This window comes from Sturnus vulgaris, chromosome 1, assembly GCF_052056855.1.
Source record: "Sturnus vulgaris isolate bStuVul1 chromosome 1, bStuVul1.hap1, whole genome shotgun sequence".
Lineage (NCBI taxonomy): Eukaryota > Metazoa > Chordata > Aves > Passeriformes > Sturnidae > Sturnus > Sturnus vulgaris.
The window spans coordinates 142,314,983-142,387,071 of record NC_142243.1 but is presented as its reverse complement, the minus strand read 5'-3'; the positions used below and the strand labels follow the sequence as shown (position 1 = coordinate 142,387,071).

The following is a 72,089-nucleotide window of genomic DNA, read 5'->3' as shown; positions in this document are numbered from 1 at the left end:
GAGGGAAGAGGTTATTAGCTCAACTGAGGGATGGGGAAATTGAGGCAGCCTCCCAAGGTTACACTGTGGAAGAGATTGATGAATAATCTAATATCCCAGACCTGAGTTCTTATTTCCAGACCACTTCTGCATCTTAAGATATGTAATAGAGCAGCATTGGAATTTTGGTGTAGAATTCTAATAATAATCAGTAGTCAAAAATGTGTCTCATCTAGCAATAACAGCTGGAGGAAAATTAAAAATTTCCTTTTTAATGTATTTCCTTCTGTTCCACAGTGTTTGATATTAATTAAAAGAGACCTCTGAGCAGTACAGAACTGCAAAAACCTCAATCAGTCAGCTGAGAATATGCTAAAACTTGGTGTATTAAAATTTCAGGCATGGCTTTTGGCTTTTAGCTTAGGTTGAGAGTGTATTCTGCTTTTTGTTGGCCCGGTTTTAAAATTCACATTTTCTGGCAAATCAACTGAGTCACCTGAGGGCTCTCAAATCCAGTCAAAGAGTGAGCGATTTCTTTCAGATTTACTGTCTTGTTATTTTTTAAATTCTGTATCAAATAACTTATATGGAGCTCTACCTATGTTACAGTTCACTGATGCAATAATTTCAAAGGTTTTTTGGCAAAATAAACCTCCAGGGAAAAATATTCTTATTTAATCGCTAACATAAGAAAGACAATAGTATTGTTATGAATTGTGAGTTAATTTTAGAGCTCTGCTGAAGTGAAAATAATAATATTTCAAGTTGCAGGCCCACAGGGCAGATTGTCTGCTGTGGAACTATACAAAGACAATTGGTCAGGAAAATGCAGCATCTCCTTTATCATTGTCAACTTTGGACTTACAACTGATCCAGAGCTATATCCTACCCTGAGGACCTCTAAACAAGCAAACTTTCAGGTGGATCATCAGCTTGTAGGCAGGCTGATCCAAGCTGAACAAGCTCCTCTAAAACAAACTCGCCCTTCTCTCCATCCCAGCCCTCTCAGTGCTCAGCCATCAGGGCCATCCCTGTTTCACAAATCCAGTGTGTCCAGAAAAGTCTGCAGATGTGTGCTGAGTGCACTTGCTTTGGGACACCTGTGACCAGAGCTGGCCTGTGCCTCAGAAGGCAGCACCAACAGAGTCTCCCATGGAACTCCTGGACATGGACACGTGTCCTCTCTTCCTGAAGGCTCCTGATACCCTTCAGCCTCCAGGCAGTGTTCATCACACAGTTATGGTGCTGCAGGTCACAGAGCTGTTGACTAAGGGCCTTCTGCACCAGAGGGCTGCACATACAGCATGTACAAGTGCAGATCACACCAGCAGCTCATACCTGCTCCTCCATACTGATCCTTCACAATGAGGGAAGATATGGCAGCTTTCTTGGAGTGGTAATTTTCAGAGACAGGAATGCAGGAGGAGAGTTTGAAACCCGTGTCAGTATGCCAAACATACAGAGATAAGGAGAAAATAGCTGAAGTGATGACTGGATTTCAAATTCCTCCTGTATTTCAAGTGAGATCCAGGCATACATTTCACACAAATGTGGATCTGTGACAGAATGAAGCAGCACTCCCAAAACTTATGAGGTTTATCTGTTCTGAATGCTACTACTACACAATGTAATTCTTTGTACTCATTAATTCGTCTGAACTCGTTACTCTCAGAGACTTTAAGGAAGTATACAATGCTGATCCAACAAATTAATGTCCATGGTGCTGCTGAAACAATACCTCTACAGGTGAAAATGCATTATTTGGACAAGTGTTGGTGAGACAGCTAAGGAAGCTTTCTGCCAGCATTCCAGGCCCAAAAGAAGAGCACAGTGACAGGATGGCAGCAAATTCACAGGGTACCACAGTCAGGACCCCTTCCAGCCCTGTGTGTACCTCCCCTAATCACATCTTACTAGGAGCAATCTTTCACAAATTGCCCCTTTGGAAGTCTCCCTACAGAAGCAGTTCAGTGCCATGAGATATATATTTATCCTCTCTATATTCACCTACATACATAACCAATTGCACATCAGATACAGTTTTGTACGCCTCAAATCAGTAATCTCACTCCATTGCATTGTGTTCTCACTTCAAGTCAAAATACTGCCAAAAGTCTAAAAATCACAGGTTTTAGTTTTCTCATATCTTTAGACATATAATGCCAGACAGATTCTTCACACAGGCACACAGGTATTTCTTCTAAAAGAAGAAATACAAGACCACAAATATTTTAAACAGGCAACTAACACAGCAGAGCATTTACTCTGGACATCAATATAGATTTCAATAGGAAAGTGATGTCCACCCCCGAAAAGACATGACAGAAGCTGAAAATCTGAAGTACCACAACATAGATGAGCAGTAAGTATTCAGAATTAACGGTATTTGTATTTTTTTCTGGGTGACACTTGATTTTCCTGGCAAAAGGCACTTCACTGTGGATTGAACCCAATTTAAAATTTCAGAATGCTTTTCTTATATTAGAAATTCTAGGTTAATTAAAGAAGACTAGGATGACATATGATGCTATAATTAAGTAGGCATTACACTCACATCAGCAGAAGTGAGCAACTTTGCATTCCACAGATCAAAGAGGAAGATGGTGACCTACATTTTCTCCTTCCTGGCAGCAGGAACTGGTGGAGCAATTTTTGGTAACAGACCCCAGCAGGGTGGAATGGTGCTGAGCTGCATTTGGGGGAGACTCCAGACCAGCAAAAATAAGTTCTGCTGGTCTCCAGCACAGCATGGGGCAAGGCTATCCTCTGACAGAGACATATCCTGTGCCTCTTGAGGTGCAGAAATTACATTTTTAATAGCATAATCTCAAAACAGTAAAATCCTGATTCAAATTCAGATGAAATTACACATTGCCACTCACTTCTGAAAATTCTGAAGTTTTAAAAATCTTGCCATATTCTCCACAATTAATTTTTTAAAACATGCTTTATTTAATAACAGTATCTACAGCCTGTCAGAGGAATTCCAATATGTCTGTCCACAGCTTTAGTGACAGTTTACTCTTAAATTACAAAGCAGAAATCACTTCTCTGTGGCTAAGGTGCTCTCCTAGCAATGTGACTGAGAAGCCCTTCTCAGCAGTCAGGCTCCCAACAATCCCATTGACACTGTATTGGGGATTTTGACTTCTGGAGGGTCAGAGGAAGAGCTGTCATTATGAGCTACGAGTAACTCAATTACTGAAATTGAACTTTATTTATGCATAATTCTCTAGGCATTATTTAAATTTGATAGAAAAGGAGATGTCCCATTTCTCTCAGTTCCTCTAGTGATACAGTTCCCCAAACAAATTAGGCATCTTTGAAAGAGATTAACTTAAAACAGAGATTAATAGTTTCTGGGGAAAGAAAGCCTCTTTCCTCCAGATGATATCATCAGTAACTCTAGTAGTTAAATCTTTCCTTCTTTCCCAATCAGACCAGCTGCACCAATCCATTTCCAAGATCAGCCTGACCCACAGACATGACACATGAACTAAAAGAAAGGAAGTGTTTTTTCTAGCCATTTGAATTTTGCACACACTATTGTTCATGAAATTTCAAGTGAACTCAAGTGATCACTTAAATCCCAAAGCACAGACGGTGCAGACATAACTAATAATGAGAACTAACTACACTGCAATACCAAACGCGACTGGTTTATAGATCTGTAATAGACCACCATTTCTTGAATGCAGCTTTATTTTCATATACATTCATTTCTGAGATGATAAACAAGGCCAGAGTAGACAGGGGACCCATGGGAGTTGCACTTCACCCTGGAGTGGCAGCTGAAAACTAGGTGAGACAACCAAGTAAGTCAAGATGTCTGTGTTTGGCCAACACACTGACATCCCTCTTGTTTCAGTGAATGATCAGGAATTATTTTTCTGCACTTCTTCACAATCCATGTCCCACTGCTGAAGACAAAATGCCATTTCTTATTCTCTACATAACTTATCACCATCTTCCACTAAAATAATTGTGAAAAAAAATCATAGGAGTAGTAAGATGCATAGCCAAAATTACTCATCTTTGAAGTGTGCTATGAATTATATTTTCTTGTAGCTCATTTGAGCACTAAGACTCTTTCAGCAGCCAAATGTGCCCAGCAGTAAAAAAATCAATAGACTCCTATTGAGGAGTAAGTGTCTTCCCATCTCCTGTGTTGATTTGTTCTGTAACCTCTGACAGGACCAAGGTTCCTCTTTGGCTCTCACTTTGATTGTGAAACTGTATGCAATAACAGCCCAAAGAGTGCAGTGGCAGCTCTCAGTGCTGGGGAGCAGAGATTCCCCTCCCCTGACCAACAGCAGCACTGGGTTGGAGACATTTGCCTCCTTTGGCCATCCTGCCCTTGCCCACCTTGGTCAATGCTTTTTCTGGTCGTGAGACCCTCAGGTCAGCATCATGCAGGCAAGGGAGAGAGCTCTGGTGCATGTCCTGCAGTGACACCTCTTTCTCCTGCCAAGCCCTGGTGAAACTGTGAGCTGAACATGCATTTCCCAGCACAGAACTTGCCACAGAGCTAACCAGGCCCTATGCTTATATTATCACTGCAAGTTAGAGCCAAATCTGTAAGTACATGGGTAACTGCAAGCCTTGCTGGCTTTATCATCACAGTATTTCTGAGAACTGTGACAGTTATGTTAAAAAACGGGATCATTTACATGGATCCCTATGCAGGATCATAAACCAGATTTCTTCCAGACTTAATACTGCTTTATAATCTCTAGCAGTTAGCACCCATACTGTTTGGGTTGCAAGTGAGCTAATTTGTCACCCTTATGGCTTCCACCAGCAGTAGGGTAAGAGTAGCAGGTTTAATTAAAAGTTTATATGCAAACATACCTCACAATTTCTGTGTGACAAATGGTTCTCCTCACCCTGTGGCTTCCCTGCTGCTGGTCAGGACAGAATTCCTGCCTTTGCTAAATTGCACATTTTTATCAAAACTCACGAAGACTGCAATGATTCTCACACATTTATCTTGGACTTCTGTGTGAGAGATAAATTTCTTTCTGTTTTCCCTACTATTTTATTTGTTTAGGGCTTCATTCCACAGATTATACTGTCTGGAATTAAGGCATCTGTATCTTCATATCACTAGTCTGTCATTGCTTTAAAACAAAGACTATTATCTTCTGCATCAATACCTAGTACAACAGATATCTCAGCAATAATATTTAGGGAAAAAGAATTAAATCTTTGAAGAACTTTCTTTTTAAGTAATTTTACAGTATTACCACATATAGGGAAATAAAATGCCCAAAGCTATATTTGTGCAAGCTATGCTAATGGTAAAAAATGTGAGAAATTATACAAATAAATACATATCTAATTTAAACGCTTTGGGTGTGTTGTTTGAGTGTCTTTTCATACTTTGTTGCTATCTAAACCAGGCAGGTGTTATGATTGCTGATACAAATTCTTTTCATGAACTGAAAGAAAGGTTTGGAGCGATTTTATTCAAAATCAGCATATTGCAGTAGATCAGCCCAATATCTTGCTTTGTGCCATTCTGTTCAATGCAAATTCATTACCAGATAGTCTTGGATCAGTAGAGATAAGTCTACTAAGTACAATCTTCTGCATTCAGGAGCAGTGCTTCACATACATGCAGACACCAGTGTAGTTATTTCAATGCACAATTATTTAACTGCAGGCAGCTGTGACATCCAAAACCTGCATGCACAGCCCTCTGCATTGTTGCATTTGCACTGACTAAAAGATCCCACATCAACATACACAAGCTAGTGTGTGCATAGTGTTTGCATTTTTGATCTCTGCATCTGCACCTGTACGTTTACCAAGATATCCCAAAATAGAGTTATAGATTTGTTGCATTTCTCACTTCAGTGATTCAAAGTTAAGCCGATATTGGCAGTCCTTTTCTGTTCCTCTTAGAAAGATAAAGAAATATAATATTTACCTTATATCAAAATCAGCAAAAGGAACAAGATATGTTTTCAAGAAAATGTTTGCCTATTCTTAACTCTCAGCTCACATTCAAAGGTCAGAACGTCTTGGTATGGCAAAGAACTATGTGAATCTCTCCTGATGGCTGTTAAGCCCCCCCTTTACTCTTCCAAACTGTATCAAATTTCCTATTGTTTTATTTTCCAATTTGCCTGTTGTTCACCTCTAATAGTCTTGTTGCATAAGTTGTTTTTGCCCGAGTAACAATGATGAATGAGATTATAATTGTTAGGAGATGTTTCCTTAGTGGTTTCTTTTATCATCTCTCCCACTACTTTTTTTTCTAAGTTTTTCCATGGCCTTCGACTTAATTTGTACATGTCATCAAATGACTTCAGTATTTATCAAGCTCTTCACCCTCTTAATTGCTATTTGCTATGTTTGAAAATACAAACATTCTGAACAACCTTCTTGCCTTCCACAAGTGTTATTCCATTTGCACGGTATAAGCACATGCACTGAATGAGTAGCAGTTTCATTAATCCTGGCAATGAAGATTTTTCACTCCACACCCACATCCTTCTTCTCAAAAGTCTACTAAACAATTATGTTGGCCCAATTGTCAGTGGAGACCTTAAAATTTGCTTAGACTGAAGAAAATAATATTTTTCCTGGTCTGTTCACTGCTAATTTATCACCGAGGTTTAAACCAAATATCTTAAAAAAAAAAAGCACATTATTTTAATGGCTTAAATACACATTTAGAGTTCATGAAGTATGTAGAATGCACTAATCACCTTAGGTAGCTGTATGGACCTGGGAAAACAGCAATAACAGACGAACCAGTTATCAGATTAATAATATTCCTCTGTCTGTAAGGAATGTTGACACCATTTAACGCAGAAGCAAAAGTGAAAAGACAGAGAATTAGACAATGCCCCTGACTGTCTAATGCACACAGGTCATTAATCCTAAAATACTCATGAGGTATCTACATAATATTTAGCCAAAAGTCCAGCTATTGTGTTCCCTGCCTGCTTTTATTATTTTTGGAAGAATGCACCATTATGTCAGCAATAAGGAAAAAGACACACAGTTTTGGGATTTGTCCATGGAAAAAGAGGAAAGCAAAAGGATGTTACAAAAGGGCCACCACAGGCTGCAGCTGTTTGCACTGCCAGGTTTAAAGAACCAGCTCCAAAAGCACCTGCCAGGAGTAAAAGCCACAAACAAGTGTAGTTTTGCCAGCAAGAAAGTCAACAGGCTTCAACTTACACTTGCAGAATGCTCCCAAAAGATTCTTTCCCCTGTGGTTTGATGCAACCATAGTGCTTTATGCAATGATATAATGCAATTATGCCACAATGTTCCCCTGTTTTGATACAAGTGCTTTGTTTAGGAGGGGAACATGAAGAGAAGTTGACATACAGAGAACGAAGAGGCAGAAATTTACTGTGTGGGGTGACAAAGGACCTCAGCCAAGAAGAGAACAGAGCCCTCCAACTCCACAGCTGGTTGAGTGCACACAGTGCAGAGCTTAGTCCTGGCAAAGGCTGCGTGTGCCCTTGAATAACCTGTCTTAGAAAGTCTGGACAAACAGCTAGATCATTACAAGACACTTGCTGAAATCTGTTCTAATAACTGAGAGCCTCAAGGTGTCATTGTCCCCTGTTTCTTATTTATTCGTTTGCAACTTCACTCTTGTTTTAATTTCAGAGCAATTTTTTACTGAAATGTATGGATGGGCAGAATGCTGCAAAATAAATAAACATGAGATGAGAAGTACCAAACACTTCCTGGTGGTCTCAGTGTCATAATGTAGATGGGTGCTTAGCTTCAAAATTGTCACTGAATTCTTAATATTTCCTTTTTGCTTTATACCAACTGGCTAATAAAGAGATTTTCTCCCCAAAACTAACAGAAGACAGCAGATTTGCAGCATTTTGGAGTTGCCGTATCTCAGGATGCTGTCACATCCTTCCTTCTAGCAGTAGAGACACTATTGTACCAAAGTCTGTCCGTTTTTCCATTTTTAAAGAGGAATAGTACAAAACTGGTAGGGCTGAATGATGGCACCACATAAATGTGGGTTTGTGTCAGGAATTACTTTTTCTCCAGTAAAAAGCACAGAGGGCATAAAGCCATTATTCACTCTCTGTATCAAATAGTAAGAAGTCATCTCTAGCAGACTGAGCTGGAATTTGATTCAGTGTTTGGAAGGAGCACAGAGGTCCAGTCCTGAAGGACCAAATCATGCAAATAAATCCTGCCAGAGGCAGCTTTGGTGCTAGTGGGGTCTATCTTGCAGAGGCCCAGTGGAAGTGCTCCACTATGGAGTCCTTACCCAGAAGGGGCAGTCATGCTGTGATTGCATGTAGCTCCACTAACTCACAGATTGTCAGCCTGAAAGAGACCAGTGCTATATAAGCATCAGGGAAAACAGCTATCTGCTATTACAATGTACATATAATCAATTACTTTTATATGAAAATTTGACATATGGCCACTTTAATAGGGAAATTTAGATTTGCATGTCATTTGAAACTTTGTCAACATAGTTACTTTCAGATGATGAGCACATCTTGTTGAAAGTATTTTTCTAAAGCTGTTTCTTGCACATGCCTCTAAGCCTAATAAAGTTTTGTGTTTTTGTTAAGTGTGCATTGCTGTCTGCTTAACTGTGAAAAACAGAAATGAAAAGCAGAGAAGATGCTGTGTCTTTGCCAAAAGGTTTCACTCAAGTATTAAAAAATCAGCAAGCAATCAACATAGGTCCTGATGTTTCCTGTCAATAAACAGAGTTTTATACGGTTTTAAATAACCATATAAGTGGTTATTTACCATGGTGAATAAATCAATCCTCTCAATGTATTTCGTCTAATTAATAAGGTTAAAACCAACGCTAAACTGACAACAATACCTTAGGTGAACTACCTGTTTCCTCACATCAGGTGTTTAAAGAACTGAGCAAAACTAGCAATGAAAACACTGTAAAACATCAGTGGGAAAAAGCCCATCTACAAATGTTGTCCAGGAACAACATATTTTAGCATCTGCTCCTTAAATGAGGGCTGAGATAATGTGAGCCCGACTTCTGCCTTCCTTCACCCTGGGTCTGGGTTGATGTTGTGGATGGATATCTTCCACCCACAAAAGTCAGTTTGAACTGCTTGGTGCTTGCTGCATGTTAAAGTGAAGCTGTGTAGTGTCAGCTGTGTAATGTCCAGCAAACTGCATTGAGGCACATCATCTATACTACACTTTTGAAATCTGCATTCAGACGAATTTGAGAAGTTGACCACCTTGTTTCTTAGATGGCTCCCAAATCTGCAAGTGCTGAAGGTGGCAGAGAATTTCTAAAGAGAGAGATTGACATCCTGATCTGTCCTGAAAGATGTACTGTCCAAACAAATGAGGGACTATTAAGAGCAGTAGCACAGGGAGGAGGCCCTGGAGTACTAGATGTGCTTGGGGCAAACTGTCGTCAGTCATTTCCATCAAATTTCTTTATGGAGAAGTTCTGGAGCTATTGCTGTACATCTCCTCTCCACAGAGAGACATGATCCTAGCTGTTTCACACTAGTACTGTTCCAGAAATGCTAACAGGGAGCATGAAAATAGAGTATCAACCACAATATCCATGGTCTTTCATAACTCTCTCTACTTCTTCTCTGCCACCAATCCAACATCCCTGCATATCTCTGCAATGCTCTGGTGCTCTTTCAGACACTCTTTCTCTCTAAAAAATGTCTACACATCATAAACACCCCATGTGATGTTAGGAAAATGTCCTCTAGTCTATTATCTCAAGTCCACAAATACTTTATCACCTTTATACATGGACAAAATTAAGCATCATCCTGGACAAATAAACGTTTTATGGTAATATAACATCAGCTGAGGAAATGTCAGGGCAGGACTGAAGCACTGCTTCTGTAAAGAGGGCTCAGAGCTGTGGGGTGCACTGCCAGCAAGCCCAGTGCTATACACACACACAAGGAACCAAAGTTTTAAACATTCTGGGAGAGGTCTGTGCACAGAATTTGCTTTGCCTTCTCAAAAGCACAAGATGGATGTTGGCAGCCAGCAGCATAGACAGAATGGTGACTTGGTGCATATAGCAGTCACATCTCTCAAAGCCAGAGCTTTCAGAACTGAAAAAAGCCCAGATGGGCTGAGGGAACCCTCTGAGAATAGAGAGAAGAATAGCAGGAGGAGATGCCTTCACTGGGACAGATATTGAATGTGGTATTGATAATGTGGAAGTATTAAATATATTTAAACATTACAGCATTTGGCAAAAGACATTCAGAGAAGTTCTAAGGATGCATGATCAAAGTAGTAGAGTTTTTTCCTATACATAAAGTGGAAAACACTTTCCAGTTTATTTTAAGGTGAAATCTTCTGCAAAGACAAAAGCTGCATTATACTGTTAAGCATTTACAGAGATACTTCTAGTACTTTAATTGCAGCATACAGAAGGAGATGCAATATTCTGTCACTGAGCAATACTCATCTAGTTTTCTTTGAAGCCAGAATACTACTTCCATCAGTCAGAAACAAATTGGGCCTTGAATATGTACCATTTAAGTAAATTGCTTGTTAGCTTCTCCCATCAAATCTGCAGTGAGCCTACCATTGCCAGGCAGAGATAAAACCCACATTCATTTAGAGAGACAACAGTTGCAGAATATGAATTGCTTTGTCTTCTCTGCTTCCTTCAGCCACTGCACAGAGGGAAAGGCAGGCAAGGCAAGGCAAAACCAGCCAGCACACAGCTCTGGCTGACATGGAGTCATGGTCTCTGGCAGTCCAGTGTTGCCATTGCTGGACATGAACCAAGATTATAGTGTCTCAGAGCAGAAGCTTGCAAGATTTACCCTGCCTAAATTTCTCTAGCCCTGCCCGGAGCTTTGTTTTTACTTGGTTTTCATGTTTTCACTTACTTGGGGCTTTTTTCTGACACACAATCCTATTACTGGATCATAAGGTGCAGCTTTTTTGGACCACTACAAAAGTCTAGAGACCTGCCAGAGAATCTCTGAATTGTGGGATTATGTATGAATTGCAGATGCCAGACTGCCTTGTCCTTGTTGTCTTCTCTGAGAAATAACTGGGAAGAAAATAAACAGTTTCTAATAGTTTTCGTTGTTGTAGACTACAATATGGTCTTTCCTCAGCATGTTTACCAACATGAGTATAAAATTTGTCCATTCTAAAAACCCCTTAAAAAGCCCTGCATGCAGCAAAAAGGCTAATAGCTCAGCTTCTCCTGTGACTGTAGACATTAGTTTTTATGACTGAATGTTAAATTTTACAGTTACATATATTTTATATGCACTGATTTATATTGCTTACCCAGTTCTGCATTTATGAATCATCCTCAGATCCTTCAGCTACTTGAACCTAGGAATGAAAGTGAAAATACTGCTTGGTATTAACATTGTTGCTCTGGGTTTTTTAATCAACTTATGAGGAACAGTTAAAATATTCACTTTCAGAAAAGAAAGTTCAAACTAATCAACACCTGAAATGACATGTATCTTGAAGAAATCAGCATAGACATTTAAAGAACTAAAAATTCTACAAAACTAAATAGATGAAGAATAACTTAAGAATGAAACAAAGGCTTTTTCCTATACATGCACACTTCTTACATACTTATTTTAAAAAAGCAAACTAGAAGAGCTTCCCCAAAAGAAAAGTAAACTTGCAAACTCTAACATAAACATCACTCTCCCCTACACTCTTGTTGAAATACTTCTGTAATTTCCAAACAATGCCATGTGTCGTGCTACCAAACTGGGTCAAGAAGCTTGTGGAGCTTATCCACAATATTGTTCTCAGAACCATTTATGGAACATATATTTCATCCACGGGGTCTACATCTTGAAACACAGTTTATTATTCTGGGCTCACAGCAACATTCAGCACTTTGGATTCCAAAGCTGCTGACAGCTCATTTCCATTGCTCAGTCTTTGCATTTCTGGGTTCAAATCCAGCCGAGTCCTGCCAAGCTGACGACTCAGCGAGAGCACCTTCAGCTAAAGACATGAGGAAAAGATTTTTATTAGCAGAAGATAGCCATCAAACTAAATTACACCATGACTCTTTTAGGACAGACAGATACATTTGGGTGCAAACATAAAAGTAATTGCCATAAAACTCATTAGAAAAATAGACATTTCTCATACCATTTTCAAGTGATAAAGCATTCCTGCTAGCTACAGGGCAGCCAAAATAATCCCTCACTGGACAACCAACCACTGGATGTATATTTATCAGACATCTAAATAATCTGAAAATAAGCAAAAAATAATTAGAATCAAAAACAATCTGAAAGAAGAAATACAGAATCAAATGCAAGTCTGTGAATTAATACAGACAATGCTGTAAAGTGTTGGAGTGTTGGTCTGTCAAGCTCAGCAAATCCCTTCAGCACCTTTCCTAACTAAACACATCACATGTGTCTGTCTGGAGAGAGCCATTTTAGTGTGGCAATGAATAGAGATACAGTACCAGCATCTTACAGAACTGTACCCTTTATGCCCATTTTCTGTGTCCTGGAGTGTAAAATCTAACTGCACATAGATTCCAAATACACAATAACTACAGGAAGAGAGACACAAGCATGCAGATCCAGAAGTCTGCTCCTCTACTTATATAATGGCTATTGTAATTGAGATGTTTGTATAGCCCAAACTTACAGAATTTAGGTTAAAATTATATATCTTTTGTTAAAAGCACCTCCAGCTCCCACATCAAGTCGTAAATCCTATGAAAATTAATTATTCAGCCTCTATGTAAGTTTTCTTTCCTCTTCCCTCTATTTTTTTTATTTTTTTTCTTAGCAATAACTACCACGCATTGCTTATCATGTAAAATCTTGAAAGTAAAATTAAATGCCACAGAAAATGCTGCACATTTTCAAATATTTATTGCATGCCTTTAATTTCTTAGTAAATTTATGTTGACTTAGGTGTGGGCAAGAGTTCTGTTGCAAGGACAAAAGCTGCCAATGAGTATGAGTGTCTCAGAAATTTCAGGGATGAGGTACGAGATTTAGGAGACCTAAAGTAGGAATAAGTTCCAGCACTACCAGATGTTTCCTATAAATGCAAAATGAAACCATAATGTGATTTTCAATATAGTCAACACCAATTTCCAATTTAACTCTACTAAATCATCGGTGGATGATGATAGGTGATCCTGATAATTCTGGCTGTCTGATGTTTTGCCATGAAGTTCTTGCTTTCAGTGGCTTATATTTTGCCAAACACAACCAATTGGAGTACATTTTCTTTCTTTACTCTAGGTGGTTATGTTTTTGTTTTGGTTCTTAAATTTTGAACAGCCATTTCAGCTGTTTCTGAGAAGAACTGGGGAAAAGAGTCAATAACTCTGCAAGAGCTTGAACTAACATTTTACATGCTCTTTATGTTTAACCTCTGCTTTGGGCAAATGAAAAATTTCTAAAACATACATATATACATATTTTAAAATCTATATACTGTATATTTTCTATTCACATTTTCTATATGTTCATTATATATATAAATACAATCTTTGTGTGTATATGTATATATGTATATATCTCAGATTTAAAGGACGTTTGCTGAAAATATCACCGGGGATCCCATCTGCACTGTGCATGCTTCAGCCCCCCTGAAAAATCTTATAAATACCAGTTATAGCAAGCATACCATTGGGAAAAGAGTCATAACTCAGGAAAACCTGGAGCAAGAAGGAAAACCTTCGTTAGCTCTAAGGAATCTGCTTCCCTGAGTCTCTCCTGCTCCAGTGCACAGTGCACATCCTTGAGCATTCTCACCCAGATCCCATTCCTGTTGTCCTGACCTGCTGGATTTTGCCAGGCCACAGCACTGCTGAGAGGTCCACAGAGGGCCATTGCACAACTGCAAAAGCTGACTTCATTGTTCCTTCATTGTTGGAAAGAGGGGACTCAGCAGCACACGATTCCCACAGAAATCAGTCTATGTTGCTAAAGTAACTGAACACCCCAAGGGCACTACTTGCTTCTCTGTAAGATTCACCTCAAGAACTACAAACTGAGCCCACAGTTGATGATATGTTACTGCCTATGACTGACACACCAGTCTCAGCAATTCCCAAGGTGTCCTTCAAACCTTTGCTGGGCAGCTGGTCTGTATAAATGTTACCAGCTGCTTCTTGAATTCATCTTCATTCATCACAGTGGAAGCATGGGCTGTGTAACTAAACGTCTATTGACTGTCCTTTGTGGATCTACCAAATGGAAATAGAGATGTGAAAGAATTACCTTTTGCTAAGAATTTTTGAAGATGTTAGAAAATTACGTTGTCTGTAAGACTGAGTATTCCAAGATAGGAAATTTTAAAAATAAGGTGGTTCCTTATAAAATGTGACTTGGGAAAATCTGTGCTGGACTGGTGAGCTCTGTGTTATCCCTGATATCCTGAAGAATCTCTGTGCAAATGGGTTTGATGTGAAGGACATAGAGAATAACAATTACCACCTGAAAGCCTGTAACTGCATAAACACATGATAGTTATCTAAACCAACCACCACTCTAATGGAGAAAAATCACTGGAGATGAGCACATGGCTGCAAGAACAGAGGAAACTCATTTAATTTAGATCTTTGTGAACACAGGAGTGAGCAATCCAGCTCCTGTCCCTTTCAAGGAGTCATAGGATGGTTAAGGTTGGAAGTGAGAGGTCAGAAGGAGGTCATCTGGTCCAAGCTCTCTACCCAAGCAAGGCCACCCAGAGATAGTTGTCTGGAACTACATCCAGATTTTTTTTAATGTCTCCAAATTAGAGACTCCACCCTCCCTAGGCAACCTGTGTCAGTGCTTGGTTACCCCCACAGTGAAGAAGTGTTTCTCCGTGTTCAGAGGGAACCTCTCACCTCTCAGTTTGTGCCCATTGCCTCCAGTCCTGTCACTGGGCACCACTGAAATGGACCTGGCTCTGTTCTCTGTGTACCCTCTGTTCAGGGACTTACACACATTGGTAAGATCCCCCTGATCTCTTCTCCAGGCCTTCTATCCTCCAGGACAAAGAGTCCCAGCTCTCTCAAGCTTTTCCACACAGGAAAAATGCTCCAGACCATTCACCATCTCCACAGCCATTCATTGGACTCTTTCCAGTATGCCCATGCTTGTACTGGGGAGTCCAGCACACTCCATGTGTGCCCTCACAGGCTGGAGCAGAAGGGAAGGATCACACCTCAACCTTCTGGCAACACTAAGGAGATTAATTTTGAGATGGTATCGTATGTGTCATAACCGGGGTGTGCAAATGACATCTCTGACTTCCAGGACTGTATGTTCCTGATTTTGCTTTTTCCTATAGTCTCTATTCTTCTTTTTCCCATCACAACTTTGAAAGTATCTTTCAGAAAGTACATGGTATTTGTAGGCACAATTAATAAAATATATGTACTGGAAATACAATCGCAGTTTTGGATTTAACTCTTAAAAATTCAATAACCCAGAGTCATAAAGTACATGTAAATATTTCATTACACACATTTAATTGGACTAGGAATGTGCTTTTCTCTGATGTAGATTTATGAAATTGGCTGCAAAAAGGGATAGGGATGCTACTTGACTCTTCTTTCTATTTTATAATGGAGTATAAATCATTGTCAGTGTTTTAATATATTGAATATTATTAATGTTTAACTAGTGTCTATAAATTTTTTATTAGAACTTTTCTTTGAATAATTGCTTCAAATTAAATTGAAGTTCCTTTATTTTTTTAATACAACAATGCTACAGACATTTACATTTCTCAAAATGTTCTTGAAAGGGAAATTAAGAGCAAAGAGATATACTGGAGATCTGGAGATTTTGTATTCACTGACATAGTGGAAGCATTACTGAAGAAACTTGGGTTTCAAAGGGTCGTGTTAGAGCATTTCTATATTTTATATGGAATAGATTCCTAAAAAGAAAAAAAAAAAGAAAAAAAAAACCAAAAAAACAAAAACAAAGCAAACTACCCAGCAAATACAGAATAAATTACTTAAACACACACCATATTGAGCATATTGCCTGTTGGAGAATTCCAGTATGAACATCATCAGTGTAGAGGCAACCTTCTTACACTACAAGTCTCCAAAGGGGAGCTGCCTGAGGCAGATGGAAAGGAAACAGTGCTGCAAGAGGAGCCCTGGCCAGTGGCTTGTTCAGAGCTGCTCACAGACCCTCCCCATACACTGTGCCAGACTCTGCTGCCTGAAAAGCCCCTGCTTGTGGGGTGTGCCCTGTGCCCAGCTCCCTGGCATTTCATCTTGAGAGCTGGGATTCCTGCTCCCTCTGACAGGCTGAAACCTGGGGAGCAGGGCTAGCACAGGAGCTCCTTCATCAGCTGCTCCCACTGTAATCAAACCTTTCCTATGCACCTGGACAGTAGCTTTCACCCTAGCTGGCCTCTGGCAAACTCACAAGTACTGAGCTAAACTGGTTAGGTAGCTTAAACAGGTGAAGTGGTAACCAGAATTCTTGGATTCAGCTTTAGTAACTTCTTGTAATCTCAACTGCAGCTACTGGCTAGGATTGAGCTTTTCTTAACAGTTTAGCTTCCTTGAAGTCAAAACATTACCTGAGAATGATTTTTGCAAGTAGGAGACAGATAAAATTAAAGTTACAGGTTAAACTAACAACACAGGAGGATGCCACAGTTCAAGTCACACTTTACCTGCTGCTGAGTGCAGCCCCTCCCTTCCATAAGTGAGGCACTGCATGGATCTGCAGTGGCTCCACAGCACTGCCCACTGCAGGGACATGTACCCGAACTACAGTCAAATAAAAATACTGCTTGGAGAAACCACACTGCTGCCTTATAAGAGTGCTCCACATCAATTTTACTCAAGACTACTGATGTAAAACACAGCACTACTGCAAACAATTTGCTTCCAGGACTCAGCCTCTCTCATTTACAGCTCAGCTTCGATGGTTTTCTCGTCACACAAGAATATGGCCCTGGCGACCCACATTTACAGAGCACCGTCTCTGCTGTCGTATCCTAGGTGTGAAGGATGTATTTATTAATGGGCTGGACCCATGGCCTTAGGGACAGAGGTCCTGCTGCTTGGTGGCTGGGGAGGAGCCCTACCCAGCCCTCCTCCCTACCCTGAAACATCACGGGGATGAAACGAGGCGCCAAAAACGTGTGGTTCTGAAATGTTGTGTGCTTGTTATTTTTGTTTTTTGTGGGTTTTTTATGTTTTAAATCACAGGAAGCTGTCGGGGTTGCAGTGTGTCCCATCAATCAGCATACCACGCAGTGTCTATATTAAACATCCTACCGAGTCTCACAGGGAGCGTGAAATTTCCAGTGACACAAGATAAGAAAATATTCAGTAGGCTTTCTTAAACAATTTATATGTTACACGACTGAAAGGTCAGTGAGCAAAAATTGTATTTTATCTTCCCTGCATATATATTGCTTGATGATTAGGTCAAAAATGTTACAAATACGGATGCAAGTGAAAAAGATGACGATGCATAGTCAGAGATGGGAAAATGAGAGGGTTATACTGCTCATTTCAGACACTGAACAACAGATTCAGAGAATGTGCATTGCTATGGAGAGCAGCTTTTCTGTCTCTTACAGGTATTTTCAATCTTTTGCCTTGCCATACCTACAAAGCTTGTGTGAAATTACTGGCAAAATATATATTTTATCAATTGCTGGCCACTTCCCGTGCAAAAATGCATGAAGAGCTAGCTCATACTTCAACTGGCAATATTAGACAAATGCAAATGAGTCACATTTCCATCCTATTGACTGCTAAGGGGTTTGATCTTCTCTTCAAATACTTGCAGGGATGGGGGGGGCGGTGCTCAGTAAGTAAGTCTGGTAAGTCTGGTTGGGTCATTAATGCTGAAAAATCTGAAGTTCATGTTTCCTGTTTAATGGGGTAGATATATGCTGGACTTTCTGGAAAAAGAATTCATCAAAGGAAAGGGGAAAGACCAAATTCAGACCTTCTGTGTAGGGACTGTGCCTTGTCTCAGCTGAATCAAGGCAGAAGTTTTTAGCAGTGAAGTTTCTTTTATGTTGAATTTAAGAAGTTTTAATTTCAGTAAAAAGAAATGAAAAACAAATTTTTAATGCACTGGACAGGCAATAGGGCACAAGGCATTTCTGGGCTTTTTGCCCAAATCTGTCATTGACTTCTTGATTATATCTTGTGGGTCTGTGTTATGTTTTTAAGGTAAAAAAAATATAATTCAGTAACACAAATGTTAAGAAAAAGGAGAGGTTTGATTCACTGCACTGTGATCTGTAAGGCCATGTTGCAGGCTGGGTTAAGAGACCTTCAGTGTATTTCAGTCCCAATCTATATCCATTTTGCCATTTTGCTTTATTATGTACTGGCCCCAAATCTTTTTTCTTCAGGGCAAATACTCTATCTGGCTGTATGGGTACAGCAAAGTAGCCATGCAGGTCAGAGACATCTGTACTAGCTTTAAAGTACATGTCTCATTACAATGGACACTCCTACAAGCCAAGTCACCAGGCTTCTCTGAGATGCATGAAGGACCATGCTGAACTGGTGAAGATCCTTTTAATGTTTTGAGTTAGCTCAGAGCCATGATGCAATATGCAGCAAAGACATGTGGGAATTTTCTACAGGACGGTATAAACAGAGCACTCACTCCATTCTGCAGGGGGACACAGGAAGGGCTGCTTACACTTTATTGATCCTTGTCACAACCTGCTCTTCTTGGTGAATTTGGGGAATGGGCTCTGTACATATACACATGTGTGCACACAGGTGATGTTACCAGAAAACAGCAAGAAGAAGGGCATGGAGAGAGGGTGTGGAAGTCTCACAAAAGGTGATAAGCTCTGGAGACTTGTGTTTCTCTTGAATCTGAGGTAGCTGATAAACTCAGAAGAAGAGAGTGTCCAAGGCCTTCACTTTGGCATGGCAAGAGCATCAGCACCAGGCTTTGTCACTCACACCACAGTCAAGAAGGCAGTGGCTGCCATATGTAGACAGAGCACAGTCTACAGCATTGACACAGGGAAGGAAGGGACTTCTGAACACCTTCCTAAAAGCTACTGGTGCATTACTATGAACCTCTGTTTCTCAGTGAATATCCAGAGTTGGCCCCCCAAAGCTGCTCTAGCTGGGTAAAATGAATGACTGAGAGGGGTAACTGAGTGGACAGTACCAACAATTACCTGCTGTTAACAGTGACTGCTTTATTCTCTTATTAATAATTGCATAACTCATAAAATGTGTTCCAATAAATGTTGGTGGTAATCTGTATCTCCCACTGACTGGTTCCCTTATCTGGAAAATTTACCTCCTTCACCCCCATAGCTGGGGACAAGCAGACAGTGCAAGAAGATTCCATACTGTCCTTGTAGGGAATTGGGGAGGCAGGGATAATGCTGTGGAGGGGGAAGCAGGAGAGAGGAAAGCTTTTACAAGGGCAGAGAAGGAGAGGCCAGAAACACACCAGGTATGAGCCCACTGACCTGACCTAGAGGTCCCTCATAACATCTAGGTACTGATAGAAATGTAATACATACATTAACAATAATGATGGCATTAAATTACCAAACTCCTTAGACAGATGGTGCTACAGGCTGTTCTGCCTCTTTCATTTGCTGCATAAAGTGCACATAAGTAGATAGTCATGTAAAGATTGCTAAGAATTCCTGTTCACAGCTGACTTTTTGCAGACACTGGTTTTTAGATGCTATTTAATTTTTGGAAACAGACCATTTCAGTCCACAGAATTTTTATCTCACTAATAGATCTAATAGGCTCATGAATGGACAGTAAAATCTTTGCCTTTATATTCTCCAGCCCTGTTGCTAAGAGCTATATGAGTAACAAACCGTTCACATAAAATTTCACATTTTTCTTCACTAAAACCCCAACAAGAAGAAAAAAATCTGCTGACATTGATTAAGATTTTGAAAAAGCTTCTATGGTTTTTTGCCATGCCAGGCTGCCAGTTTATAGTCTGGGAACATTATCACAGTTTCATTTCCACAACAAAAAGGCTCCATTCTTTTCTTCAATGTTTGACCATTCACACTGTCCTTGGTATTTTGCATCAGAAATGCACTTGTGTTGTCAGCACCTCTATTAGCACTCACTTATAGAGGGTGCCAAAGAAAAATGAAAGAAAAGGACAAGTGTCTAACAGGTTACTATAGTTTCTTTTGTGCTCTCAAAATTTGTGAGCTTCAGGCATGTAAAAATGTAATTAACATTTGTGCATATGATAAATTTTAAAAATGAGTGAACTTTTCACACTTGAATGTTAACAATTTCCATTTTCTGTTACCAGTAAATTTCAATGGCTGGTAATTTTTACTTTACAGAGTTTCGTCAGGCTATAATGTTGATAGGTTTTACCAAGTTGGGTGGGAGTGTTGATCTGCTGGAAGATAGGAAGGCATTGCAGAGGAGTCCGGACAGACTGGATTCATGTGCCAAGGCCAACTGTATGAGGTTCAACAAGTGCTGGGTCCTCTGCACTTGGGTCACAACAACCCCATGCAGTCCTACAGGCTGGGGAACAGTGGCTGGAAAGCTGCCCTTGGAAAAGGACCTGGGAATGCTGGTCAACAGTGACTGAACATGAGCCAGCTGTGCCCAGCTGGATAAGAAGGCCAATGGCATCCTGGCCTGGATCAGAAACAGTGTGGCCAGCAGGACCAGGGCAGGGATTGTCCCCCTGTACTCAGCACTGGTGAGGCCACACCTCAAATCCTGTGTCCAGTTCTGGGCCCCTCACTACAAGAAGGACATTGAGGGGCTGGAGTGTGTCCAGAGAAGGGGAACAGAGTTGGGGAAGGGTCTGGAGCACAAGTCTGATGAGGAGCAGCAGAGGGAGTGGGGATGTTTAGTCTGGAGCAAAGGTGGCTCAAGGAAGACCTTATCCCTCTCTACAATCCCCAAAAGGAGGCTGGAGCCAGGTGGGGTTGGGCTCTTCTCCCAGGCAGCCACTGACAGGGTGAGAGGACATAGCCTCAAACTGTGCCAGGGGAGATACAGGTTGGATATCAGGATAAATTTCTTAATAAAATGGGTTGTTAAGCATTGGAATGGGCTGCCCAGGGAGGTGGTGGTGTCACTGTCCCTGGAGGTGCTCAGAAAATGACTGGATGTGACATTTAGTGCCATGGTGTAGTTGAAAAGGGAGTGATTGCTCACAGTTTGGACTCAATGATCACAGAGGTTTTTTCCAACCTAAATGATTCTGTGATTTTACAGACATAAGAGGAAACAACCATTGAAATATTCAGTGTAAAATAAAAGGTATTTTCCCTCCAAAAGAGAAAGAATTTCAATTATTGCAGGCTGGTAGGTGGGAGGCATCTTGCTAATATTAAATGTTGCTAATTCTTTTTTCTTTCACTGCCATTTCATACATTTAGTCACAAGCTATGAAAATGTGTGAATAATCCACTTCTGCTGCACCAACTTAACACCGCTCCATAAGCAAATCAAATATGATCCTGGCAACATCTGAAGGTACAGCAAAATTAATGCAGTGGAGAATGGAGAGATCATGCAGCCAGAGATCTCACATGACAGTAGCGTTCTTCCTCCGAAGTACCCTTGTTAAATTCCAGAACAGACTAATTGTTAATGGAAAATATAATTTTACAGTTGTCCTACAGGGAGTCCAAAAGTTTTAGTGTTGTCTAGTTTAAAGCATTATGGTATCTGTGTCACAAAACCGTATATCACAGGTGGCAGCCTAGTTGGCAAACTCAGCAGCAAATCCAATAACTATTTCATTAGCCCCTGGTGCCAGCATTAGCAGGTCAGAGTAAGGTAACACAGCCCCAGGAAATCTGCACTGTGCATGTTCTGTGGTAGTAACCTGAACTTCTTTCTCTGAGGCTGACAGGGAAATGCCTAAGAAAGATGCTAGTTTGCACCGTCCTTAAAAATGCAGTTGAGGCTTAGTCTCCAGGAGGACATTATACCAATTTGAGCAATTAGGCTTAGAAAGAGACAGAATTAAGTCAGTACTACTGAATTTTGTTGATGTGTTGCTTTAAAGATTGGTGCCCAAGAGAAAAAAACATGCTGTGACAGAGAATTTGAAAGCAAACACCTCAGCATTTCAATAACTGCAAAAAGCCATTTTTGCTTGAATGCCACGAACCTTATTGCTGGAAGATAAAGTGAAGGACGGTCCTATAAACAATACATAAAAAGACTAAGACACTACTTGTCACAATGCTTATTTCAGGGCTAAAATGCTGGCTACAAGTTCCTATTGCCCTATTTTAATGCTCCCAGCTGGCTTCTGCAGGGAAATGCTTATTTTTTTTCATGAAGGGATGAGACTATACCTTCATCTAATACAATTCACATAGGGAACACAGGAAAACTGTCTCCCTGTTGCCTTTTTGCTTCCCATCTCCCTGGACTGGTGAGACAAAAGTATACTAATGGCAGATCACTAGCACTGATATGAGACTTTCTGGAAAACACTGTAAATAAATCAATGTTTAATCAAAGGGACATAATAAATTAAGTTGAGAAGCCCCACTCCATTGCATGTCTCCATGGTCTCTCTAGTCTGTAGGATGTCTAGTACATCTGCTGGTGGCAGGTGTGACCATCACAACAGCATTAAAGGCATTCATCTGCCTGCTCATGTCAGAGATGGGATGAAGAAACAGAACCTAGAATCTTTATTCCTCCCTAAATGAAGCCTGGAAAGAAAGGACAATGAAATAAAGAGCTTGGGAGTCAGAAATAAAAAGGGGGGGGTGGGGAGAGGAGAGGAGAGGAGAGGAGAGGAGAGGAGAGGAGAGGAGAGGAGAGGAGAGGAGAGGAGAGGAGAGGAGAGGAGAGGAGAGGAGAGGAGAGGAGAGGAGAGGAGAGGAGAGGAGAGGAGAGGAGAGGAGAGGAGAGGAGAGGAGAGGAGAGGAGAGGAGAGGAGAGGAGAGGAGAGGAGAGGAGAGGAGAGGAGAGGAGAGGAGAGGAGAGGAGAGGAGAGGAGAGGAGAGGAGAGGAGAGGAGAGGAGAGGAGAGGAGAGGAGAGGAGAGGAGAGGAGAGGAGAGGAGAGGAATGAAGAATGGGCAGCAGCTTGTAGGTAAATTCTGAGAGGTTCTTGGAGGTGCAGATTATCCAAGGCATTCAAAAGGGTTACAGATTTGGACTCATGAAGCAGGTGAAATGATTCAGATTGGATGAAGATATGGTTAGAGAAAGTGAAGATGAATTTAGCAAATTTGTTTCAGAATCAGCAAAAGGATGATTAGAAATGAGGCCAGAAAAATATAAGTATTTTGGCAATAAAGATAAATTGTCATAAATAGGCTTGGTAATGCTACATAGAATAAAATAATTATATTTAATAAGTGAATAGATGGAGACACAGAGAGAATGAGAAATCAAAGGTAACAGTAAGGCTACAAGATAAAGAGGACAGTAAAATTCTGAATAAACAGGAAAGGGACAAAAGAACATCCTGGAGACAGCTAAAAAAAAGTCTCATCTGGAGAGAGTTTGAAAAGGCAAGGTAACATTAAAGAACCTATGTCAGAGACAAAAATTCACAACAGGAGGAAAAAAATAGCAAGCAACAGAAGTGGCTGGGGAGGATGATGTAGTCAAAATAGAGACTGTAAAGATAAAAGGAAGAGGACTGAGGGTGAAAACTTGAACAGATAGTGGATAGAGAGTGGATCTACCAGAGGTGCTGAAGAGAACAGTGTTTGATATTAAAGTAGAAAACAGAGAGCAGAGGCTCACCAAAAGATAAAATGGAAAGGAAGAAGATGTGAGGAAGTGCCAGTGGTCCTGAAGACTGCATTAAGGGGCATCCAATCTGAAAGAAGCCCTCTGGCTTGGCTAGGAGAGAACATAGGTGAAGGGAATCTCCATGGATACAGAAACTAGATAAAACCAAAAGTCTGACAAATACAAGACAGGAATGAATATTTGGAAGTCTATTTGGGTGTGAGAAAAGCTCAGTGAGGAAGTGCAACCATGGTTCCAAGCTGACTGAAAAAAGCTGGAGAAGGGAGGCAAGGCAGCAGAGAAACTGTTGAGGAATAAAAGAACAAAGGGCTTTAAAACTATGTCAAACAAGGAGTAGAGAGGAAACACCAAAGAAATCATACCCTCCAAGGCAGAGAAAGCAAGATGAGTTTGGATTTCATTCAGAGTAAACAGAGGAGGTAGGAAAATCAATGTCGTTTTAATTATCTTAAAGAAGATTTTGCTCTTTAATACTAGCAAAGGATTGCACACTTTAAAATTGTCACTTGCAACTGCAAGATCCAGAAGTCTTGATAGATGTAGACCCATATATTAAACTGATGCTATAGTTGACCTTGTTTTCTGAAGGAGAGACAGGAGATTAATTTATATGGAAGCCTTCCAGCCACTAAAAGCACAATTGAACTAGACAAAATATCATAAAATCTGCCTCAGTTATGGGGCAATCTAGCTATTAGTGCTGGGGTGAAAACATTTTGGAGAATGATTAGAGTTGAATAACAGATTTATAGCCCCAGGAGTTGCAGAATAAAACTCTATGGGAATCCCCATTTTCAGGCTTTTTTTTTCTGAGGAGAGTACAGAACTACTGAGGCCATACCAGCCAAGTATCAATGCATGCTGGTTTTGCTCAGTAACTAAAAGACTGACTTACCTGGCTGGGGTTGGAAGGAGAACTTTTGCCTAGACTATTAGTTTAGGAAGCAGAGATATTTCATGGTTTTTCAGTTATTAAATGATTATGACAAAGAAGCCCAACTCCCAGTTTCCAAGCTACTTGTGGCTTACCAAACAGTTGATGTTGCTCAGAAGGGCTGCTGATGAGACAAGCTCTACTTGCACACTGGCACCAGCTATTTTCTGCCCTGGTTCCATGGCAAGGTGATAATGATGTGATGTGCTGTGCTTGTACTTGAGTGCTATACCTGCACTGTCATGGAGGATACACACCCCTGACAGATGTAGTTGATGCCTTAGAGAGGCTACCTAGAACAGAGGCTAGACAAAGTTAAAAGAAAAAAGTAGGAATTTATTAAAAGGCCTTCAAAGGGTACACCTTGGGCAGTGCAGAGCCTTGCAGAGGCCACACCCAAGAAGGAAAGCAGTCATGAGTTTCTCAGATCGTTATAAGTTTGGTCTATTTGCATATCAGAGGTTAATTGTCCAATTATAGCTCCAGGTAATTAAGTCATATTTTCCTCTTTTGCTTCCCCCCTACGCCCAATTCATTTTTGTTCAAATTTTTCGAGGTCTGAGGCTGATGGTGTGACCTTGATTCCCAGGCTCAGAAGGATTGTTTAGTCTGACCAGAATGTGAAGAAAGCTAACTAGCATTCTATATAGTGCTCAGAGTTATACCCTAATGCAGTACAGAATCTGAAAAATGTAAAAACTAAAAACTGAAGGCATCACAGTAAGTTTGCCTCAGACACTAAAATATCCATCACTGCAGTGCCCAGCAGCTGCTGTTGGTCACACCCTCACATGGTATGCAGTGGAGTGGTAGCAGGGCTAACAGCACTGCTTTAGATGAGTACAGAAGTTGACCCACAGTAAACCACTAACTAAGGCTGTTAAGTCTTAATCTGAAATATAAAAGTGAATTTATGTATCCAGCATAGAAAATATGAGTGTACACTCCCAATAACCAACCAGAAATATATCCTTGCAAATGACACCTAACTCCCCTGCCACGAGATGAGATAAAGAAATTGTAAAATCAGCTTTCTAAATATAGGTAGAAGAGTACCAAATAATAAATCACATGAGAATAAAAAATGCTTTTTAAAAAAGTCCACCTTCTTAAGTAAGACATAGTGTAATTAAGTTCATTTAACAGGGCAATGAATTGCCTCTTCTACCTGGCCTCTTGCAGGCTGATCTTGGTAAAGATGTTAAATCATCCATTTTTAAGAAGAAATCACTCTTCAAATCACTCAAACAGAAAGACTGATTTTTATCTGCTTTGAAAATTAATATTTTTTGCAACACGAAATCAGTGACACAGTAATCAGCTTTCTATATTGAAACAGCATGATAGGAGGAGGCTTTCAGGTTGGTTTTTTCATTTGTTTGTTTTGTTTTGCAAAAATTACATATTCTTTATGGTTTAAGTAGAGAAACAGTCTAGCCTTGTTAGGAAGCTGGGTTGACAAAAATTTCAGAGAGTCTATACAAAATCTATACATTAATACATCTGATGATTAATAGTGTGTGAATTTGTCACAACTCAGATCAACTTATATATATTAAGAGGCAAGAACTTTTATAAACCTTCTAGTCAGAAGAAGACCCAGAACCTCTTTCCAGAAAAAGTGTCGTTTCTCTCAATTGCACCATTCTGACCTAGAGGGAAATACAGAAAGATATAATTTCCCTACTCTTGCCTCTCATCTAGATGTTGATAGAACTTCTACTTTGCTTTTAAAATCCTCACTTTGAGAAGTGTATGATAAAGGATGATAAAATCTGTTAGATGAGATTTGCCACAAAATGCTTGAAAGCCAAAAGCATGCATGATGGATGAGTAGGCATGGCATCCTGAGATCCATCAGAAATTTAGAGAGAAGATGCATTGCATACTACTCACAAACCTGCAGTTTTTCCTATGACTCAAAACCCAGTCATCTCAGCTCAAACATATCCTGGGAACCACAAACCCAGGACAACCCAGGTTGGATTTGAATGACCATTCATTCATAATGGCTGGCTGATAAAAAAAACAGCTGTGGTTTAATTGCAAGTCCCTGTGAGTTCATTCCTGCATAGAAAAGCCATTGCAGCATTTGACCATTTGACCAAAGAACAGTGATTGGTGGCTTTCCAGAAGCTAAGGACCACACAGGTACAAAGCTGCAAGGTTTTCTCACACATAATATTACTAGGGTACCTGTACTGATGGCACATGGTAACTTGCAGTTTTGAAATTTTCATTGGATTTGTTCTACAAATCACCATAGGATTTGGCTCTTGAACTTCCTAATGATGGCATCTTTAGGTACCAGCTAACTGACAAAACTCTGCACATGATCATTTTACAAATGAGGAGAATTGAACCTAAGCAGGACAAATGGAACTCAGGATTCTAGGATTTACATTTCATTTCTTTTAAAATTGCTAAAATTCTACTTTAGTCTGATTATACAACTTAAAAATTAGGATATACTTATTTTTAACATCATAATCTTTGTGGAACCTACAAATTTTTACTTTGTGCTTATAGTTTCTTTCCTATTACTAACCCTTTCTGTAAGGCGGCATTGGAGGTCCCCTCCACACCCCACCTGAGTACTGGAGATGTGGCCCCGTGCAATCCTCCCCAGAGCCTCTCTGAGGACAGAGGAGAAAGAAAGCATAGCTGGAGAGCCACAGACAGACAGGAACTACAATACTACTCACGTGCCTCCAAGACAGGAAAAAGAACCAAGCAGAACAGTGCAGAGATGGGCAAAGGACCAGGAGTGTGGATATCACATGGGCAGTGCCATCTAATGATCCCGATGCTGTTGCTCAGTGGATAAACTCATATCACTTGTCCCACTGTACTTTGTGTTGTTGCCCATCACAACCAAACCACTTGTACCAGTTCTGTTATGCAGAGTTCTCCAGCAGGAGGACAGCAAACACCAGACAAACATTTTCTGCAAAGCCAGACAAACATTTTCTGCAAAGCCAGTTCCAGTGGCTTTCCACAGAACTCACCCTCAGGGTTGTACAGCTGACCCTGTTGACCAGTGGTGTGGGCTTTTCCCCCCATCCCTGGCTGGTCACAGACACCATACAGAGACACTACGTACTCTCCAAGCTTGGCATCTGGGGGTTCAGGGAGCTGAGGTTCATTATGGAGAATAGCTGCACTGGGTTATTGGCATTGCAGAGCTGGGAGAAAGGTGATTTATTCCCAAGAAGTGACAGGGCAGAACTGGAAGAGTGCAACGGGCAAAGCATGGGTGTGTGCACAGAATGCTACGACAGGACATGGGTGGAGTTTGCCAAGCTGTCAGCAGCAGGGGGAGTTGGCATGTAAGGACAGCATGCATTGAAGATCTGTCATGCTGTACAGCCCCTCACTGACCAAAGAAGTTTTAAAACCAATTTTCTCCTACTATGCAAGGATTTAAAGCATAAGCTCTGACATTAATCCTGGACATTATCCTAATCTTCAATATTAAGTAGCTGCCATTTTATTTCAGTTCTACAGGGATTCTCTGAATTTCTTTCATCAGGAATGGCTAAAACAGTTTAGATATCCCTGGCATCAGTCTGGCATATGTATACTGAAACTTCTTCTTTACTCACTCAGATTTATTCTGGTGTAAAACTGACATAATAGAGCACTACATCTCCAGTCTCTGTATTTGAGTTACCAGACCTTAGCTTGCGTATAGAAAAAATAAATCAGTGTATCTGTTACATATTTCTTGTCTTTCTTATCTCCAGAGGCAAAATCATTTTGGATAGTTGCCCTAGGGAGCAGAAAGACCATGTGTTTTCAGCTTTTGTGATATTTGTTACTGATTGGATCAGAAGATTACACAGTAATCTCAGAAAAAAAAAAAAATTAAAAAACCCCCCAACAATAATAATTTCCCAATGTCATAAGCTGTCTGAAGTAAAACATCTTCAGTGAAAACTTTGCAATGAAATAGAAAGTGATAGAGAGGTTAATTTGGATGTAATTCCTAAGGTTATTTGACTTGTGGCTGGGAGCAGCACGTTAAACCTCTCTGACAGGACTTTATCTCAATCACTAGCAAAGGTCCTGTCAGCAGAGCTATAGCAGTGGTGCACAGTTCCCAGGGAGCAGGGCCAGCGAGCAGCTGGTGCAGGCATTGCACACATGCAGTCTTCAGCAGCACAGCCCAGAAGGGTGCTGAACCCTTGCTGTGCCCTCTGCTCTCCCACCATCACTTCTCTTTGCCTAAAAGAAGGCTCATGAAGCTGATTTCATGCTTCCCTCCAGCCCCAAACTTCACAGTTTTCTCCTGGTTTCTAAAAGGATATGCAAGTATAACCTTGGATAAGAATTTGTTTCCCCCATCTAAACTCTAGTGAAAACATTATTTCTCTTCATTCTTATTCATGCTGCAAAATAACAGCACACACAATGACAAGGGCCACCCTCCTTCCCTCTAAACAAACATACGCTGACACTTGAGTGGTTGTGGTTAAACTGATGAGTGAGCTGGAAGTACAAACTGCTGGCACAAAGGGGTTCAGGGCTGGGCATGTGCTTCTCACAGCTGTTACCTAGCAAACATGAAATTTACTATTTGAAAAAACAGTTCCTTTTTTGAAATTGTTGCTAGCTTTGAGAAAAATAACACATTTCAAATATTCTTTGCACACTGTAAGGGAACACAAACAGCAATGGTAAGATTACAAACAACATTTAAGAGATCCTCTGCCAGTCACCTTTAGAAACCTGCTATTTTCTATAAAAGGATTCTGCTTTTTTTCTATTATTTTTTCCCATTAAATCCCTTATAGCTCAGGTCTTCTCAGTTCTCTGTTTCTGCCAGAGAGGGAGACGTATGTTAGCAATGTAATATCATGTCAGGGATGCAATGCATACTACTTCAGTACAGTTTTAGGAATCACCTGGACTGAAGTCAGATATTAGTTTATATTCAATGATCATCTTAAAAGGTGTGTTACACTCTTTTGAGAAAATGAGGGAAAAAAACCAAGATACAAAAAAAAAAAAGCCATGAGAAGTAAACTGTAGAAATATATACTTTTTCATAAAGATACACTACAAAAATATGCTAAAGGGCCCAAAAGTATGGAAGATTTTTTCCATACTCTTTTCTGATAGATGATATATCTTTTCTGATAGATGTTCAAATTAGGAATCTACTTGAGGAAAATACAGCTGCTATGATAACAGTCCTTTTCTACATTGAACTATCATCCTCACCTACATTTTCATTGCCTGTCACACAGATTTTTTCCTAAGATGTACGTCTGCACCCAGCACTATCATTGGTAATGTCTCTCAAAACTATCCAAACGGACCTTTATGTGGTCATCCATGGTGCATTTATGTTCACATTTTTTAATCCAAAAGTTGGCCATCTAGTCCAAACCAGTTGTCCAGAGAACTTCTCCAGTGAGTGGAGGGAGACAAGTGTCTTCACAAGGCAAAGATACACACCTCAAGAAATGTGTCTGGCACCAATAAGAGGAACTGCCTTCTGGATGAACCTGTGTCAGCTCACTAAATGTGGAGACAGCTAGCTGAGACAAGCTCATACTCTACATGCCAGAACATGGGTGAAATAAAGCTCACTACAAATGTAACATGTAAAACACTGGGGCTGCTGTAAGACTGATTCATTCCATCTTTGTTTAGGTAAACTTCCAAAGTACCTATAGGAGAAGTCATTTGCCTGAAGGACTTTCTATAAAGACCAGAGAATGGCAGGCATGTCCTAAGAGTAAGCATACCACAGGACTACACAAAAGAATATGAGAAAAACACTCAAATTCTATCCAGGCCACCAAAGACCTCCTGAGAGACTATGGATGAACCAAGTGTGACTCTGTTCCAATTCAGGCAACCTGGACAAGGGGTTAGCTTAATGTGTGATGAATCCTAGCCTAAACTCCACCAAACTGGATTTTCACATGTAATGCACAGCACTAAATATATTGTCATACCTTGACATAAGATAAACCATACCTAACGAAATATAAGGCAAGTTCATAATTGCCTGAAATGGTAGCTCTCAGAGACTGTTTTTTACAGCAGAGGAAAACAGATGTTGACTTTATGGAGGTGATAAACTGTTTTAAAAACCATTGTACAATAGGATTTCAGCTGTTCAAATAGATTCTGCTAAGTCATCTGTCTGTGTCCAATGAGAGAATCTGGCCTTAATGACCATGCTTCTGCTTATTTTTAACTGCAACTTAAAACCATCAGTCCACATGAAGTACTGGATCCAAGTGGTTACCTGCTATGTTTATTAATTTCAGTACAGAGCCATTTAGCTTTGGGTTTTGGCATTCAGGTCTATGCATGATCGTGTGGTGCATTAACATATGTACAGAGCTTGTGTGTCAGACCAAAGCTACTGAAGTGTTTCTGTTCCAAATCATCAAAGTATTTAAACTAGCACAGCAGGAGTCTGGCTAACCCCTAAAGTCAAGTTGCTATGGTTTAGCATTCTTGTCCACCCCAAACACTCTGATCAGCTGTATCACCACTCTCAGGGTAAGCAGACTCAGCTGAATGTAAAAAATACCTCTTTTTCCACCAGTCTTCCCAAGTCCAAGCCCTACTCTGAAGTGCAGCTTCTTGGTTATTTCTGTGTTTACTGGTTTAACTGCTGTTACCTCAGTCCTGCTGGATCATAAAAGTAAAGTCAATGCTGCTGCTAACCTAGACTGGACTCCAGTGTGCAAAGACCCAAGGCCAGAGTTAATCCTTCAGCTTAACTCTGTAAACCTCATTAGTTAAAACCAGATACCCACCTCAAGCTTCTTACCATACTGTCCATTCAGTCATGCAGGAGATAGTTAATGACATATATCTGTTCATTCATTTTCTTTCATTACTAAAAAGACAACAGCATTCCACCAATATTTGAGGAAAACATAAGCAAATAATACATAAGGATAAATTATGAATATGAAGTAGTGCAATTCGTGCAAATGAATAGGACTAATAGCTGCTTTTCTCCCTCCTCACACATGGTGGAGATTTCTGTGCTTCTAAATAATGTTATTATAATTACTATTAATATAACTATAATTAGGTTTCATAGAAATTGACTTTGGGGCTCTCCCTGGGTCATTGTGGACATTTTCCCATCACCACTGATTTGCAAGTGCTTTCCCACAGTCTGATTTTTTTTTTCCCATGCTAAGGTAAACTTATCTCACTTTGAAAGAACATTAAAACCAAATCTATAACAACATGTGGTGTTTAACTGCTAGAAGCTGAGGATATTATATACAGAAAGTTTACTGGAAATCTCAGAGCTCACAGATTTCTACATATTAGTTATGACATCTCTACGAATATTTAGATTTTGAATCATAACTCAGGTGGGTTTTTGTGACATCAATTTTATCTCCAAAGGAATATTATCACAATAAAGGCAAATGATACTGTTTTGTTCCTGTATAAGAAAAACTTCATTTTTATCAAAAACAATGTACTGACTTGGTAAACTGCTCTTTTGTGCTGGAAGATAGTACAAGGTTTATGCAAAATCTTATTCTGGCTATATATAGAGAACTCAGAATAGGATGTGAGGGGGTGTGTATACATATATGGCTTTCATCCTCAAAACATTACAGTGAAAACAGCAAGAAAAAAAACTGAGATTGTTGTGCTCCAGTTAACTTGTTAAATGTTCACACTAATAGATATAGTTACTAACTGGAAAAATAGCTCTTGATGTTGAGACTGTTATATATTGGTGTTGGAGATAAGCAGGAGTTTCTAGACTGAAACTAGAACACGCATAGGTAAGTAGGCAGCTGATTTCAAGCAAAGTCAATTTATCTCTTTCTTGCAATAGAGGGAGTCATAAGATAGGAAAAAATAGTAATTTTTCACATGTTGAGCAATTCATATGTGTTTAGCAGCTTTAGTTTTCCAATTACTTGAAGCAGGAATTTGGAGTCTGGCATAATATAAGCATGATCCCACTGATCTGTGTTTGGGTTTCTCTGTGAAATGCTGCCCACAGCAGAGCAAGCTGATAGCCTGAATTTGAAGGGAAATGAGGATTATTTAATTAAGTTCTCTGTCAATCCTTCTCTAAGAAGTTTTGAAGCAGATGGCCAGTTGAAAAAAAAAGAAAGGTAAATGAGACTGAAGTCTCTGCAGTTGGAAGTTCCTGGAAGATTTTGGAAAAGCAGTAAATGCAAAAAGAAGGAAGGATGAAATATGGCAAAGCCAGTGAGAAGACAAGTGAGCTCAAGTTACCTGTTTTACTTGGCAGCCCCTCAGCACCAATGTTTAGATTTGAAATTACTGAATGCTGCTTTTTTGATATTATTATCACAGGGAGCATGAAAACTCTTCCAGAAAATGAAAACTGATTCTAAAATGCCTACAGTATGATCCATAGAATAGTATCCCAGTACATCCAAGGAATCAGCATCCTGGAGGCTGAGAATCAGCCCCAGTACATGTTTCCTCTTGCCCTGCCCAAGGGAGAAAACTGAGGACAAACTGGGTCAAAAAAAAAGGCTTTTAGGAAATGAGAGAGAAACATTTTGAGAAAAGGGGAAGTCCTAGGGGCCGTGAGGGAGGCTAGTGCTCTCCCAGGTGAGGGTAGAGGGAATATGTAGTAACACAGACACAAATTGATGGGAAATGAGATTTAAGTATTTCTGCATGTGCATTTTTAATGTGGCTTCCTGCTTACTAAACGTAATCATCATAGTACCACATGTTAGCATTTTCACTGACCAAAGCTTTTGCAAAATCGTCTATATATGTACATCTTATTAATTCCACTTTATCTCAACATCAGGCACATAACATTATTTTTAGTAGTAACAGGAAGGGCACTTTAGGGAAAAGGAAGAACAAGAGGTAGAAATTGAAAATTTCTTTTTCTCTCCTAACATAAGATTAAATTTGGGGTTGCAGTATTTGGATTTGAAACTACTGCTTGTAATTTTTTTCATATAACTATTACAGTGAGCATGAAAGATCCTCCATCAAATTACAACTGATTCTAAAATACCTACAGGATCACCAGAGTCAGGAATTCCTTTATGTTTTGCATCACCTCAAAAGAAAGCAAGTTTGAAAAAATGTTCTGCAATGTAACAGATGAGTTTGCAGACCTAGAAGGAAGGGAGAGCAGTACAGTAGTGCCGATTTATTTCACTGCATTCTTTATTGCTGTGCGTCATATTTTACTTTCTCCCATTGCTTTCATGATACTTCTATTTCTACTAAACAATGTATATTCTATATTAAATTTTGTTTTCTGTATTAAAACTTGTTGTCATAATATCACAGAATAAAACAGTGACTAGTAATAGTTGTCAATAGAAGATGCTGGAAGCCCTGAAGTAAAAGAATTGTGGGGCAGAGAGTTTGGAGACAAACCTGCATACAGAACAAAATGTTCCCTTATTTTCCTAACATAGGAGTAGTGGTTTTATGCAATGATATACAGGGTTTATAATACCGCAGAAAAATCTGTCTAAGTATGTGCATATTATATACACAAATAACAAGTTTTTTACATACCTTACTCAGCCCTTGACCTAAGTCTGATCATGAGTGCCCTGGGTCAGTCCTTGCATTAGATGCTTCATTTTTTCTTTAATTATTTTATAAATATTGCCATCTAATTGTATGGAAGGTTCCACTGCAAGCTTTTGCTAATGGCTAAATTTGGCAGCCTATTACAGACTACAGGCAGACTACATTCTCATCTCCTTCTCAGCCTTGTCCCTTTATTGAGCCTATTTAAGGCAAGAAGGCCAAGTTTACAAACTTAGTCTAGGACAACTTGTGGTAGATAAATTCTACTACATACTTCAAATCCCAAAGATATAAAAAAGACTTTTTCCATTAATCTTTTGGGATAGTAGCTGAAGACATAAAAAACCTTTCTGTTTCCTGGCACCCTGGGTCTGCACTTGGCTAATGGTATATATTTTCCTCTTGTATCACTTGTCTTACAGTACTCTTTGCTTAACCACCACTCAGACCCAAACTCTCTGTCTTTTGATCACAGTTTGATTGCTTTGCTCCTTTGCTGACTAGATTCTCACAGCTTACAGGGAGCTGTGATTGAGAAAGCAGTTCAGAACTAGACCTATCAGAGTATAATTTAGGAAAAAATAGAATGATCTCAACCACAGTATGAGTTTAGAAAAAGTTACAATTCAGAAAAATTACTAATGCTTTTTTTGTACTGAAATGATGCCAAAACAGCTTATGCACTTTTCAGCTATCTGTATTTGAAATTTGAATGCTCTTCCTGAATGCTTTCTTCTTATCTATAAAGATTTAGGAAATAAAATCACAGGTTTTAGGATTGTCAAATAGAAAACAATCTGCCAATCATGTTATATTACCTTCTTTACAAACTAACCAATTTTTGTATGAAAAACAGTTCCAGAGTTCTTTTGATTCTTAAATTTCCTGTCCTAGAATCACCATTTTCTCCCACTTGGAAATTTAAATTTCTAGACTCAGTTTTCTTGTGCAAAAGTTATCCATGTTTGTCCTTGAATCATTGCTGCCAGTTGGCTGAAGTGAATTTTCACCTCCATTGGCATTTACCTCTCTTGCAAAAAACAAACTGCATTGTATCCCTCTCTACTTTTGTTTCATTAATTTAAATATGACAATCCTTTTTATTCTCTTGACATAAACAGGTTCCCTGTTCTCCTGACTCTCTCAGTACTCTCACCTCCCAGGCTGAACTGCTAACCTGTCCCTGGCACAACTTCAGCCCACACCAGCCAGTTTTCCTCTGGACAACACATGGTTCAAGGGATAGAGCAAGTCATGGGCATTTCCTGGAGATGTTTCTGGATGGATCCTGGATTTCTCTTCCATGTGTGGCACTTGGGAATAGGTGATGTATTTTAACCTTTTGAGACATTTATTTTCATATGAAGGCATAGCCACAACATTTCAGACATTAATGACACTTCATTTAGGTGCTGGAGATACTCTGATTCAGCTGATGATTGCATTTTCTGTTGTCATCAACATACACATGTATGATACCACATCAACTGACCTTTGCCATTGTGGCCCTTAGAAGCTGTTTAGTTTAAACTTCAGCTTAACTGAACTAATAGCTGAACTAATTTCTGATCACTCATTTCAAAGTATTTTTCAATGACTCACCTTTTCAATAACATCACAACATAAAGTTAGTCTTATATAGTACCATTTCTGATGGGTTCTGTAAATGTTTGATGCATGTTCTTTATAATACCAGGCTCAGGAATATTAGATTTTAACATTTGTTCTCCAGTTTACACCAGAATGACAGGAATTGCATCTATGTTTAAATCAAAATCTGAGGGGAAATCTCCAGCAAATTTATTTACTCCCTTCAGGAAACTTTCTTGCTCTTTTTAGGAATCAGTCATCAAAAGTGACAGTAAATTAGTAAAACTAACTTTCTTCCTTTTGAAGTCCCTCTTATAGGGAATACCCATTTATGGGCTTTAGCATTTAGCTATCTATTCCACTCCAAACTGTCTTTAACATTTCTTCTGAAAATGTGATTTCAGATTATTTATTTCTGAACATTTCAAAGATGACTGCTATTCACTATGTTCCTGTTGTTCCTGTAACATCTCATTTCATATTCTGCATTGGTTGTTCTTCTTGCTTTAGCCCAAACCCCTTAAAATTACTGTATAGACACTTCAGTTGCTTTTTACTGTTTATAGAAAAATTCTCAGACAGACAAGACATTGTCCTTGTTATATCCTCTTTTAATTAATATAAATACATCCTTCTGGCTATGAATGTTTTCCTACTCTTTAACCTATTTTTTTGTCTGTGTGCTTTTCAATCAAATTTTGTTTTCTTTCTGGTAAAACCAGATGTCTTTTCCACTCCTTGCAATTTTTCTCACTTCATCACTCACATAACAGACTCCCAAGAGGCCAGCATCCCTGTGCTCAGTACTGAGCATAAATGTTTTCTAGGACATGGATGTCTCAAAGTCTTTTTTTTTTCACAAAAACAATTCCTATGACTATGACACATAATTAGAGGAAAGGTGAGCTGCAGAATCAGATCCAACCAGATCATCAAATCTAACCGAGCAGTTCAAGACAAAGACACATGACAGGCTGTGGAAGCAGCAGCAGGAAGTATCAAAGGCAGGAGAAGAGCAATAGGAATGACCTAGGAACAGGAAAGCAGCACGGGATTCTGGAGGCCCTCTCTATCCACATGGATGACAAGAAGGTAGTCAGGTTGCTCAAGCATGATTTACCTTTAGTGAAATGATTTATCTTCTACAATGAAACAACCACCTGGATAGATGAGGGGATAGCAGTGGATCTTTGACTTCAACAAGGCTTTCTACACTGTCACTCACAATGTCCTCATAGGAAAACTCAGGAAGTGTGACTGGATGAGTGGACAGTGAGGTGGATTGAGAACTGGCTGAACAGCAGATCCCAGAGGGTCATAATCAGTGGCACATGCTGTAGTTGGAGACCTATCACTGGTGGTGTTCCCCAAAATTCAATACTAGGCCCAGTATTGCTTAACCTATTGATGAAGAGTGCCTCTGTGATGGATCAAAATTTGATTGGATAGGCTGGCTGAGACTGTGACCTATTGTTTCCCAAAGTGGGTTTGTGTCAGCTGAGGGAAAATGCTGATAAGAAGCAGATCCTGCCAAGGTGGGATAATGCTTGTTGTATTCCAGTCTTCTCCCTCCCAACAAAGCACAACTGCATCTGACAGTGTAAAACTCCCCCAAGGGAGGTATTGGATCATTCCCACATATATAGGGAATTTTTTATATATATGAACATATGTAACCCGTTGAACTCTTTGTTGCGTGGTTCCCCACTCCCAAAGGATCAAGACTGTAAGTCTCACTCTCACCACGGACACTGAAATCACAACTGTTAAGACTTGCCACTGGATACACAGGTGGTGATATCTTCCCTTTCCACTATCTGGTCTTGTTCCCTCCTTCTCTTTCTCTCTTTTCCTTATATTTTTCTTCATTGTATTTTTATATAATTATAGAAAACCAAAATGACTATACATCTCCTTTCTCTTGCAACCAAATTGGTTCAAAAGAAACCTGCCTCAAATATACACTGGTCATTCAGTGTCATTTCATTCTAATTCACCCCAAAGGATCTATCAACAAGAACCTCAGTTACTCTGCCTCAGAGTTGGGACATAACAGCCTCCTCAGTAAGTTTGCTGAGCTGGGAGGAGTGGCCCATTCCCCAGAGGGAATGAATGGATTGAATACTGAATGCATTGAAAGCACCTACAGATTAGCAGTTCATTATGATCCTAACACACAGATAACAGCCTCTTCGGACAATCCCATCAGAGACAAAAAAAGAGTGAGTAAAGAGGTGAGATATGGGATAGGATTGGAAAACTCATTGCTTAGATGCCCTAAAGGATAGAGAAAGGCATGCATAAAAATCAACTTTAGCTCTCAGCCTAAGAAGAGATCGGGAGACAAGATGAGTTTTCAATAGCCAGTGTCATTGTCCTACAACAGGACACCTGTATTCAAGCATCCTGATGCCTGCGTGCTGGACAGACTACCTGGGTATGTATGTCCTGCTGCTTGTCTGTAGAAGTCGGAGAGAGCATGTGTGAAATCAGCAATGTTCTAAAGTAAATCATCTTCCAATCCTGTTCTCCTGCAACTGCTGCTTCTTGTTTTTTCACAACCTGTCTCTTCTAAAGCTCCTTTCAACAGTGTAAGACTGCTCTTGGAGCCGACTGGAATCTGCTATTCCATTGACTGAAGTCCATTTTGCACTGCCTATCTTCATATGCCACATACTCTGACTCCCTCACCAAAGGGTTTAGAAATTCTCTTCAGTCTGCTGACAACTCCCTGATACAGGCCCGGGCCCACCCTTTATACAGTGCTTGGGATGTGACCTCACCAGTGTTAAGCAGAGGGAAAATGGACAAGGTAAACAAAGGCTGAATGAGCAGAGGATGAATGAAAAGAGATTCTTCATTTCTTGAGCATCTCTGCCTTGACTGCCATCATTGATCTGTTCCAAGTAATTTGTCTGCAGAGGTGTGACAAACAGGGATTTCTCTGGTTCATCAGTCTACAAATGTACATCAACCTACATCATGGTCACCCTTCAAGAATGCCAGAACAGCCAGTATGTCTGTGGCTTCCTTATGACCTTGGTACATGAAAATCTCTAACATCTTCCACTTACATGCTTCCAGGCACCTTCAGCTTATTCTATATGTAATTCACTTATAACATTTATTGATCATCTGTTAATTTTACATGAAGTATTTATAAATGCACCCTTCATATAAAGTATGATTCATTAATCTAAAAAAATTATTATTTGTGGGTTATCTTATATAAAATAGATCTTTATTATTAACAGAATGAAATTACAACATCCTGTAAAAATCATTCATGATTATGAAGACAGAAAAACTACACTGACATGCTTAATAGTACTAGAAATTAAGTAGCATGGCTATTATACTGTATATATAATATATAGGTTTTTATGGCTGAACAGCTTTTGGTTTCATTCTTCATTTAATAGCTATTTTCATCCACTACATTGCACTAACTTCCATCATAATTCTCTATAAATCACGTCACCCCTTAAATGCTGCAATTAATTGTTCTACTTGATCAAAGAAACAAATATAGCCATACCTATATGTAATAGTAAAATATCCATGAGAAAATTTTAACAGATAGTCCCAGAAAATTTGTACAGAAAAATAGTTAAATTACAACTTTGAAGTGTAAAGCAACTGCAAATAGGAATTGTGAAATGCAAGAATACATGAAGAAAAAGTACATAGCTAAAAAAAAAGGATAAATTCAGTGAGGAAACTACTTTTTCACTCCTAAAAGATTTTAAGACCTGATACTCATTTGATATGAAATATTGTATTTCTATGAACTTCCAGTACTTGATTTAATGGTGGGCTGATTTATGCTCCTGGACAACCTTGTTCAACATTCATTAATGTTACATAGTTTGTCTCAGAATCTCTATTCTACAATTTTTCTCAAGACTTCAGCCTTGCCTACAAGGTTACCTTGCAGTAGGAATATTCATTTTATTCATGTCACACTTATGGGGATGTTTCATTCATGTTCATTGTGATGATTTTTAGTTCACCATAATGCCTCTGCATACAGAGAATGGAATTTATTTTGAATTACATGATCAGCTTGGGAAAGAGGATTGCTTATCTCTTCACTCCCCTTTCAAGCACCACTTTTTGTGGGACAGCTTCTATGATGACTTGGAGGACACTTAACAAACTAAGTTGGAAGTCAATGTAATTCTGACTATGAAATCAGGATTTGTTTCCAGACATCACTTACAATTGTATCAAAGTATAATCCTGATATATTTTTTCATACTCTTTTAAAAGATCTTTCTGTGCTGCAACCTCAATGTCCGAGAGCAGGACACAACCTGTGACTTTTGTCTTTGGTATGTCACCAGGGCATGACTGCACATTTGGGGGCCATTCACAGCTGCCAGTGGTGATATCCAAAACAGCACCTATGTATTAACCCTGGGACCAACTCAGTTGGATAGAGTACGGTGCTAATAATGCCAAGGTTGTGGATTTAATCCTTGTATGGACCTGACTTAAGAGTTGGACTTTATGATCCCTGTGGGTCCTTTCCGGCTCAGAATATCCTGTAACACCTGTATTATCCCTGCAGTGTCAGATGGACAACACTGAAGCGGCTGTTGGAGAAGATTTATTCTGTGCAAAGCTGCTTCCAGACTTGTGAAGCACTGACAGGTACATTCAGTACAGGAGCTGCAATGTAACCAGAAGGGAGATCACAGTTATTGCTTGCACTGTGGTTATCACTTTGAGCAAATGCTGGAATGCAGAAAAGCATAAGTTGGAAAGCTGACAAGTATAACTTTGAGAGTCAGATTTGTCTTTGACAAATTTAACTCAAAAGATGTGCCTACCAATAGAGCACAACCGTGCTATAAGTACAGTATAGTAAAACAGTAGTTTCCATCTAAATACAGATTTCACATCAACACACAAAAAATAATTACATTAATTGACATCACAGGAGTCTGAAAAGTCAGATGAAAGAGAGGTCAAATCGAATTACCTGACAACAACTAGACCAACAATATATACTGTACTCTCTCATGAATTCTAAAATTTTCTGATCCATCTACTGTGCCAAAATCTAGCTAGTTTGTATTTTATCTTCCAGAGATGGACTAGCCTCAGACCCACAGTTACAGAAGCTTTCATGATTACTTAATGAATTTGATTATGTAGTCTTTTTTTAAAAAAAACGTTTTCTATTTAATGAAATATATCATGGATTACAATTGTTAAGAAATTGTATTCTTCAATACAATGCAACTTCTTGTGCATTGCATTTTGGGAATATTTTCAGACATTATCAATAACAGATATTTTCATATACATCAGCAATACATGCCTTTCTGGTTCTATGGATCAGGTAAAACCATTCTAACTGTGTTTCAGTATCAAACTGCTCCCAGGTCAGGTACTACATGAATACCACTGAGCTGATGGAGATCTAAGGTATGCTTTAATTTCTGAAAAATTACTGTAAACTGATGTCAGTTAAACTCCTGTGGAGCATGAGCACTCAAAGTATTTAAAAAGTTGGCATATTTGACTGAGAAAACATTTAAAAATCAATGTGTCTTCTGTATTTCTGATGCTTGCCTTCAGTCCCTCCCTTCCTAGCAGAGCTGTCCTTGTGCTCTTCTTCCTGGACCACTTACTACCTGCCAGTTTCCTCATTAGTTCCACCATTTGATCAACTCTAGAAGTTAAAAATGATCACAAACTGTGGCTAGTAGGTTGGGAGGAGAAAGCTAGGAATACGTGGGAAGAGTGTAACAGAAGACAGGAGAGAAGAACGACTGCAAGGAAGCATTACAGGCATTCACTGGTTATATCTGAAACCTATTAAGCTCCAGTATGAAAGAAAAACTCCACCTGATCAGCTGCACTTACTAAAAAAAAAAAAAGAAAAAAAGCCTTTCCCAGTAATTAATATTACAAATGCCTAAACATATATTTCAGTTTACTGGAAACAAAACGTGCTAGGAAGAAAAAGGAAGGACGTTTTCAAAGTTTTCTTCTTGAATAGCCATAAACTTAAATACTTTAAAAATTATTAAGCAGAAGTGGGTTGATACATAATGGAATCAAAAAGGCCAGTACAAGAATGCTGAGTCTAGAGATAGTTTCAAATTCTTATACTATTTCTCCACAGCTGGGAAAAAATATTTTTCATTTTAAGAAACAAAATCACAGAAACCTTGAAATCCCCAATACAAACAAGTTTACTTGTACTGATTGTGTGCTGCATGATTTATTGTGTCAGATCCTAACAACATTCCATCTATCCAGGATTAGCAAATACTGAGAGCTGAATTTCTAGCGCAGTTTCAGAAATCCAGACTTTCTCTCATTTATAACTCTTTATGTTCTTGTCATGGTCTAATCAGAGCTGGCAACAAAGTACCACACAGCCATTCATTCCTCATCCCAGTGGGAAGAAAAATTGGAAAAAGTAGAACTTACAGTTTGAGATAAGAACAGTGTAATAATGGAAGCAAAAGATAGTAATAATAGTAATAGTAATAGTAATAATGTAATGAAAAGGAGAGAGAGAAGAATAAAACCCATGAAAAATAGGTGATGCACACCACAGTTGCTCACCACTCACTCACTGATGCCCAGCACGTCCCTGTGATCATTGGCTCTTGGGCAATTCTCCCGAGTTATATACTGAGCATGATGTTCTATGTACAGAATATGCCAGTCAGCCACCCTGGCTATGCTCCCTCCAAGCTTTTTGTGCAAATCCTCATAGGCAGAGTATGGGAAACTGAAAATCCTTGATTTAAACTAAGCACTACTTATCAACAACCAAAACATCGGTGTGCTATCAACATTATTCTCACCATAAATTCAAAACACTGCACTGTACCAGCTACTGGAAAAAAGTAACTCTATCCCAGTCAAAACCAGGACATTTTCAAATTAAATACACTGGTAGGAAACATCTTTGACTTGCCATATAAAGAATTCCCAGCAAGTATAAACCCTTTTTGCTTGGAGCTTTTGGTAAAAGGACGTATTGTGAACTAAATGCCAAGTGGCAAGAAATCAGTGTTTTCAGTTATTCTCATTTTTCATGTACTTTACATGTGATCTGTGGCAGGTGGCCCACACTGAAATCAAGAGTCTGAACTACCAGCTAGAGTGCAAATATTTGTATTCTAATGTCTATCTAATGTTCAGAATAGAGTAACACGGTGATTTTGTGGTATTTTTAAATGCCACTTTCAGAAACCATTTCACCTGTGGATCACCTAAGAGCAGCCATGGCTTAGAGGTGAAAACTTCTGTTTGTATGTACTTGCTTAGCAAGTCCCTTTCCAGGACCTCCTGTTCTTCTGTACAGCAAAGCTGACTTGCTGTAAACAAAGCCTGAAATTGTTCCTCAGAGAAGGTCCCAACATATTGGACACACTTTGGATTATCTGCTTTGGAATGTTGAAGATTTTAGAGTACACAGGTTCTAATCCAATCATAAGCTATGGTATTTTTCCTTCTATTTCACATGGTAAAAGTGTGACTTTGACTGTCCTGAATTTCTTGTTTGGTGGCTCAAAAATGCAATTTATTGTTGCCAATCACTTGGAAGTGATTGAGCAAAGCAGCTTAGATTGGAAGGAATTGGAGGATGGGTGTGTAACTCAAGAGCGGATTTGTATCTCAGATTTCAAGGGAGAATGTCAAGGAAAAATGATTACTACAGTTAATCAAAAGTAATTAAAACATGTTGTCCTTTCTCCTAAGAGAAAGTTATTTATATATGAACTGTTGTTCTGCACTTGCAAATTATGATTTCACTGCCTGACAGATATACTTGACCAAAGCTGAAAACAAAAATAGGCTTCTTGCCTCAGTTTCTTCCAAAATGTCACTGCATAATGTGGTTTGCTATATGCTAGCAAGAGTGTACATCATAGTCACAAACTTGCTTTTTTAAATACCATCTGGAATGCATGTGTCAGAGCAGAGCCCGAGGAGAAATTCAGCAAAATACGGAGTGCTGCATACAAATCAGTGCTTGTGGCAGCTCTTGAGAAAAAATATTGGGACAGGAAGATCAGTTACATTGTCTGTCTCAGGCCAGGGCATTCAGGGCACTTTCCGAGCTGGGTTAAAAACACCCCAAAAGTGCAAAAAAACCACCAGTAATGGAGAAGTTTTGTTTTTATTTTTTAAGAATTGACCTTCATGAGAACCTAAGTGCAAAAGGTTGAAAAGTATTTGACTTAATCACAAACATTTGAAAGAGCCGTGCAGTAATTTAATGTATTATTAATAATGAAGACAACTTATTTATGGTGCTTTAAAATTGATAGGTCAGGATGGAACTCAATGGACATGAGTTCCAACACACACTGTATTTTGGTCTTCCTTATTTACTGTACCGTAATTGCTTTAATTCTTAGCAGAATATCTGAAAATTATGCTGAAGTTTAAATACCAATTTGTTCATGAAGTGTATTTATCTCCATAGTACAAATGAAACATTTGTATACCAGGCAATTAACCTTAATTTTAGACTATGCAAATGAATTGTCTTGATTTTTAATTGTGGTGAAAGGAAGCCTTCTTTTTAGATGAAACAGAAAAATTTCAAACTGAATTTACATTGGAAAAAATAAAAATTAAATTATACTGGCATCATTTTAAAATACATTCAAGAATAAATTAAAGGACAAGATTACTGACTGATCTTCACAGTAGTCACATACTGCCATGAGAAACAGATGTAATAACAATTCAAATCCTTTAGATTTAAACTGAGCCAAATTTAGACTATAAACTCTCTGGGATTTGCATATATTTGCTTCTTTGAAGTGTGTACATTTAAAACCGTACAATAACAAAGAATGGAAAAACTGGAAACTAACCTTTGGAAAAACTGAAAACTGAGTCATCTGGATAAGACTGGACCTATGTTTTTAACTACACAGTAGGTATTACCAAAAATTTAACTAGAACTTCCTAGTTTTGTTCTCAAAAAGGATGTCTTTTATAGAAAGAATTGGTTGCTCAAACAGTAGAGAGCATGAGAAAAACAATAGACACATTTTTATTATTTTAGTTTTCTAAATGAGCAACAATTAAGGAATCAGTAGTGACAACTAAAGAAGAAATAAAAATAAATCATTCCCATCGTTAATTTCTGCTCAGTCAATGGCAATACGATGTAGGGCTTCTAAACAGGTAATTGTTTAGAAGGCCCATAGTAGCTAGAAAGGCAATTTTGACCACAGCTCAGTGTCTGCTGAGCCAAAGAAAGAAGGATTTCATACTAAAATGGACGTGAGTGAGGTAAGCATTGCGCAGGGCCAGGCTGTGCTGTGGATCTTTGAGCAGCAGCGTGGCTCAGGTGTGAAGTGCTGAGGTTTCTGACTCGCATCACTGCGCTGTCACTTTACTGGCGTGGCTTTTTTCCCCTACTGGGCGTGGCTGTTTCCTATAGCAGCAAATGATGCAGCTTTGCTGGTCCACCCTTTTGGTGGACTTTGATGCAATGCAGCGCACCAGCACTGTTAAACTGATGCAAGTGTCTTATCAGCAGGCCAGTGGGCGATGGCCTGGACACTCCCTGGTTGAAAGCCTGGACCTCTATGGAGATACAGGAGAATAGTGATACAGCAAATGTTTTCTTGCAGAAGAAAACCCTTGATATATTACTACACCTGGCATGAATCCATGTGGGACATACAGAGAGTCAATGTTTGTTCTGAATAAGGGTTCTAGTGAGACATTTTGAATAAAAATAAATGCTGAAATCTTAGAATCTAAGGAAAGAGAAACAGGAGACTGAACCTGCATGTTTTTACATATATTTGCTGATGTTATCATACCCTAAGATATATTATCTGAGTGCCCACATATAGCAGTAATACTCCTTAAACCCTCAGTAGGCAGATTTTCTCGGTATCCTGACAATCTTTGTAAACTGACGATCCATTGCACTAGAAGTATAGTTTGTATAGTTTCAGAGGTTACTTTAACGAAGTTTCTGAATTTTGTGTCTCTTTGGGCCACAGGTGTTCATCCAGAATGGTATGTACTCATAGCATCAGACTTCCTAGTGCCTGAGAGAGACCAGAAATATCCCTGTTTCCAAAGCAGTCCTTGTTTCCCCTTTCCATTGCTTTTCCCTAGTGACTGATTCCTTCTGTTTAGGGTCCTATTGTAGCCTTACTTTCCCTCTCTATTACCTCATACGTGGCCATCATAAATTAGTAAATTAGGACCAAGAAAACCTTTCTATATACAGTCGAAATCAAACTGGTCCGAACAAAGAAAGCGAGTAGTGCCCGCAGTTGCTCCCGTGACAACAAACTACCCCACAGCAGTGTCCTGGCAGCAGGGGGGAGCTGGAAGAAGCAGAAAGACCTCAGGGCCAGCCGGCAGTGAAAGAACGATTGTTCCCCACGTTTTACACCGAGCTAACGAAGACCGCACAACCACTCAGGCGGAACGAGGGCGGGGCGCCCTCACGGCCTGGCCTCGCCCCGGGCGAGCCGCGCAAGCGCCGCCGCCCCGCCCCGCCGAGGCCCCGCCCCCCGCGGAGCCCGCGCGCCGCTGTCACTCAGCGGCCGTTCCTCAATGCCGCGGCTCTGCCCCGCCTCCCGGGGCCGCGCGCACGCGCAGTGGCGGGGCAGGGGCCGGGGGGAATTTGACCGTAAACATCCTGCGGTTTGAACGGCGCGTTCGCGCGCAGGAAGGACCGCGGCCGCCATCTTGTTTGCTTGAGCGAGCGGCTCGGCTCCGCTCGGCTCTACTTCGGCTTCGCTCGGCTCGGCCCGGCTCGGCTTCGGTTCAGCTTCGGTTCGGTTCGGCGCCGCTCGGCTCGGGCTCGGCCCGGCCGGCTCGGCTCGGCTCGGCAGGAGCAGAGAGCGGTCCCAGGGCCCGGAGCAGGGTAAGGAGTGGCTCCGGCCGCCGCGGTTGCTGCCGCCGCCGAAGGGGCCCGGCGGGGCCCAGCCGCAGCGCGGCTCTCGGGGGGCAGCCGTCATGCTCGGGCTTGGAGCCGGCTCTTCGGCCGAGCCCTCCCAGCGGGGAGGGCCCGCCTGGTGCGCCGCGACACCTGGGGCTCCCCGGGAAGGGCCGGGCCGCCCCGGGACCCTGCGCGGGGCCGGGTGTCCGGGGCGATGTGAGGCGAGGCCGGGCGCAGCGGGGCCCTGAGCGCGGCCTGGCGGCGGCACGGGCAGGCCCCGAGGGCAGCGCGGAGGGGGAGCTGAGAGGGGCGCGCTCTGCGCACCTGGAGCGGGCACGGGCGCGGGTCCGCAGGGACCTTCCCGGGGGAGCCGGGGGGAGGCCCGGGGGCCGCCGCCGAGGACGAATTCCTGTTGATCCCTGGCTGGGCTTCTCTGAACGGACAGCCAGGCTGCTGCGGTCTGGCGAGAGGGACAGGAGCAAAGTTTCATTTGCCAGTCTTGTGTATTTAAGTGCAATTTTCCTTCTGCCATGGATGCAGGGTACTGCATGTTCTTGCAGCCTCTCTAGTGGCAGTGAACTGCCTTCTGGACACTGGCTGTTCAGCTGCGAGTAAAAGGGCCCTTTAAAAATGCCGGCCTTTTAATGGACCAAGATCCTGCTCTTATGGACACGGTTAGAAATGTTGCTATCCTTTTTAAGATTCCTCTGATCTTGATTAGAAACGCTTCTGTTAAATATAAAACCGGGCGTTGTGCTTTTATCAATAACAAAGGAAACTTGGGGTCACTGTGACTTATTGGCATCTTTCATTGAAAATGGCTTTTCTTTAAATTCAGACACATAAAGAAATTGTAAATTTGGCGAAGTTACCATTTAGGCCCACATTGTGCAAATGCGGGCAATAAGCACGCTTTCTTTAATCTCTTACTCATTAAAACTTGTATTATCAAAACTGAGGGACATCAGAGCATTATTAGAGTCAGGCTTCTGTTTTATTTTATGAAGGTTCATTTGTGAAAATTTGGGAAAGCAAAGCCCATTCATCTAAAGTTTTAATTACAGAGGAAGTAGGTGGGATGGGGGTAATAAAGGAGGAGCAAAAAGTTAGTGAGACCTACAATAAACTTAAATTACCACACAAATTAGTCATGTCTTGCTTCTACCATAGGATTTCCCACAGAAATGAGAGTATTTGCTTTAGTTACCACATCAGTTTAAATGTAGTAATTTCTTAAATGTAAAATGTTAAAAAGTTTTTTATATTTGGGCTCTTTGTATGAACAGTGCAGAGAAATAACAGCTGCAAAAGATGGAGTAACATAAGGAATTCTGTTCAACTTACCTTTAAAGAGTGTGTTAGTACATGGTTTTTGCAAGTTTCTTAGTTTCACTTGGATCTGGAATTGTACAAAAACGGTTGGGATAATGGAGACAGGGCCTTAAATTGAAAAGATTTCTTTCCTACTGCTTGAGCATTCTGAATGTAGGGGCAAGGGCAGGATACCTGGTGAGGGTTAGGTATGAATGTGGAATTGAGAGAGGAGGGCAGCAGTGTTCATAGGGTTCAGTAATTTCCAGCTCTCTATGGTACTTGTGAGTGATCTGCCCCTTTTGAATTAATAACCTTAGTGGGGCACTGGTTCTATCTGATTATGTAGGTGTGTAGTGTATTGTAATTGGAGAACAGTGAATGCAGTTCCTGTAACGGAGTGGTGTGGTTTGAGTAATTTATAGACCTGGTAGTGCAGCCTCAGCCATAGAATTTCTGACAAATTGTTGATGCAGGAAACAAGACCTGGAGCCAGATGGAAAATGCTGGATGTATTTATCAAAGGTTTGTCAAGTCGAACTAGTTTTATGTTTTTCAATAATTGATTTTGTGGACATAAGAAATTAAGGTGACTTGAAACTGAGCCTTAGTAAAGCTGCAGGTGCCACAAAGAAATATATTAAAACTCAGGTAAGTGTGGATTAACCAGACAATTATAAAAGTGATTGAAGGAAGGAGATCAGATAAAGTAGTGGTGCAAAGAGACCTGGAGCTGTAAGGTGATGTTAGTGGAGTTTGTAATTAATTTTTTTTTCAGTGGCACCAGGTGCTCAACGTGGTACCAAAACCTGCCAGGGAGGCAGCGTTAGTGAGTGCCCACACATGGGAAGTTTAGTGATGTAAGAAGGACTGGAGAGTGAAAGGTTGTGGGTTAAAGTTGAAGAATGCAAAGTACGGTTGCAGGGTCAGGATAGTTGTTCTGAACTTCTGGATTCTGGTAGGGGCAGCTCAGACCTATGCAGGTGCACAAGGTGGTCTCAGCCTTCCCCAGATCACCCAGGGCTGCCTGGGCTTAGCAAAGCAGAAACGGCATAGATGAAATTGTGCAGGTGGAGGGAAACCAGCAAAGTAGAGAAATTGAAGGATAGCATAAGGACAAATAAAATGACTGGCTGATTTCTTAAACTGTAGTGTGGAGTTTGTCTATTTATCTGTGTGTGGTTTTGGACTAGCTTTACAAGGAGCAAAAGTAGGTGACAGTAAAAAAAAATAGAAGACTGAACTTTAGTTATGGACTGGTGTGTGTGCACATAACCTAACCTAGGGAGAGCAGCTGACAAGTGGGTTTAATGAGCTGGAGTGAATCACAGTCAAATCAAGATATGCTCAATATTCTCCCTGTAGTCAACTCTTTGTTCATTCAACTCTTAGCCATTCTAATCTGAAGAAGGATTTTAAGACAAAATATATGTGGGTTGAGGGTTAAGATGAAGCTCATAGTTACCATCTACCAAATTTTTTTACTGCTGGTTTGGAAGGAGCAAGTACCAAAGTCTCAGATGGGAGAATGAAACGGGCACATTCTAGATCAGACCCTGTGTATGACCAGTATTACATTAGTTCTGCTTTACATTTCACTTTGTGGATAGAAGTAGAGCATTTTTTTCACTTCTATAGGAAGAAAAATATATTTTAAATTAATTGTGCAATTGTTGACCAAGTTAGGCAGAGAAAACCTGAGGACTGTTGAGGCACACTGAAGCAAATTCAAAGTTAATGACAATAAAGTTTCAGGTATTTTTAAAAGTTGATTTGACAAGGTCAGGATTTGGTCATACCTGGCCTTGTGTGAGTATGTATTCTTTTTTCCTTAGAGGAATGCAAGCAAGACAGAAAAATGCTGAAGTTCTTAGACCAAGTTTTATGGTCTTGTTTCATATCCAATCAATTTCAAAAATAGACAGTTATGTTTTACCTTAGAAACTTTTGAAGAGCCATCATCTACCCTTTTTCTTTTGTGGATTCTTAGGAGTTTTTCAGCCAATGACATATTCTGTGTGTCTGCTTGAGCACTCTGCCACTCGTAGAAGCTCTTGGTTCCTTTAGCATTCATCCCAGTCTCAATTTATGCCAGAAAATCTATTTCTTCTTTTATGCCACTGCATCAACATACTGTGCTATGAATTAAAGATCAGACAAAAAGTCTGAAATGCAGAAAAGGGAGTATCTGAAAAGAAAGAAAAAAAATCTGTGGAAAGCAGGAGCAGCCTTTGGGACCCACTTTGAAGAGCTGAGGTGCTGAACAGCTGAACTGTAAAGGTGGGCTTTATACAGTTGCTGTAACCTAGGTGTTGCCATGCAGAGCATCTGATGGAATTTGGAAGTGACAGGAACTCATGTGACAAGAAATTACTGCTTTAGGTAATAGAATCGTTATTTGTTAATAACAATTCAGATTGAAACACACTTAAAAACCATCTGTAGTCTGATTGTCACTGTTTCCCTTCACATATTTCAGTATGGCAAGGCTTCAGTGATGGATGAAGAGAAGCAGAATTAAAGTGATAGATAAATTGTTTTTATCCAAGTTGTCCAAATAGTGAATTTCACATTTAACAGGAAACTTAAGTATGTATGTTTTCAGTTAACTGTATGTTTGAAGTTTTGTGAAACCCATGTTATCTGTTTTAATAATTGTGCCAAACTCCACTAATCAAAGTACGTTCTTTTGCAACTGTTGTTGAATGCTTTCAATGGACTAGTGGTTTTGTTTACTCTATGTTTGTATTTTCCCCTACTTCTCATGTTCAGGGGTAATTACACGCTTGCTGTTGCATGGTTCTGGTAGCAACTCAAGATACCAGAATGCTAGGCTGCAAAGTTACGTCTTTGCATATACAGAAATACTGAGGCCTTCAAAAATACACAAGGATTGAATTGTCTGCTGGCCTTAAGACAGTGTGAGAGAAAAAAAAGTAGAATACCTTCCTTTAGCTAATGTTTATCCAAAATTTGTTTCATTGTGCTTCCTGGGTAAATGTGCTCATTCCATCTTTGTGCGGTGCTATCCTTAGCCCTCACACCATCTCAACAAATGAAAATAGCATTTTAACTTCTTGTCAATTTGCAGCTTCATTATGACTAAAAGCTATTAACTTCACTCCTAAGAGTAGTTCTAATTCTGTATACTGAGTAATTTGAGTTTAAGCTGAACATGGCCTTTATTTCGTTTAAATCCTCTCCACTGTTTGGTTATGGATGGAATTGGTGGCCAGTCTGGGATTAAGAGAGTAGCTTGTTAATCAGTTCTGTTATGCCACTCTCAAAATGGAAAAAAAAATTCTTGGTCTTGACTTTGAGATGGGCGGTTTTTTATTTGTTATCCAGATGTCTAGAGGTTGGCTTTATTTCCACTGTTAGTAATGTCAGAGCTTCTCTTGCCCCTGTACTTAAACTTCTAGCAGTGACAATTGTGACTTGCTGTGCTTCCTCTGGCAGTTTTTCTGTAGGTGTAGAGGAGTTAAAAAATGAAATGCACTTTTTGTGCCTTTCCTGTTCTTCTATTTTGATTCATATTCCTGGGTTATAGAAACCACTGGAAAAACACTGTGGGGATTCTTCTACTTTTTTAAAGCAAACTTTTTTTATCCCTCTGCTGGTAGTTAACTGAATCATATGTTTACCTCATGCGTGGAACTGGCATGTTTAGATCATAAAACATCTTGCTGTTCACATTCGCCATGGTTTGATGTGTTGGCATCTTATCAGCCATAACAAAGTAGTTACTAGATAAATAGATAAATGTCTTTGTTTTTTCTGGTGAGGGAGAAGGAAAATGGAATCTTAAGGAAGTTTGGAATTATGCAGTGTGTTTTCTCACCACTTTTATCAATACTTGATTAAAAAATATGAAATGGAGAATGAATTATAGTGAAGTCCAAAAAGATTTAGAGCTGTATATTTTATAAAAGTGACTCTTTTGCTGGAGCAATGTGCAGTATATGCTGGTATAGTAGAGTAGTAGCTACTGAATTAGAAGTAGAAAGAAATGGAAGTCATAAAAGAGTACTGTGGAATGAAAACTGAGACATGCTTCTTTGCATTAGGAGAGTTTGGTATTACCTTAAAGGTAAAAAGATTAACGATTATTTTCTCTTGAGGGATAGTAAACATTGCTAAGTTGGGTATGTGGCTGTTAGTGGATGTTATTTCTGCTTTATAATTCTTCTGTAATTAATACATATAGATGCTATTACTTGGACATAATTTGTAAGTGTTGGCTTCTTAAACATAAAACAAACATTAAACAAATAGTCTGACCTCAGTGGTTGAAAATCAAACGTGCACTTCTCATGATAAGGGGGATGTTTACAAGGATGTCCTCATAAAATAAAAGATGTGGAAAGAAATATTTGCCTTTCTCTTTACAGGTTTGCACTTTGTTTTAGACATCTGGGACCATGTTCTATGCCCACTTTGTCCTGAGCAAACGTGGGCCGCTGGCCAAAATCTGGCTGGCGGCCCACTGGGATAAGAAGCTGACCAAAGCCCATGTTTTTGAATGTAATCTGGAGAGCAGCGTGGAGAGCATAATTTCCCCAAAGGTATCTATTTTACACTAATGTCATGTTACCTTGTAGTGAAAAGAACTTGAGTGTACTGGTGGTAATTACTATTTGGATCACTGAAGCAAATAAAGTTCTTAATGTTGCTATTTTAAAGGGTAGAAAGGTCTGTTTAGATGTGAAATACTCTATAGTGAAACGGGAGGAAATTTTAAGTAGCTTGTTGTTTTTACTTGTTTTTTGTTCCCCTCTACTACTCATGACAATGAAATTGTTCATCTTAGAACTGATGGTACAGTTGTGACTTTTGTCACGTAATAGATGTCAATGCCTTATAAAAAAGGCAACTACTTGAAAACAAAAGAAAACTTTTTATTATTTTTTATTTTGGTTGATACAAATGTTAACAATTTTTGTAACACTACACTACCTTTTAGAAGCGTAAGCCAAAAGTGTGATTGTACAATCGCAGAGATGCTTACTCTTCTAGAATAGTGATTTGCTTCATTATCACTTTCGGAGGGATTTAGGAAGAAGATAATATTCATAGACTCACTAGTGAGCTGGAGCATTCTTTTAGAGAAAGAAGAAACTAATAGACACTTCTTTGTGTATTTAACTTTGTGTAACAGTTCATTAGCTGAAATACTAAAATGACACTGGAGGAAATAAAAATTTTGATTTCTTACAGGTTTGTATGGTAATTCCTGTGTAGCTTACACTTTCTGTGAGACAATTACTCCATGTACCATTCAACACAAATTTATTATTCTTTCGGCCTAAAATACTCAGTCCTGTGAATTAATTTTTTTTCGGTTTTATGTTCCCACAGTAGATACTTCATTACATAATAAAGCAGTGAGATTGAAGAGGAAAGGAACTTAAAATTGTTTTAGTGTGGCAGTGCTTGTTTATGGGCACTCCACATCTTCCACTGTTTCTGTCTGATTCTCTTTTTAACTGCAGGACAGAAGATGGAGAGGTAGCTAACAGTTTTTAACCAGATTTTACTTAACTAAATCACTATTTATGGCTATCCAACTTTTTGTATTTTTCACTTTTTCCACAACTGAGGTAGCAAAGGTGGTAGAAAAGAAGATGTGGTAAAAATAGGCTTTGTCACTTATTTTTTAACTAGACAGAGCAGTGTTTGGGAATTTCTGGAGTGAGCTGCTATTAATTTAGTGATATTTGACACGTCATCCATAAATAATATAATAGAACATAGAATATAATTGAACTGTAGACTTTGAATTCTTTGTTTCTTCAGATTTCTGCTGATTTTTATACTTGTTTTGGATATTTGATTTTATTGAGAAAATTCATGTAAAGCTGACTGAGATGTCATTTAAGGGAAAAGTGAAGATACAGCTAATTCACTTGATTGTGCAATGTGTTTTTAGGTGAAGATGGCACTTCGAACCTCGGGACATCTTTTACTAGGCGTCGTTAGAATCTACCACAGGAAAGCAAAATATCTTCTTGCAGACTGTAATGAGGCTTTCATTAAGATTAAGATGGCTTTTCGTCCAGGTATCTGTCTTTATCTAAGCGCTCTCTGAAATGTTACATTGATAAATGTATTAAGAAGGCATACAATTGTGCCTTCCTATGTCTGTATAATTGCATAAAGGTATTGGTTATAGGAAAAGTAATTATTGCGGCTGGCTGGCTGGCTGAATTGTCTGCTGAAAAACATCTTTTAACTGAATTCTGAACAAAAACTTCTCCTATTGATGTTGATTCAGTAAAATCCCACTTAGGATTTTGGCTGTTGCTGGTGTATGATGTTAAATGGAAATACACTTAATGGTTTTTACCTTCTGTCTGAAAAAGGCCTGTGCCCTTCTGCATAGAAGCACAGAAGGGGACTGGTTTCCGTCAAGGGTGAGGATTTTTTTGCTATGAGTTACAAAAGAAACATGAAAGTAAGCTTTTTTTTTACCATTTTCGTATTTTAGTTTCTGAAAATAATGTGAACTGTAATGTATGCATCAAAGATAGTTTTCCATTTTTATGTTTGCAACATAATTTTACCCTCTATAGTTGCTTACTTAAATATTTTCCGTGAAGATGAGGTGCCATATTAATATCTGAAATTACTTTTCCATCCACGAGTCAAGTAATTATTCGGCTTTCCTTCTTTCATGTCTTTAAAGATAGTTTTCTTTAATTTTGGCCTGGGGAGCTTTTTCTCAGCTGAAGTGTTGCTGTGGCACTGATGCTGCTGGATGCTCACAGCTGCTAAATCATATTCTACCTTTTTAAGTTAGTGAGTGCAATAGATTTAAAAGTTGAACTTGAGGGAGGGTTTTTGTTTTTTAAAAAGGCAACTCTTGAAAGCCAGTGCAGCAGTAACTTGTGAAAACCTAAGGTATGTAATGCCTTTATCTTCATTTCCTGGTCTACAGGTTGTGATTCAGGCATTGAATTCAAGTACTGGATTTTGTGTAGCTTTCAGTGTCCATTTATTGACTGTTGCTAATTTTTTGTTTACTACTGTGTTTAAGTTTCCTGTGATAAGACATAAATTTGTTTTAATATCACAAGGCAATCTGTTTTCCCACTTTTCCCTCTCCTAACAGAGTGCATGTTGAAGGTGAAGTGCCTTAAAATCAAGATTTACAAAAAGTGGCATGCTGGCCAGACAGGAGCTGAGGCACTGGTCTTTATTTTCAGTTTATCAGCTTTGTGCCTTAAACATTGAGTCTTTCTGATCTGAGAATCATTTATATGTTTAATTTTAAGCAGCAGACAGGTTAAAATATTGAATAGTCCTGAAAGGATGGACTGGATTTCTTCATTCCTAGTCAAGTACCGTGTACTGTAGAGTAAGCTACAGACTCATGCTTGTTTCTGGTCTCTGTGGATAGTGGTTCTTTGATTATTCATTGCAGAGGGGAGCACAGTGAGCAGAATGTTTCTGAAGTATCTGTATCTCAGAATTGCCTGTGTTGTATGTGTGGGTCAGAAGGCAGAGCACAGAGCTTAAATCTTCTGCACGTTACAGAAGGAATTGAACCTGCATTTCCCATGCACTTTCAAGTGCCCTGACCTTTTAAGACTTTGAATAAAAGAAAGGGACCAACTACTGGCACTGGTTTTGTGATGCCCAATCTGATATTCATGCTCTGAGAATGCCTGCTGAATAAGAGTAAGCATCTCTGGAGAATAAGAAAAGGTATGTGTGTGGTTTTGGTAATACAGCTCTTTTATGTGCCCAAGCCTATGAGTTAATGAGCCCCAAGTGCAATCAGTACTGTTCCAGGACTTCTGGAGCTGATGGAACTGAATAAAGGACCAGTAGCAAAGTAGTCACACTGTGCTGCCACTGTAATGTAGAACCCTGCAGCTCATACCGTGTATCATGATAAAATTATTTTGGAGCAGGTACCTGTAGTGTTGTGAAACATGCCATGCCTGTGTTGGCTGCACAGCTCTGCATATTACTACACAAACATTCCTGATTGATTTCAGGCTTCCGAGATTATACTGACAGTGCAAGGACTTGAGGATATTTGTTTTGAATTTAGTTTGAATTTCACTTACTAGCATTATCTAAGGATTTTTTGTAGGTGTCTCAGCATCAGTTCAGTTTAAATTTAAAGACAATAAGCTCATGCAGAGAGAAAATGCCAACGGCATGGTGATAAATGCTGTCTTTGTAAAGAATGGGAACTCATGTCTGGGTGTTCTTCTTTGCAGGAGTTGTTGATTTGCCTGAGGAAAACAGAGAGGCTGCTTACAATGCTATTACCTTACCTGAGGAGTTTCACGATTTTGACCAACCACTTCCTGATCTAGAGTAAGCTTGGGGTTTTCTTCATTTCCATGAAAATAATTGGTTTTAGTTGAGGAGAACCTGGTTTTAAACAGCTAACTCATTGCTGAATGTAAAAAAAAAACTCTGTGGGTAACTTCTATTCTTAGGTCTTTTAATATACTGATAAGGAAGTGTGCAGCCATCTTTGTGTTGATTTTAAGTTCATAGTAGCTTTTGAAAAACTCAGATACCTATTACAACTTTCTTTTTCTTCTATGCAAGGCACCCTCCATCACATATATCCTTAGGTTAGACAAGATTAGTTTTATGGGAATGCTGTTGACCTTTTGAAGTGGCACTTCTTAATTCTTAAAACTTCTTAATGCTTATGGGTACTCGTACATATAACAAGTATACAACCTGAATAGTTCTTGATCTTTAAAAATCTGATGTTTTGGTTTTTTTTTTGAGTTATTCATAAGGGAGTTTTTAGAATACAGCTTACTCAGTGTTCAATTTAGTTTAAATTCAAATTAGAACATATACTAACTTGAAACTGCATACAATTTCTGTGTATTTATAAGAAATGTACCTTAATACACCACAAAGGGTGTTAATTGGTAGTGGTGCGAAATACAGTGTTTGATAAACTACATTAACAGCTTCTGAAGTTGAAGGGGCAGAAGGTTTTTCTTAATGGTTAATTTGGCCTTTGAAATTAGTAATCCCAACACAGCAAGGAATAAGATTACTGATACATTTCCCAGAAGCTAATGCAAGTTGGATGGTAGGTTTGCAGCATTAGTGGTCTCACTGTTTTAAGTAATAGTTTCTACTCAGTGTTCACCTTTATTTTTTTCAATAATTGACTTGAATGTAAAATTGCTTTTTACTGAATAATGTCATGTTTATTTTAGCAGGCTTTATCTGTTCTTCGTTTTTTAGTGAGATTTTTAATAATTGCCTTCTGTTTGTTTAAGTGATATTGATGTGGCTCAGCAGTTCAGTTTGAACCAGAGTAGAGTGGAAGAAATTACAATGAGAGAAGAAGTAGGCAACATCAGTATCCTCCAGGATAATGACTTTGGTAAAGATCTTATGTGTTATTATATGTTACTAGCTAATTTCAGTTATTATAAGATACGGTTTTGCAATTACTATGGAATGCACAATAAGCACTAAACAAATTAGATCAAACATGCTGTGGTTCTGTATGTTTCATTTTTAGTTTGTTCATGTCAGTTTTTCTAGAAAGTCTGTCCTCTAATGCTCATCGAGCTTCTAGCTACCTAGAATAGGCAGAAAGAAAAACTGAAGAATATTCAGTCAAATTAATCATTGAGGTAGTGTGACAATTATAATTTTCAAAACGTGGTGTGAATATGAAGTGAGCTGTTGCTTTAATCATAAGCATGCTCTCAGAAACCATTGGGAGATTTCTAAATCAGTCACTGGTGATGAGTTTGCTACCGCCTAAAGACGGTTTTATTTGAATGTCTGGTTCCCAACGTACAGTATTGTAATCTCTAATTCAGTAACTGTTTTGAAGGAATAATCTAGAAATGGTGTTGACTGGATATTGGTTTCTTCCCTTTACTTGAAGCCCAGTTTTGAGGCATAAGGCACAACATCTTTGAATTCCATTGAATTCTTTAGTTTCTGTGCAGATAAAGTTTAGTAGGATCTTGTTAATATAAATTCAAATAAATACAATAAAATGCTTTGAAAAGGAGATAGTTATTTTTATAATTGTTCAAACAGTATTTTTGCTATGGTATTGCTGGACACAATGCCTTATATCTTGTCCTTAACTCTGCAAATAGGATAAATTGAATGAAAGTTTGGTCTTACATATATGCCTTTGCTGATCAGATAGGTAGGTCTCTTGCATCTTGGTTTTTTAGCACTTACAGTGCAGTTGTATTCTCTCAGGTGACTTTGGGATGGATGATCGTGAGATGATGAGAGAAGGTAGTGCATTTGAGGATGACATGCTGGTGAGCACTAGTGCTTCAAATCTCCTACTGGAACCTGAACAGAGCACCAGTCACCTCAATGAGAAATCTAATCACTTGGAATATGAAGACCAATACAAAGATGATAATTTTGGAGAAGGAAATGATGGTGGAATATTGGGTAAGTTTAAGAAATTTGTTTTTCTTCTATCCTACCTCCTGCCTTAATTAATTAGTTCTTGGGTAGATAAGGGGAAGTTGTTTCCTTTGTTCCCAAGATCCCTGTCAAAGTTATGCCTTGTACAGTAGAATTCTGGTTTGTGAGTACTACAGCAGTATAGATGACTCACAGCATATTAAGTGTTGGCATATTTAAAACAAAGTTCTAAAAAATTAGATGTAAGATGCAAATATGTGGCAGGTATATTGTAATAAAGGTTATCTGTAAGCTCAGAAATGGAGCTGAAATGCCCCTTGAAAGAGCACTGCTACTTTTTTCTATGTCAGCATTGAAAGTACTGGTTTCTAACTTTTGCACTATCTTCATCTGTGTTGTAATAATCTTGTCTGTACTTCTTTGTAAATTTGTCTATACTTATTTCATTAATTTGTGGATGCAAAACTGATTCTTTCATATGATTGCTTCAGATGATAAACTTCTCAGTAATAATGATGGTGGCATTTTTGATGACCCACCTGCACTCTCAGAAAGTGGAGTAATGATGCCAGAGCAGCCTCCCCACGATGATATGGATGATGATGATAATGTATCAAGTGAGTATGATCTGGGACCAGATCTAGAATTACTTTCGGCTCATGTAGTTTGGATTCTAATTCCTTTAAAACATACTAAGCTCACAAGTATGAGATGTGGTAAAGCACCTGAAGGTGTGGAGGAGGGGATGGGAGGGCTCAGCCTGTTGATGTCCTGACCTAGTGCAAGGTTCTTGTTGTGTTTGGCAGTGGGAGGCCCTGACAGCCCGGACTCGGTGGATCCGGTGGAGCCGCTACCAACCATGACTGACCAGACCACGCTTGTTCCCAATGAAGAGGAAGCTTTTGCTCTGGAGCCTATTGACATCACTGGTGAGTGAGCTACTGGGGAGTATTTTACACAATTAGTCAGAGACCACCTTAGCTTGATGGAGTGGAAATGAATGTCTAGAACTGCTGCTGACTCTGTTTCTCACCTGGGAGATCAAATGCTGAATTCCTTTTATTCTAATAGTAGCCCTCCAGTTCTTTCCAGAGAGGTAGCTTACATGAATGGTGTCAGAGAACACTGGTTTGTAGCAGTCAGTGCATGTAACAGCACGAAACTGTAGCTTTAGATAAACATGCTAAGTTAAAATGCTCTGAGTTGGAACGGAGCTCAGCATGTCTTTAACTGTAACACGGTTTCTGTAGTGCAGCTCAGTTCTTCATAGGCTGTGTTTGAAGGGCAGGAGTGACTGTTTACACTGAGAACGAGTGCTGTTCTAGTGATTTGTGGCTTTAATGAACTGCTGATTTCAGGAGGTGCACCTTTGCATTTGAACTTCTACTAAGTAGGGATTTTCCTCGTCTTTTTCTTTAATGCAAGAAACTTGCTTATTTTAACTGATACTATATTTGGGTCATTATACACTGACCTCTGCTTTAATTAAATATTAATATCTGGAAAGAAAGTAGCTTGTCCTGTGCCTTTAGACTAAGCTCCAGGTCCTGATTCCCTGCTTGCAGTGGGAGACTCTGGCACTGCCCTCTCGTGGCAGGCTGGCAGCAGGGGACCAGCTCATCTGCTGGATCAAGCAAAGACAGTATTTGACAGAGCTTCAGGGTGTGCAGCAGAGTACTAGGCTGTGAGCACAGTTAAGTTATCCTAGAAGAGGGTCAAAAGTTTACAGTTAAAAAAACCACCCACATTAACTCTACCAAAGCTCAGGTAGGGTTTAGAGGAAAATGTAGTTGTGGTATTTTAAATCTGTGATTAGAGTTGTAGAATGGCTGGGATTGGAAAGAATCATGAAGATCTAGTTCCAACTCTGTTGCCATGATCAGCGACACGTTCCACTATCCCAGGCTGCTCAGAGCTCCATCCAGCCTGGCCTTGAACACTTACAGGGATGGGGCACTCCCAGTTTCTCTGAGCAACCTGTTGCAGTGCTTCGGCACACTCTTGGCAGCCGTCCCCCTTACCTGGTATCCCATGTCTTTGTACAAGTCTCCTCCAGCTTCCTTGCAGGCTCCCTTCAGGTATTGGAAAGCCACAATTAGGTCACCCCAAAGCTCCATTTTCTCCAGGCTGAACAAAACCACATTTCTCAGGCTTTCCTCATAAGAGAGGTGGTCCATCCTCTTTTCCACTTGGTGGCCAGTGTTTGCACCAGCCTAACAAGCAAGCCATGGGGGAGAGAGGCACGTGCAGCTGAGGACATTGAGGCTTAGGTAGATTGAAATTCACAGAAGATTTTGTAGGTTATGGGACAGCATTCATAGTATTTGATGTTTCATACTGCACGTACCTTTTAATCCTTCACCCAGAGCTGCTGTTGCCTTAGATTCTTGCCTTAGTTTTATAGGTGGGCAGGTAAGACTTATAGAAAACTTGCAGGATTCTTTTACAGTGTGGTACCTGTTTGAGCTAACCTTCATTGCTTGCTAAAAATCTCAACAGTCAAGGAAACCAAAGCAAAGAGGAAGAGAAAGCTGATTGTGGACAGTGTGAAAGAGCTGGACAGCAAGACTATTCGAGCCCAATTAAGTGACTACTCTGATATTGTCACTACTTTGGATTTGGCACCTCCTACCAAGAAATTGATGATGTGGAAAGAAACTGGTGGAGTTGAAAAGCTTTTCTCTCTGCCTGCACAACCTTTGTGGAATAACAGGCTATTGAAGGTAATGTTTTTGTGCAAGTTCATTTTTAAATGGATTATATTCAGGATTATGCCTCATGTATAGCAAACATCAGTGTATAAATAGTGATATAGTGATGACCTTATTCATAATTGGAAGAAAAACGTATTAAAAGAAGCAAGGTAAATATTTTAAACATAGCTGTTGTCAGTTACAAAAGTAAATTATTTTTTAGAAGTTAATACTGTTGGAGAGGAGTTGAAAAACTGAGAAAGATAGCCCATGATTACTTGATCCAAGAATGACATTAAAGGACACTGAGAACTGAAATAGTGAATAATGTAACCTTTTCTCTATAGCTCTTTACTCGCTGTCTTACACCTCTGGTACCAGAAGACCTGAGAAAGAGGAGGAAGGGTGGAGAAGCTGACAATCTTGATGAGTTCCTTAAAGACTTCGAAAACCCAGAGGTTCCGAGAGAGGAGCAGCAACAGCAGCAGCAGCAACGAGAAGTCATTGGTTCGTGTCTTGTTAAAGATGCTCTGCTTTCCCTCAGAGTATATTTTTCTTTTTTATCTGCGTTTTGCTTTAAATCATCAAAGATTATGTATGAAGCAGTGAGCTTTGTAATGATTGTTTAGCTTGATGTACAAGCTTTGACATAAAATAGCTTTTTTTTCCTAGAAATAGGGGACGCTTAGGAATTGTTTGAACCAGTGGATTAAAAGTGCAGGCTGTTGAGAGTGCTCAGTTCTAAAATAATAGCAGATTGGGTTTTGGTACAGTTTCTAATTACATTCTTAAGTATCTAAAAGAAGATTTGTTGTGGAATATAGATGAACCTATTGTGGAAGAACCAAGCCGTTTACAAGAGTCAATGATGGAAGGCAGCAGAACCAACCTGGATGAATCGGTTATGCCACCCCCACCAGCTCAGACCGGTGTTAAACGCAAACTGCAGCAAGTAGAACCAGAGCCAGTGTTACCTGTGAGTAAGCTTTTACTGTTCTTTTATGGGGAATGAGAAGTGGGCAGTGTCTTTGAGTAGGAAATGACACAGATTTGAGGCCCTAACTTTCTGTGGTCCTTTGAGATTCACTATAGTAGTATCAGACATTTGTAACTGGGTAGTTGTTCTGGTGCCTTTGTTAGGTGAAAAGCTTGCTGAAACATTTAAAATGCTGGTAAGATAAAGAAATTATACTATTTCCTCCAGTAAAAGTCTTCAACAAGTCTGTTGTATTGCTTATCAAGTTCTGCTTGGTATGCATATATGAACAGCTTCCATGAAGTAAGGATTGTGTTAGCTGCATGAACGTCTTAAAAGACAGCCCTAGTGTTCCAGGCTTAAGGATTCAAAGAAAAACTTTGATTGTGTGGAGAGATTTCCTAGTTGAGTTGCGTAGACTTGGACATTAGCTGTGATGCAGGGTGAAAGGAAACTGTTTGTGAAGGGGAGAGAAAGGAAATGGGCAAAATGAAAGGTGTATTTTTCTGAATGCTTGAATGGTGAGAACAGTCCTGGTTTATGCTGTCTCACATTTGTGCATTTTCTTTTAACCTCGCTTTTAATATTCCTTGACTAACAGGTTGTTCACTGTAGAATAGAACTGTTAGATGTTACATGATCTTATTAAGCAGCAGGGTGGCAGCTGCTGCTCCTCTTGGCCATGTCACAGGGTGAAATTGGCATCGACTGTGCTAAGTCAGTGTAATTGGGGGTGTTGGGAATTCTGTGATCATCTTAGAGGCCAGGTCAGGCCTCTAGTAACACATACAACTTGTAGTGATACCTGCTGTGTGGCTACATCAGAAGTTGCTTAGCCATTTTAGGGTATGTGTAGAAACAGTTTCAGATGCCAGGGTAACTTTACAGGCAAGCACTTAATTGTTTATAGATTCAGGGGGAGAGTACCATATATTTTAATAAAATTGTCTACATAAATCCTATTAAATTGCTTTTCTGTATTTTCCTCTTGACATAAATCTTTTCTGAGAATATACTTCAGCACCAAAGTAATTAATATGTTTTCAGAAACTTTGCAGATACCAGTGTTTTAATTCTTTCATGTTTGTATTGATGAGAACAGCATTTTGATATTTTGTAGATGACTAGTTCCAGTGAGTTAAAGTGTGTTCATGTAGCATTGCACCTGGTGATGTGGGATTTTAAATTTGTATGTGCTGATCCAAGGAATGAAATCAGTAGTTTGGATGGTGGCATAAGTGAAGTTACTGGAAAGCCTTTTTATTTTACAGTGGTATCATAATTTCTGGTTTGAGTAGAATATAAAGGATTGAAAATACACATATGGACAGCAAAACAAAATTGCTTTTTAGTTTTCAGAAATAAAAAAATTCTGATAAACGGCTAAGATTAGATATTTGGATTTTATTAAACTGGTCTGTAGCACCATCATTCTGTTGTAGAAGAACTGACAAAATGATACTGTTTGTTTAACTGTATTGTGTGCTCTTAAAGCATCCACCATCACAACAGCTGGAAATACCACCTGTAGAAATGCCTCCAGAAGAGCCCCAAAACATCTGCCAGCTAATACCAGAGCTAGAACTTCTGCCAGAAAAAGAGAAGGAGAAGGAAAAGGAGAAAGAGGAGGAGGAGGAGGAAGAAGTAAGAACTCTGTGTAGAATCAGTTTGTGTGTTTTCCAGAAGTGGATGAATGTTTGACTGTGGATCCAGTAAAAGAGATAAGAAATAACTTTGTCTGTCCTTATTAATAGCCCTTGGAAATAGAATTCTTAAATTATTTCATGACCATTTAATAATATTTATATTATTAAATTTTATGAATTACATTCTGTTTTGAATTAGTGTTCTCCTGTTCTCACCCATGGCTGGATTAAACCACTTTATATGTTTGTTTACTATGCCTTAGATAAGAACTTTTGATCTTAATGGTATAGTTAATTTTAAATAGGTTGTGCTACTTAATGAAAGTAGCTTTTTGCAAGAAAACCAGCCATATCCTCAAATATGATAAGTTATCTCCTAGCTACAATATTTAATATCCTGTGGTAACAAGCAGAACAAACTTCATGGATGTCTTATTTTACACCTGCTTCCAGGAAGAAGACGGCACAGGGGGTGATCAGGATCAGGAAGAAAGAAGATGGAACAAGAGGACTCAACAAATGCTCCATGGCCTTCAGGTGCACATGATCATTTGCTTTCTCTTAAAATAGCTTTTGAGTGTGTCCAGTGATGCTTTTGAGCTGAGTTGAAAGAACTTTCTTTGCAGTCAATATTACAGCCTAATATACCAGTTATCTTAGAGGGGAAGAATGCATGTAGTTGATGAAATCTATATCAAATAATTGCATTAAAATGAAATCTCTACATTTATAATTGTCACTTATTGTTCAGAGAACATTTGAATTAAAATTTTTCACTTAAATATTTTTCTACCTTTAAGTCCACACTTGATGTGCAATTAAGATTCCCAGAAATACAAATTTTGAAATCATTGACTGTATTTTTAATGAAACCATAGCACCCCTGACTTTGTGCTATGTGTCTTTAGGCAAACTCCCATAAGGATCTAGGGGTGACACTGTTGTACAGGATGTTTACTTCCTGGCTAGGCTAATTTGAAAACTTGCATGCCACGAGAAGCTGAATCTTTTTAACGTTGTGGAAATAGGACTTTGGCTGATTTCTAGCATGTAGCTTCAGTCTGTACTGACATATATCTGTCTGTAGGATGGATCCTTGCTTGCTGAAACTAAAGAGGTTTTTCTGATAGGATGACTGAACACCACAATGTTCACCCTGAACTGAAGTGCAAACTGTTCCTTTGCTTATCGGTCTCCTTGCTTGTCTTCCACATATTCTTAGACTACCTTTGCCTTTCAGTCTGGTTTGTAGCTCTTTTGTTCAGTTAAACATTTGGCAGCTCGTGAGATTTGGCTGTCACTGAATGCCACATCCCAAATGGTCACACATCCCCCTCTTCTCTGGCCCAGCTATAAATCCATGGTGCCGTATGGCATGGATTATTTTTTTGGCCAGTTGGGGTCAACTGTCCTGGCTGTGTCCCCTCCTGACTCCTTGTGCACCTCCAACCTACTTGATGCAAAACATAGCATTATATGAGCTGTTGTGAAGAAAATTAACTCTGTCCCAGACCAAATCAGTACAACTGGTTAAAAAATAGTTTAAAAATAACTTCCAAAGTTTACAGATGTTAAGTTGGTAGTGTTGTGTAATATTTTCCTCTCTGAATGTTTTATCACAGTTTCTGAAGAGTTTTAGAATTCTCTTTGGCCAAAACTAGCTTTTTTCAATTCTTTGTTCCATGTGCCCAAAAGCGCATCACACTGGATGGCTGAAACATTTAATCTGCAATGAGATTTGGAGTTCAGATCTGATTAATATAAACTAATTTGGTTTGGCCAGCCAAATATCTTTTCATCTAGTTGAATTTCATTCCAGGGCAGACAGTTCGGCTTTAAATTGAACACTTCAGTTGTTGTCCTGGCCAGCAAAATGTATTATCATGTATTATCATGATTTTTTTTTTAACATATATTCTTGCCAAGACTTTGAGAAAATGTAAGTGACTTTGGGTACTTAGTTTAAGACAGAGAAGTTTTAGAACTACACAGGCATTCACCTTGGGAATATTATGCATCTTGTAAAGAATGTTAGCCCTTGAAATTTTACTTTATTATTTTTGGAATTATATTTATTTTGAGAAACAAAACTTGATTTTTAAAGTTTTATACCTATTAAGAAAAAATTGTCCTATAGTCAAAAAAGACTGGTTAGCTATTGCTGCAGAAATAAAATCTTGTGCTATACAACAATGTTTCTGGAATACATTCAGCAGATTCAAGAATGATTTTTTTTTTTTTTTTTTTTTTTTTCCCCCACACATCTCTGGGTAACCTCTAGGTTTCATTTAGCTAAGATCCATAAAGAAATTTTCATGTACATGTTGTCATGTTCCCATCCTTCTGAATCCCTCGGTGTCCTGGGGTTCACAATAAACAGAATTGTGCCAAGAGACATTGTTGTTTCTGTGTAGTTCTCTGTTTAACTTGTGGTATCAATGTTGTGTTTTTCAGAGAGCTCTTGCTAAGACTGGAGCAGAATCTATCAGTTTGCTTGAGCTGTGCAGAAATACGAATAGAAAACAAGCAGCTGCAAAGTTCTACAGTTTCCTGGTACTGAAAAAGCAGCAAGCCATAGAGCTGACACAGGAGGAGCCCTACAGTGACATCATTGCCACCCCTGGTCCCCGGTTCCACATTATCTGAATGGTTCCCTAGAGCAGAGCTAGCGCTCGTCTCACCACTGCGTGCGAGTATTGCCCCGTCCATAGGGCCCACAAGACCATTGCAGAAAATTTAGGTTTTATTGTCTGTATAAAGTCCTTGGTTTTCTTTTGGGGTTATTTTGGGGTTTGTATTTTAACTTTACCACTCAAATTTTTAGTGAAACTGCTGGCTGGGTTGGGTGACTTGAGTTCCAGCTGCAGAAACCAGACATCTCAAGCGCCCAGATAAAGATTGTTTTAGCAGCTCAGAGCAGATGTGTGCAATATTGGTGCATGTGATGTTGAGTATCAATGAAAATGTCTTACAATAATTTGACTAGTTGATTCAATAGAGATATTTTTAACCTGTACAAGTAAATCTGAATGGCCAACCATTTGTCTGATTAAAAACTTTGCCAAACTCATCTGAAATGTTTGGTCTGCTTCTCATAGTAGTAGTTTTTTCTCCCCTTCTCTAGATCTTTGTGCATACCGTGGGTCTCTTAAAGCTGCCAGTATGAAAGGTAGTGCCTGATATGTCAGCTTGCTGTGTCACTGCATTTTTGCAGTCAGATTTTTGTAGCCCTTGATGCTAAGGGGAAATGAGTGTCTGTGAAAAGCACTTCCTCTACATGATACATGAAAGGACAGAACATGTGAAGCGTTTTAGACAAAACATTCCTTTTCACTTATCACCTTATGGTCCACTACTGATAATGGCTAATTACTGTTAATAAGTGACAAATGAAAACTAGTAATTTCATTTAACCATTTAAGAAATAATGCTTTAGGTTTGTTAGAGCTGTATATAAACTCCAGACTTTTTAAAACAGACTTCTAGATTGTAAATTATGTGATTTTTTTATTAAGCAGGCATCCGACAGTAAGAATAAGAAAAATTGCTAAATTCAGATACCACCTGTACCAAAAGGGCAACAAACTTTGAATATAGAGTACAGATGGGCACAATTCCACTTAATTGTGTAGTGTATTAATGGGTCTTTGGATATATTTATGGTTTTAGTGTCAATTTTTTCTGATAATGTTCACTCCCATGTTCAAAACGTTTTATCAGTTTTGTGAAAGAAGTCCGGTTTGATTTTATTTCTGAAGAATGAAGCTTTACTGTTAGACCAGGTAGCACCAGAAAGTATGTGAATATGTTGATTATGGAGACCTGTCTTAACTTTTTTTAGGGCAAGATTATTCACACTGAAGGTTCTGGTTTTAATGTTGGCACTTTTGTGAAATAATTTTGGGACTCTGAAATTTCAGTGTATACTCAACTGTAAAATTATATGAATGTTTAAAAAACTCTGAGACTACATGATGACCATGTTTTAATAATCCTTGAAAAAGTTAATTGTATAAAGTTACTGCAGCTTTATTTTCAACATGATGTGCCTGTAAAACCATAATTTTCCCCTTTGTAAAAAGAGACATTGTAGATAACTTGAATGTTTAATTATAGAAAAGGTCATTAGTTTCTTGTTACACATTTTTAGTCTGTTTTTGTTGCTTTTCGAGGTTAATATTCTTGAAAATAGTTGATGCTGTTATGTATAACTTTTCTAATAAAAGTTGTGTTACAAGCTGTTATGTATTAGCTCTGTATCTTGTTTGAATACCTCCCATTTCTGTGAGACTGAGCACTAAGAGATTGGTTATTTTGGTATTAGGTATGGAAAGATGTAGCTCTTTAAAAGATGAAACTTGAATATGTAAATGTATTTCTTGCCATTAGGAAGGAAGTGTTACTCTACTGGCTGTATTGTGCTTTTGTTCAGGGATTCTATGCTAGAATGTGTGTGTGGAAAATTAGGGGAGACAGTTTATAAAATGTGATTCATCTACATGCCTGTCCCTTCTGAATGCCAGAACATAACCCAGCTTGTATTCTCTTAGCTCTGCTGTTCCCTTGCTTCTGGAATTGCCTCTGCATGTATGTGAGTGCCTCTGAAGTTACACGTTCCTCCTGGTAGATCCAGACACTTGGATCCAAGCCTGTTGGTTACCTCTAGAGTTTATATATGGGGCAGTGAATTCTGACTGACATAAGCTGAGTGAGCTGACATAGTCTGGGCTCCACACACAAGGGACTCTGCTGCTTTTGAGTGACCTGTGGAAGCAGCTGGGGCCATCCTGTGTGTGCTGTAATTCCTGTGGGATGCGGGCTGGCCTGTGCTGAGCCAGCCCAAGCATGTGTGTGCAGGTGCAGCGTTGGAAAAGTGACTTTCATTCCTTTGGTTTGAGCTCTGTGAGAGAGAAGTGTGGGAATTTGGGCACTCAGACTAGGATGAAAGCTCATCTGGCTTTCCTTCTAGCAATAATCTAGTACAGTTTTATCACCAGTTTGGCTCTTTGTTGCACCACTGTGATCAACACTCGTGACAAGTTGATTTTGCTCAAACCTATGCCTGGTGACACTAATCTGGGACACAGAATGCAAGCTCTGCTTTACCAGGTACAGGATTTGTTACTAGTTCAAGTAGTACCAACAGGTTTGCATTTCTTGGAAAGGAGGCTTTGTCGTAATGCACTGATCAGCTGTTGAATGAGGTCTAACGAATGGTGATGGAGCATTGGTGTTCTTATATAGCTCCTGTATGTACAAAAAGCGTCTTTCTCTTCTCTGTTATGGACACAGATGATGAGATGGAAAAGGGCTCTCTGTTGCACAGCATTCATTGTTTTCCCTATGACTGCTGTTGTTTGTTTTCTTTAAAGTGCTTCAATATCTTAGTAAATAAGTACAGCATCTGCATTTTATTATAGTTCCTCCTCAAACAAATGTTGAAATTGTTTTAAAGAAATTAACCATAAGCATTCATTTAGTGTTTACTAGATAGAAAGATATTTTTGTCGCAGCTCAGTGAGTAACATCTCTTTTCAGAAAGCTATCTTGGGAGGGATTTAGATTTGATCGAGAGCATTACTGTAAAATGTGTTCTTCACTCTTCCCAGTCAGGCTGGAATGCCTCTAGTGCCTTTGGCTGTAGTGCTGCACTGCAGCAGTGAGGGGAAGGAACTGCTCTGAATACTTCTCTGTGCTCCATCTTCCCATTGGTGGCAGTTTTGTTCTGTCTGCAAAGCTTAGCTGCTCACAGTGGGGGTACTGTGCATGCCCTGCTTTCCAAATTACTCCTTGATGCGTAAAAAAGAACAGTTCAGGAATCTAATCTAAGGAAGTATTTCTTCGATGAGATTGAGTCATTGAATGAATTCCTGCCCCCTGTGTATGATCACCTTGAAGACACGCTGTTTTATTCCATCTGGAGTGGAAGGGAAGAAGGCAGGTGATGTTATCTACAGCTGGAGGTTAAATAGTGCTCTTTTTCTGGGATGAGTATGAGTAAAGAATTCTTCCTAATTCACAAGATACTATTTAAACCAGCTTGTTAAGCAATGACCTGGCAGCTGTTGTGTGCAGCTTTGCTTCAGGGACTTTGTTGGAGGGTCAGGTTTATGGTGCTGAGGATGTTGATCTTTGCCCATCTTCTGTGGGCACGAAATTGCCTTTTGTGCTTGCATCTTTCCAGCTGACATCCTACACTGGCAAATCAAGGAAGTAAAATTTCCTAGAGTTATTTTTCATTCCTTATTGTTGTTCCACTGCTACACCCAAGTCTGTGTCATGGTACTTAATATTACTTTTTTGGGGGGAGTGGGGTTAAGGTAAATTTTTCTGTTTCTAAACTTCTTAAGTGTCCATAGATTGTACATCCTTCCTCAAGTGGTTGTGTTTATCTTTGTGCTTTTTCAGACCTTTCTTCTGTTTCATATCCAAGAAGTGGCTGGAGTATATACTGTGAATTTCTGTAACATGAAAATAGAGAAAAGCTGAACTACCAAGAAATAAATTGTCCCAACATACAAGAAAGGACAGTTCTCTGCATTTCTTGCTGAAGTTCTAGTAAAGCCATGGGAGAGACAAGAACAGGAGGTAGAAGGGAAGACTTTCTCTAGTTCTTTATACAGGAGCTGGTTTTATATTTGTTTTAGTTTAAAACATCTTTATGCAGAATAAAAAAAAAATCTAAAATCTCATGTAGGAGAAAATATTCATATTAGCCAAACACTAAAGTTAGTGTTGTATTATAAGTAGAATAAAGTGCCAGAAACTTCCTGGGAGAACACACCCTCCAATTTCATTTGGCCCTAGATATTCCCCAGCAGCCAGGAAAGATAAAAGAGGTAGTTTGGTTGTTATGAGCTGAGTCTCTACATGTTCTCATTTTTCCAGCCCCCCCCCCCCCCCCCCCGCTTTTCTTGTTTGCCTAATTTTTGTTTTCAATAAAAACATTAAACATCATAACATAGCCTGAAACTTACACTAAATAATTGAGGATGTGTGGTTGACCTTTAATCATGGATGTTTATAGACATTTGACACTGATCAAGAATACATGTGATGAGAAACACAGATTTACTCATGACACTTGGCATCCTTCTAGAGCAGATGGGGGTTTAAAGCCAGTAGTGTCTCCATGCAGGGATTCCTCTCTAAATTAAACTGTCCTGCTACGTTTTTGAAACACTTTCTCCTTCCCTACTTGAAGAGTGCCCAGGTAGTGCTGGCAATTATTTGTACAATTTAGTTTTCTAGGTTTGGGGATATTGGGAACTGATTCAGGGTAAAACCCACCAAAAGAAACATGAGTTTTTTTCCCAGCTGGATCAATTTCTACATCCTGCACACTGGGCAGCCACACAGAAACTTGTGCCAGCATAACACAAGAAGCACCAGGCAGGAGAATAGAGAAGGGAAGGAGTGAGGATTTCTTTTTCGTATGGCTGTGCCAACTTTGCATGTGTGTTAAATCAGTCTAAGAAAATTATTCACAAAGTTGCAGTTTGAATTCAGGAGTCCTAGCCCTGGCTAAAACTGTGTACTGGCCTGTTCATCATCAACTTGCACACCACTTATTAATGCTCTGTTTTTCCAAGGCAGACATTGAAAGCTCTCCCTGAAATCAGGTATTTCTATGACAGAGCCCTAGCCCAGCCTCTGCCAGCAGATGTGTCCACACTAATTTTCTGTTCATTTTGTGAAAGTTAATATATCCAGTCCTCACGTTACTGGAGAGGAAGCCGGAGTTGGAGTCAATTCACAGGCAGCATGTACCACACATCGCACTGGATTGTGAACTCTGAAACGAAGGGATCAGATTACCATAAAACGTTCCACTGCTGAGCAGTTTTGCAGAAAAGTTCAGCTAAATTTGTCTTTGTACAAATAAAGCTGCTTCTCATATTTCTTGACTATGGGACTAATCTCCAAAACAAAAGAAATGCTGATGTTTAAGGAATAAGAAACCACAGTCAGTGTTATAAGAAAAAATAGAAGGAGAAGCAGCTTAGCATTTGGATTTCTAAGCCAAATTTGATGCTTAGGAATGTTTCTCTGGTCAAGTAACTAATGAGAGACCCTGAAAATAAACTAATGGTACCATTTTGCATTTTGTAATTACATGAATGCAAAGTTGTACCTAGTCCTGCTGATGCTGAGGGAGGCAGCAATGAGCTAGAAAAGGCACACAGATTTGTTATGGTGGCAGCTACTTAGCAACATAAGCTGCAGGCTTGATCACGTCTGGAGACTGAAATAAGTGCAGGAGACACCAGTGCTTCCAGTGCTAAGTTTCATCTCCATATCTGCAAGAAGCAGTTCCAGTTCATTAACTGCGGCAGGCTGCTCCCTGGGGTGTGAGTTGGGGCTGGGACCTCTGGGATCTCTTGCCTTTGCCACTGAGCCTGTGGAATTAT

The 72,089-nt window shown here is 39.4% G+C and overlaps 1 protein-coding gene across 1 annotated transcript; it reads left to right on the top strand.

Annotated features, from left to right (window-relative positions):
* The first annotated feature begins 46,284 nt into the window (after positions 1 to 46,284).
* RAD21 (RAD21 cohesin complex component) lies at positions 46,285 to 67,922 on the top strand. The gene is made up of 14 exons (XM_014870095.2): positions 46,285 to 46,636; positions 52,354 to 52,527; positions 53,892 to 54,021; positions 56,194 to 56,293; positions 57,232 to 57,338; positions 58,184 to 58,387; positions 58,855 to 58,980; positions 59,170 to 59,292; positions 60,863 to 61,086; positions 61,404 to 61,563; positions 61,881 to 62,032; positions 63,527 to 63,676; positions 64,132 to 64,215; positions 66,133 to 67,922. Exons 2-14 carry the CDS (start codon positions 52,384 to 52,386, stop codon positions 66,322 to 66,324), a joined length of 1,896 nt encoding a protein of 631 aa, XP_014725581.1. The 5' UTR covers positions 46,285 to 46,636; positions 52,354 to 52,383; the 3' UTR covers positions 66,325 to 67,922.
* The last annotated feature ends 4,167 nt before the right edge of the window (positions 67,923 to 72,089 follow it).

What these genes read in the sequence shown, in the direction of transcription:
- RAD21 (XM_014870095.2), top strand. Translation starts at nt 52,384, where the DNA reads ATGTTCTATGCCCACTTTGTCCTGAGCAAACGTGGGCCGCTGGCCAAA. An exon ending in CCTCCAGGATAATGACTTTG is followed by an intron (nt 57,339 to 58,183) that starts GTAAAGATCTTA and finishes GTATTCTCTCAG; the next exon opens with GTGACTTTGGGATGGATGAT. An exon ending in TGATGATGATAATGTATCAA is followed by an intron (nt 58,981 to 59,169) that starts GTGAGTATGATC and finishes TGTGTTTGGCAG; the next exon opens with TGGGAGGCCCTGACAGCCCG.